Source organism: Cucumis melo, chromosome 9 (assembly GCF_025177605.1).
Source record: "Cucumis melo cultivar AY chromosome 9, USDA_Cmelo_AY_1.0, whole genome shotgun sequence".
Taxonomy (NCBI): Eukaryota; Viridiplantae; Streptophyta; class Magnoliopsida; order Cucurbitales; family Cucurbitaceae; genus Cucumis; species Cucumis melo.
Window position 1 is genome coordinate 4,119,431 of NC_066865.1, and position 72,089 is coordinate 4,191,519.

The window sequence follows — 72,089 nt, forward strand, 5'->3', positions numbered from 1 at the left end:
TGAACAGGATATTCCATCAGTATTTAGATTAGTTTGTGATTGTGTTCATTGATGATACACTAGTTTACTCGGTTGACAGGGAAGCTCATGAGGAACATCTGAGGATTGTTCTATAGACTCAACGTGATAAACAGTTGTACGCTAAGTTTAGCAAATGTGAGTTCTGGTTGGAACAAGTAGTATTCTAGAGGATTGTAGTTTTAGCAAAAGGAGTTAGTGTTGATCCACAAAAAGTGGAAGCGCTTGTAAATTGGGAAAGACTAACCAATGCGATAGAAGTACGTAGTTTCCTGAGTTTGGCAGGATACTATAGGTGTTTTATTGAGGATTTCTCATGATTTGCATTGCCTTTGACAACTTTAACATGGAAGAATGTTAAGTTTGAGTGGTCAGATAAATGCAAACAAAGTTTTCAGAAATTGAAGAAAAGATTAGTCACAACACCTATTCTGGAACTCCCTGTAACAGGGAAGGACTTTGTGATTTATTGTGACGATTCGAGGCAAGGATTAGGTTGTGTGCTTATGCAAGATGGAACGTAATAGCTTATGCTTCAAGGTAGTTGAAAAGACGCATGAGTGTAATTACCCTACCCATGATCTTGAGCTAGCTGCAGTTGTTTTAGCATTGAAGATCTGGAGACACTATTTGTTTGGAGAAAAGTGCCATATTCTCACCGATCATAAGAGTACGATGTAGATTTTTTATCAGAAAGAGCTAAATCTAAGACAAAGGCGATGACTAGAATTTATTAAAGATTTTGATTATACTATAGAGTATCATCCAGGTAAGGCTAATGTAGTAGCAGATGTATTAAGTAGGAAGTCAAGACTTCCGAAGAGTGCTTTGTGTGGTATTCGAGCATCTTTGTTGAGTGAGTTAAGAGGTTCCAAGGTAGTAGTGACTGTAAAGAATTCAGGAAGTTTGTTAGCTCAATTTTAGGTCTGGTCTTCTCTAGTAGCTGAGATTGTGAAAAGACAGTCAGAAGACAGTAATTTACAAAAGAAGCTTGGAAAATCCAAGCATGGCTTAGAGGAGAAGTTTAAGCTGTGAACAGATGGAACCATTGTTAAACAGGGAAGATTATGTGTTCAGAACATCAGTGAGCTTAAGGATGCTATTTTAGAAGAAGCTCATAGTTTAGCTTACGTTATGCATCCAGGTAGCACCAAGATGTAAAAAACTTTAAAGAAGACTTATTGGTGGCCTGGAATGAAGTAAGAGATAGCTAAATATGTTGATAGATGTTTGATTTATCAAAAGGTTAAACCAGTGAGACAGAGGCCAGGAGGACTTCTTAATCCTTTGCCAATGTCAGAGTGGAAATGGGAGCATATTACTATGGATTTTCTGTTTGGATTACCTCGTACATCCAGTGGACATGATGATATATGTGTAATAGTAGACAGACTCACCAAGGCGATACAATTTATAGCGATTAAAGCGACAACTACGTTAGACTAGCTAGCTAGATTATATATCAATAAGATTATGAGTTAGTATGGAGTGCCAGTGTCCATAGTTTCAGATAGGTATATAGTTTTAAAGTGTTGTCACTCACTAGGCTTTATAGCTTACCCTTCCAAAATCTTCTACCCATTTTCCAGGTAGAGATCTAGTTCCCGGTGCCTGATAGACTGTCTTAATCTGTCGAAGCTTCGATATCGATTGTCAGTACGTGGTTAATGTTGTGCATAGAGTCTGTTATGTTATGATGTATATATCTTTGTATAATATAGAAACCCTAGAGTTTGGGTAAGTTTAGAAGCTGCGGTTGTGTAAACATTTGTGGGTTATGTTTTGGTTAAGGTGTCTTTAGGTTTTCTTGCGCAATCAGTTATTTTTGGGCTACACTTCATGTATGTTTATGACTAGTCTACGTTTCACTGTGTTGTGTTGCATGTATAATATTTTTTATACTAGATTAGCAAGTTTATCATGTTAATGAATTCAGCAGAGTCGACGGATATCGATAGAGAAAAGTGTTGTCGGTCGGCTTCACGCCGTCTTTCGGTCTAAGCTAGCAGGTAGTCCTAGAGGGGGTGTGACATTAGGTCAAGCTTCTTCTCCCACAAAGTGGGCCTTAGCCTTTGTCAGTGAGTTGACGACGACCTTCATCCATGCTCATGGACTTTTCCATCATAGACAGATTTTCTTGACCTTTATGACTGTAATCTACGAATGAATATCAGACTCCCTCGAGATAAAACTAAAGTGAGTTCGAGCTTTCAAGTATGTCTCGAGCCTTGATCCTCTCCTAGGAAAGTCAAGCTTGCCTCCCTATCTCTTTTTACGACAGTTTTGGCTGCTTCCACTTTTTCTCCAAAAGTCGGCTTTGAGCCTGGAATTGGAATCTTATCCTTCATTCTTATCTTTTGGGTTCGAAATCTCTCTCCTTCACACCGCGGAGTTTGACTCTCTTCTATGGAATTTGATTCCTTTCACTGATTTTGCACTCCCAAAAATAGATCACACTACGCGAAAGGAAAGCATAAAAAAAGTTCAGACGGGACTGCTCTGTTAGGATAAAAAAGGTTTGGAGGACCTTGATCATTCATCTAAATCTAATGATTCCTTTTTGCACTTTTCTCCTTTCAGTCGAGCCCTTTTAGTGTGGAATTTCTCAAATTTTTTGAGCCTTTTCATTGATTCAAATGAATATGGATTTCTGACTCGTTTGGGGGTTAAGATGGAATTTCTTAAATTCTTTGATAAGGATTCACTTATATTACATACAGCCTTTTCTTGAAGATGAATAGGATTTTTGACTCGTCCGAAGGTAGAGGTTCATATGGAATTTTTGAGTTGCACTCCTAATAAGGGATAATGACTTTCGCTCTCAAATTCTTTGACCTTCTCCTTACAGTCGAATTATTTCATAACCTCCGAATAGGTTCATATGGATTGCTGACTCCTTCGCAAATTATTTGCTCCTTCTAATTGCCATAACCTTACCGTAGGTTCCTCACGTAGCGGGTTTCCCATGGGGCGATCGATTCAGATCTCATAATTAATAAGGAATAATCTCTTGATTTTGCTGATCTTTTTAATTTCAAAGGAACGAAGAAAGCCTAGCTTCCCTTCCCCCCTCTCCCTCGGTCTCCTCAAGTAGTTTTGATTTGAAGGATGAAAAGGATCAATTAGGATATGCTTCAGATGGGGAATGAGATGTAGCATAGGTCTTGTTCGGACCCCTTTGTAAACTAGGTCGAGCAGCTAGGCTTTCTCAATATTCTTTGAACCCTCTGTTAGGAGTCATGAAATTCCATATTCACCTATACTTCCCTTTATTCTTCTCATACTGAAGAAAGAGAGTAGAGAATCCAGGATGCATTCTCATAACGAATCGACCAACCTCCCTTCCCCCTTGGTCTTCCCTCTTAGGTCCTTCCCTGGGTTTCTTTTTCCACATTAATGAGCTAAAACCACAGTAGGTGACCCAGTTCTAAAACAAAACTGGCCGAGACCCCATATATTTTCCCCCTTCTTTAGGTTCCCCTCATAATTGGAAAGGGGACAAAACTCAAGATCAAAGAAGAAGAGCTGTGTCATGAAAGTAGAAGGAACTTCTGTACACCTTCTGCTCCAATTCCACGAGGAGAAGAGAGCTAACTCAGTAGAAGGAAGATCCACAGGGCGTGCTCTACTCCTTCCGTTAGTTAACAACTAAGCTCCAAAGAAAGAAAAGAAAGGACCATTGAAAGGCCTGCCGAAAAAGGCACGAGAACCACCTTTGTATTTGGAGAGCTTAGGTCACCTTTTCAATCAGTGCAGGCTGGACAATGCATGAATAAGGTAAGAAATTTTCTAAGCCACTTCTAAAACAAGAACTGCAACGACGAACTCTCCCACTCAGTCGAGCAATTTCAACTTATTCTACTATTGATAAAATCGAGTATCGGAATTAAGTTCTATTGAATATGGAAATAGATTCCAATGACTACTTCCCCTATATTTTGAGTTCAGTTACCTCTCTTTCTCTTCCCTTTACAGTAGTACTGATTTAGATTCACTTGATGGAGATCCCTTACAAGAAAGCATATTCAATCCAATCATGGGCTATGCCCTATTCCTCTCATTCATTCTTTATTCTGAAAACAACATCGATTAGTCGCTTTACTTCTTTCTCTTGTACTTTGCTCTACATTAGATAAAGGATAGGAGAGAGAAAGTAGTTGACGGTTGTTCTATTCGCTACACTACGACTTAGCTCCTATATAGGATAGGACAGAAAGAAAGGAGAAAGTCACACAAATTCTTTGTTCCTTCGATCATTCTTTAAGCTTCTTTTCTATTTAAATGGACAGGAAAGAAAGGAGACGATAAAGGAGTCAAAAGCCTTGCTTTTACCTGAATTCACATCGGTTTTGAGTTCCAATGGAAATTATAATGCCTCCAGACGGGTGCACGACTCAGTTCTTTCTTCCATTCCAATGGAAATTATAATGTCGAAGGACTCTGATCTTAAGGCTACGACTCATCCTATGACAAAGTCCTTCCTGTGTAGAAGGAATCTAATCTTCCTTAGGCTTTCTTTATCAGGCTTGATTCAATTGAGTTGAGATTGATGAAGTTTCTTTTGTTTCAAGAGGCTCAAAGAAGATTTCAAATGTGGAATAAGTGGTTTATGAAGAGGATGATGCCTCATTGGGTAAGCTCTTCCTTATTCATTTCAAGGTTCAAAGAAGATTGAAAAGAATTTTCTTCTAATAAAAGAACAAATCCTAGTACATGTACCACCATTATGATGATTTTTGACTCTTGGATTCAACTAGTAACTTAATAGAGTAATGAGTGCTGCCCTAGCAATAAGAAAGAAGAGCTTCAAGCTAGGGGCCCACGAAGCGGAAGGAATCACATTTTGATGCCTCTGACCTACTGTCCTAGTCTAAAATCTACCATATTCACGTTTGTAATAGATTTCATAGTCTCATCACCCCATTAATAAAGTAGCTTTTTTGACCCTCTCCTCTTATAATTGAGTCAGACTCAACCTCCACTCGGGAAGCAACCTCTAAAACTCTTCCATAGCAAGGACGAATGAAACTAGGACTGACTCCTCAGGGGACCACAAACTCTGAATCAACTTCCCGCTACCTGGGCAGATTCTGGACCCGTTGGCTTTCCACTAAGAAGAACCTATTAAGGGAATCAAGGACTAGTTTATCTTTGACCGGACTAAGTCAACTTCTAATTCAATGTGTGGACCAGAAAGAAGAAGAAAAGAAGGCGCTAACCTCTTTATAATGGATTTCTAGTCCTTCAGACGAGTCAACTCTCGCTTGTGGTGGAGAGCTGGGCATCCGCTTTCTTTGATCAAAGAAGCGTGGGAAAAGGACTTCGCCACTACTACCTAGGAAAAGAGATTTGATTTTAGATATTCATTCTTTCAATGTGGAAATTTTTGAAATGGAAGAAGTGTCCAATCGCGAGATCAAAGAGTGGCCCGCCTCGTAGACTTCATGTGAAAAAGGGGGTTCACTCAATTCCATTTTAACTCCTTTCTGAATCCCTCATCATGAAATATGAGGTTTGAATGAGAATTTCCCTAGGTTAATATGGTAGATTTCAGACTAGTCCTTCTACAGGAGCGACATTATTTGAATGTGGAAAAAAACTGGTGAGTTAAAAATGTTTATGGGTTTCTAGTCCTTCGGATGAATCTAGGCTAAATGAAATTGAGGCGATAGAGTTTAAAAGAAGAAAGGAAGAAAGGCACGAAGCCCACAAATGAAATCTTCTTTGATCCTTTGGGTCGAGACATTTCATCCTCTCTTTATCTAAGTCATAATTAAGTAAGGACTTCGACTTTCTTCTTTATCTTGCTTTTTAATCTAAAATAGGACTCCAAAGTCTTAATTTAGAGAGCTGGAGGTTGGTTTCATCATTCTCATCTGTCTTTGATATCTCCCTCTTTGTATTTGCTTCACTAATGAAATTCAAACACATTAATTAAAGGAGAAGATGCGATGTCCTATTCCAGACCCATTTCAAAGTACGCTGAAGCAGGTCGGCTTCCTTCCCTACTGAGCATGTTTTTTCCCATTGTCATTGACTTTTATTAATAGATAATTTAGGGCCGTCCTCGAACTGGGCAAGCTTAGAATGCAAATTACCCTTTCTCATGAGGAGCTAGAACTCAAGCAATGTTCCTTCAAAACCACAAGAGATAGTAGCCGACCACCCAAACCTCTTATCTCTTCCAAGTCAGCCTACACAATATCCCCATTTTCATCCCTTCGCCTCTTGTCTATTCCCTGAATCTAACCCCTAGCCTCCTCTCCTTTTAGAATAGCGAATAGTCCTCCAAATTGGTCTAGGGTAGATATTCTTTTCAGGGTAGTGTCCCAACACTTAAGGAAAGAGAGCGTACTGGGTTGGGCATGGCATTAACTAGGTCGAACCCCTAATAAGGTCTTTTGTAAAGTATGAGAAGAATCAGATGCTCCACTTTGAAAGAAGAAGATTGACTGTGTAAAAGTTTAAAAGTTAGCTTGCTGAGACTACTCGAGGGCTCCTAAGATAGCTCGTATTTGACCTACGGATTCAACTAATCGAATCCATCTTTCATTTCTCATTCTTCATCTCATACTTGCCATTGGGCTCATAGACTTTTTGGGAATTAGTCCATTTCCCATGCATCATTTCTTATGGAAAGAAGGGAAGGATGAGAATTCAATTTTGAAGTGATGTAGAAAGCCTTCATCAACTGAGGCCCACTACGCGGTTTTGGAGCTCAACTAAGTAAGACAAGACTTGCGAATGAAATAAAAAAATAATATGAGAGTGCCCTTGTTTTGAAATATTCTTTGAACCCGTTCGAAGGTTATGAAATAACTTGACTGTCAGGAGAGGGGCGTATCGAAAGTCATTATCCCTTATTTAATGACCTTTATTTTTTGAATAACTTGACTCTAAATAATAAGGAGAGGTTCAAAGAATTTGAAAGAGAAACCCCTTCCTTATTCCTTATTAAATTAGAAGCATAACGAAGGAATTTCCACACTAAAAGGGTTCGGACTAACTTCATTAGAACTCATACGGGGCCTTCCTCTTTTAGAAGATAAAGTATGGACGTAGTAATTCAAGCTCTTCTATATAATAAAGAAGTTGAAAGCATTAAAGAGAACTTGCAAATATTGATTATGAATTAAAGTAGTATTCCTCTGCGAATGAAAGAAATAAAAATCGATAAGAGATGAAGATGAGGTAACTTTTTTGTATAAAATCAAAGATTCTCGCTGATAGTGGGGTGAAAGTACTATATAAGTCTTTTATTTGAATAAGTAGTGGTTTATCAAGATTCCCGATGAATGAAAAGATATAAGTCTAGAAAATTAGGGATTGGCTTTTCTCTCCTTTCACCGAGACCTTGTTCATTGACTTGTTCATTGATCTTTCTCATTTGTAAACTCACTCTCACTCATTCTATCCTTAAATATTCATATTCCTGGTTTTCTTATTCATTGAGGACCTTTTCACAAATTCTTTGCTCCTAGCATCCCTCTGGAGGAGTTACAAATCCTCCTTATTCATTGAGGACCTTTGTTTCTACGAGGTCAAGACGAGCGAAAGCGGCTCGACTGTCAGGAGAGGTATAAAGCATTTGCAAGTTAGGACCAAAGAATTGGCAAAGGACTTGTTTATATCCATATGAACTTCCTTTTAGTCTTTTCTTTACCAATTTTCTATGTCGATTCCAAGACGCCTTCTAACCCCTTGACTAAGGCCTTCTTGCTATCCTAGTTCCCAGTGAGTGAGTAAGACTAGTCTTATTCGGTGGGCAAGGATATATAGATTATATGCTGTATAAGTGATTGGAATAGGTCTTTCATTCTTTCCTCTAACTAGCCCAAAATTCTTCTTAGATTTCAGCCTTTGCTAGGTTTTTTCCTACTCTAGTCGAGTAGGATGAATCCTCGATGGTTCTCTCGATCCTTTCATTCTATTTCAAATAAGGCTTTGCCGAAAATAAGGAGCCAAATAAGGCTTTGCCCATCCCAAGGAAAAAGGACCAGCCATCGATCCCTCTAACCAAGCCTTATAGCTTAGTATTCTGGGTCTATAATATAAGAGACACAAGCAAATCATAACACTTCTACAGGCACCCAAAGCGAAGGTCATCCCATCGCCTGAACATTGGTTTAACTGGTCCATCTTCTTTCTAGATAATGCCCTAGCACAATACCAATGAACTAGACAAAGCTCTCATCCAAGGAAGAAGAGACCACTCCAATGGTTCATGCATACTCACCAAAGAATGATAAAGGAATCAAGCTCTTTACGCAAGAACGTAACTAGGAATCCCCCCACTACACGATTTGGATTGAGGGGTCTGCCTCGACCACTATGTGGGCATCAGGCGGTAAAGTTGTCTGCATCAACATTGGTTGGAATAAGAAGTAGTGGAAAAATGAAAAGGTCCAATTCGATGGACTATCCATATTCATGAGGTGAGATTGAGTCAATGAACAAAGAGAAGCTCATTTTTAAGTGAAGAGAAAATGAAGTGGAAAATCTCTTGAGACCATGGTCGATTGTGAGGATTTGGATGATAGTCATTTTGTAGACAAGGGAGAGAGATAGGGGATCAATCAATTCTCCCCACCAAAAACCAAAGAGCATAGACTCGCACCCAATAAGATCAGTTTATAGTCAGAATGAAATTTCCTTGGCCTGGATAGAAAAGTACAGTAACCTCCGTTATAGGCCAATTGAAGTTCATCAAGTCGAAGAAAAGCAAGAGCTTTGACAACAGAAGGGAAACTTTCCCTTCTAATTTCATAGTAATAGCTAAGGCAGAAAAGTCAAAGCAAGAAGACAGTTAATTTTCTAGCGAGAACTATATCAATTATATATGAGATTTGTCTACCTCAATCTGAGTCATGGGACACGAGCATAGACAAGTCTTAATGCACAGTAGACCAGGGACTGACTTGCCTTAATGATTGGTTCGTATTCCTTCAATGCCTTCTTCATCCGATAAAGAGTAGTACATTAATGTCTTAGGAAGGCTGGAGGTGCTAGAGAAAGAGTCCAATAGCAGTAGCCAAGATCAATGGAATTAGAGAAATAGAGTAGCCTCTGCAATTCTATCAAGCCTATCAAGATTATTTAGACATGGTTAGCGAGTCAATTTACTTTTTCTCCGTATACATAGGCAAGCTATTTCCTAACCTGGAAAGGAGAAAGGGAAGGGTGAAGTGGGATCGAACCCAGGCAAAAGTACTGAGAAAACCTTGCAAAGAATGAAATTGAGCTAGCAGACTTACCTGTCTACTCTTAGTGGTATTCTCAGTCCTACTAGATAGTTTAAACCACATAGTAATTTCATACTCTTTTTAAAAGATCAGTGGGCTGACCAAAATGAAATAAGTGAGACTGCAGGAAGTATAAAAAAAGGATAGGCCTTGGAATTTTCTTCATTCAACCTCAAGAGGGAGTCCAAGATTCAATCAAAGTAGCTAGACCGATTTGAAAGACTCCCAAAAAGCAAGATAAGAAAATTCTGATACATCATTCATCATGAAAGAAGATAAGTGCTCTTGCTCTTTTTTTCCCTTTCTGCAGTGTGCGAAGAAAGGAGGAGACCCTACATCAAGAGAGAGAGAACTTCAAGATTGATCATAAGTGCTTTTAAAGTTGACTCTTTCAAAGTTGAGGTTTCGAAACAATGTCTCGAGCCCTTTTTTATCTTTTAGAAAGAGGGAGAAAGAAATTCAGAAGCGGGAGAGTGCTGAAATAGACCCCGATATCACTCATTCGAGTCTATGCTTAAACTAAGAAGGAAGTCTGAAATCAGTGCAAAGCGTCCGTCTTCAGGACTCTTTTTAGTGAGAAATCTGCTTCACAAATTCTTTGCTCCTAACATCAATAAGAACCCAAAAGACTCAAACGGACAGGTCCTCAATGAACCTAAAATATTTTGAGCCTCTTATGCGTCCGAAGCCCTTTTATTGAGGGATTTGACCCTCTACTGATAGTCTACTCAGTGGAATGAACAAGTTCGCAGGACGGGTCATTTATAGGTATTTCTACAGCTTGTTCAACGTTGATAGTCTTTATTTAAGTAGTGGATTTCCCACGATCTGCCCATAAGCGGTCGCACATGCAACCGTACATGGTTATCACGATTCTCTTATGTTACAAGTCTTCTAAGTTGGAATAGAAGTTGAAGGGCATTACGAGTTTTGACTAGAGCGTGTCCTCATTGGTGAAGCTTTCTAGAATTCGATTTTCCATCAATAGGGTACATTAGCCTTTTTTAGAAAAGTTCTCTCATACTTTTCATCTAGCCTGTACTTCTGTCTGGTAGGGTGAGTCTCACATGAATATAGCCTATAGACTGCTCTATAGGGTTTTCAGTGTACTTGTCGGATCATAGACAAGGATCTAACTCAAGACAGTGAATGACAAAACAGATTTCAAACATATTTCTAAACTGTTATTTATGACTATATTTCTAGGAATAGTACATGATTTCTATGAACGATTTATAAACTATTATCCATGATTACATTTCTATACATAGTACATTATTTCTATGTACGGTTTCGAGCATAAGGTCAAGCGAAAAGTTTTATGATGAAATTTATATATGAGCACATTATTATGGAATTTTTGAAAAGTAGCTGAAACTAAATCATTTTAAGCAAATATTGTTTTTAGATTTTCAATTTTTCACGAACAATCTAAGTAAGCTTAAGCTTTACGAAAGGTAAAGATAGCAGGTATGTTTTAATGTTTCCGTATGATTTTTTGATGTTTCCATTAACTACATGACTGAGATGTTGAGCACGAGGCTTTATGGTATCGTGTGCACACATGCGAGATCCTGTTGTTGATGTTGAGTGTACTCCGTAACAATGATGCTGTCGTGAGTGCTGGACGGGCCTCACTACGACAAAGACGATGGCAGTACTGGGCGGGCCCCAGTATATCGTAGAGCTTGTAAACGTTGGTGCTGGGCGTGCCCTACACAACGTAGATTTGTCATGTTCGTTAAAATGTTTTGATATATTTGATATCCCTCGCTAGATTTCAATGACGTACATGTTGAGTATTTGAGAAAGCTGTTCTTTCTATTATATGTTTATATTTATGACTTGTATAAACAGATTTATATGTGTAAGCTTTCACGTGCTCTTATCTTTAAATTTATAGTTTTAAACGGAATCACTCATTGAGCTTTATAGCTTACCTTTCCAAAATGTTTTACCTACTTTTCAAGTAGAAATCGAGTTCCCGATGCCTGATGGCCTTAGTCTGTTGAAGCTCCAATATCGATTGCTAGTACATGGTTAGAGCTGTAAATAGAGTATGTTATGTATTTCCTTGTACGATATAGATACTCTATAGTTTGTGTAAGCTCTAGGAGTTGGGGTTGTGTAAACCTTTGTTGGTTATGTTTTGGTTAAGGTGTCTCAATTAGGTTTACTTGCGAAATCAGTTATTTTCAGACTACAATTCATGTATGTATATGATTAGTCTAGGTTTCGTTGTGTTGTATTATGTTGCATGAAAAATAGTTTATATATTAGATTAGCAAGTTTATCATGTTCAAGAGTTTAGCAGAGTCTACAGATATCGTTAGAGGAGACCGATGTCGGATGACTTCATGCCATCTTTCAGGCTAAGCCAGTAGGTAGTTCGAGAGGGGGTGTGACACTGATGGTTCACTTCTCCGCCCGTTCTCTATCCCCATTATTCTAAGAACATAGGTTTCATGGTTGGCTCCCTATTTCGTGCTCAGAATTAGGCTCTGTAGGATTTTCACTAAAGACATGAAGACTACCGATAAGAGTGCTTAAAGTAAATAGAAATAGAAAGGAAAGATAAGAACCTTTGGCGAACCCGATTGAACGTAGTTAGAGTCGTTCTAACCTAGAAAGCATATTCGCTGATGGGGTGACGTCTCTATAGTAGTTCAAAAAAAGTGGCTAGGGCACGTCCAACCCTAACCTGAACACTCATTTTGATTCCACTTCTGAAACATCCTGACTGCCATTCAAAGTACTATGTTCAATCTTTCTTTTTTCCCTCTAAGGTACAGTCAAAGAATCAATAAAGAACCCTTTCTTCTTTTTTTGTATTCATTGATACATTCCAATTCCTTCGCCTATTTTTTGGTCCAAAGGTGAATATTCAAAATGTTCTTATCAATGAGACCACTTAAAATTCCATTCATTCTTCTTGTCTTTTATTGAGGCTAGGGCAACTATTTCTCAAAAATAGAAAAGATTGAAAAGCTCGAGGAGTCACACGAAGGATTAATCTCTGCACAATAAGGCTAAAAGAATTTGAGTCAATGAACATCCATAAAAGAAATTTGGGGCTGCACTTATCCAGTTGTCAATACAGCTTTGGGCTTGAAAGCATTGAAGCAGGCATAAGCCGACCCATCAACCTAACCCCTCTTATGATAATAAGGCACATAAGGAGGAAGAGGTTCAAAGAATATTGAAAATGAAAACATTCGTCAAAAAGAGGTTTTCCAACTAATCATTTATGAAATTTCCCCCCACTGAAAAAATGTACCATACCTTGGGTAGATTGTGGGCAGGACAATGAAAACTGACTAACCCCTTGTACCCTCACCTCATTATTCTGAGTAATTGTTTTAACTGCTAGTGAGAGATGGATTAACCAGTAGAAAATGGTAATGGAATGATCGCTATGTGGGCATATGGAAGTCCTTCCGTAGCAACTCATCTTGATCAGGTATAAGAAGGCTGATTACTCTACTCTACTGTCATAGCTAGAGGTCGATCGGCCCAAAATGATACTCTATCGAAGAAGTGGATTCCTCATAGTATATATACTTTAGATATGCAAATCCTTCCTTTCCTTGCTAGAATTGAAACTTACTAAAAATAAAAGAATGGAATTTTTCTGTTCACTTTCTTTTTTATTGAGGGCTATTCATCTAAGGGCTCCTTCATAGTCGTTGCGCTTTGAGTCTCCTTTTGAGCAAAGAATTTGAAAAAAAAATGTGAAGTTGGCTTTTTTTTTTTTTTGGATTTGAGTATCATAATTGGATATTTGAATAGAACTCCTTAAACCTACGGCTACCCAAACTTTAAGGACTCAAATTCCTCTCAAATTCGTCTAGTGGAATAAATGAGTTTGGAGCCTAAAAAAGAAAAGGAGGCATGAAGCAAAACGATTGTGAAGGAGTGGATTATGAAATAACTTGATTCAAAATGATAAGGATCAAAGAATTCTCGAAGAATTTAAAAGCGAATTCTTTCCTTATCCAATTAGAAGGAGCCCTTAAATGGACCTTTGCCCCTCTCATTTCAATCGAGCCCTCCGTTAGAAACAAAGAATTTGAAAAAAATGACTTAAAAAAGTTTGTAGACGGGACATAAGACCAAACCCCTCAAACCCGCTTCGTAGTGGGCATTGACTGCCAATGCGTATGATCAGTAGGCTTTCCTTGATCCTTTTGGTGGGGAGTCCCTATCCTCTGTCCTTGTCCTATAGCTATATTGATTGACGAATCCCTTATTTCATCATACTCCTCATTCATTCTACAAGAGTAAAGAAATAGCAAAGCGGATGAAGTATGAAACCACTGAATCAAGAGCGAGCCCTTGAAACCCCAACTTCTACAATTGGCCTAAACCAGAGGAAGAACTACCTTGTGAGGGTAGAGTAGAGGATTGAATTTCAATATTGGGTAAAAGAGCGAAGCTCCGAAAGAAAGTCAGAGAGCTCTCCTCAATTATTTTATGAGATGGGCTCTTTTGAAATCAAATAAAGAAACAAAAAACGGTAAGTAGGTTTTAGTAGGTTCATCTTTTATGGCTTCTTGCTATTACTAGAAAGCGATGGTGAACAAGTTGAAAGAGGAACTTTCCATTCACTTATGAACTTGAGAAAAGTCTTTATTCATCGACTTTCTTTATTCACTTCAATGAACAAGGTGTTGAATGAAAGGAGAGAAACCCATTATTTGAATATGGGATTATTTCTTTTGCGGGAATCTTTCTTCAATTCTTTGTTCTCATCGTATCATTTTGACCGGCGTAGAAGGAGACCTCTCATGTATGATTATTCTTAGAAGTTGAATTCCTTTCTTATTGCAGACATTTGAGTCCTCCGTCTGACCTTTCTTCTACAGGTTGAATCACCTTCACTAAAAAAGAGATATATGGAATCATGTGCAAGGTAGATAAAGAGAAGTTAGCATTTGAAGATATCTTACAAACTGTAGAGTATCTAGATCTTACAAAGACATATACAACATAACAAAATAGACTCCATGTACAACTCCAATCACGTAATGACAATTGATAAGAGAGCTTTAGCAAACTAAGGCAGTCTATCAGGCACTGACAACTTGATCTCTACCTGAGGAAAGTGGGTGAAACATTTTGGAAGGGTAAGCTATAAAGCTTAGTGAGCGACTCAATTTAAAACTATAAAGCTAAAGATAAGAGCATGTGAAAAATTTACACATATATATCTCTTTAATGAAGTTGAAAATATAAACGTATACTAATAAGAATAGCTTTCTTAAATACTCAACATGCACATCATTAAAATCTAGCAAGACATATCAAGTATATCAAAACATTTTAACTAACATGATAAATCTACGTTGTGTAGGGCTCTTCCAGTACAACTAACGTTTACAAGCTCTACGATGTAGTGGGGTCTGCCTAGCACTCCCATTGTCTTTGTCATAGTGGGGCCCACCCAGCGCTCACGACAACATCGTTACTATGGAGTGCCCTCAACGTCAGCGATGGAATCTAACTTGTGTGCACACGGTACCATATATCATTGGGCTCAACATCTCAGTCATGTAATTAATAGAAACATCATAAAATCATTAAAATATGTCTACTATATTTATCTTTCGTAAAGCTCGAGCTTACTCAGATTGTTCGTGGAAAACTGAAAATCTAAAAAAAAAAACTTGCTTAAAATGATATGGTTTCAGTTACTATTTAGAATGTCGATAATAATGTGCTCATATATAAATTTCATCATAGAACTTAACCTTTAACTTGTGCTTGAAACTGTTCATAGAAATCATGTACTATTCAAATAAATATAATCATAGATAACAATTTAGAAATCTATTTTGAAATCTGTTTTGTCATTCAAATCCTTAGGCTAGTTTCCTGGTGTAGACTCGGCTGAGTTCCTCTTTGCCTATCAAACAAACTAAAACTGAGCGTCAAAATCTTATATAATTTGGTATCTTTATACTAACTTTTGATGATGCACAAACGATGACATTCAACTATTATAAACTTAGGCAAAAAAGAGTATTTCTTCTATTTTCTCAGAATTTTCTAGATTTAACAGCTTAACTTAAAACATTCATAACTTTCTCAATACTTCATCGAAATTAATGTACTTTAAATCAAAATATTTATTTTTAAATCATCTTCAACTTACTTGAAGGATGAAAAATGAGATTCCAATATATTGCTACAGAAATAGCCCGAAATAAAGAGAGTAAAAAATGGAGTATGCTATAATCCCCTGACTTGCTCCTTAAATTAAGCTTATTTCCAGTTATTTGTAGCTTATACTTTCTTCATAAAGGTTGTAGGAAATTATATAAGCTTTGACACCATTCCTAATAGAGGTTCTAACTCTCTTTGTTCGATCTAGAAAACTTGAAAAACTAGAGCATTCACGAATTCGCACCCAAATTTAAGACTTGAATGCCTATTAGAAACACACAAATGTAAAATCCAAATTTGCTCTTGCTTCCTTCACATAATTGGTTAGAAATTGAATGAAATTTCTAAAAAAAAAAATTCATCTTTTAATTCTTTGGTATAAGTTCAAACAAGATTCAAAACCAGAAGATGTCTGTGAACACCAAGCTTCTGCCATGGCTGTCTATCCTTTCATGATTTTCTTCATCTCTTTTACCTTAATTCATAACTCTTTCCTTTTCTTCTTCTTCCTCATATTCTACCTCAACATCTTTCTGAAGTTTAAGAACCCAAAGGAGATGAGAAAATGGGGAAGAAGCGTTTGGCGGTAGAGAAGAATGAGAAAGAAAACCAAATGAACTTCCCTTCACTCCCACTTTTCCTCATTCTTTTCTTTATTCCATTTTTTAAAAACAAATATATATATATATATATATATATAATTTCACGTTTGTTTTCTTTTTCCTTTGCTTTCTTTTTTTTTTTTAATTCAAAATTGATTAACACAACTTGAACAAAAAACTTTACCCTTTTCTTATTCAATAACTCAAGTTCAACTTCTTATATTCTATGACAATAGAGAAGAATCCAAAAGAGAATCTCGGGTTTACAACTTACCTCCTCTTTGGGCAATTTTGTTCTCGAAATCTAGAAGTCCTTATGTGAAGAGTGTTGGGTAACTCCTTTTCATCTTTTCTTCTTACTCTCTGGTTGCCTCCTCTATTCCGTTATGTCTCCAAAGAACTTTCATGAGTGTGCTCGTCTTGTTTTTCAAAACTTGCTCTTTTCTGTCGAGGACTGAACTTTTTCCTCCTCATAACTCAAGTCCCCTTAAAGCTCCACCGTTTGCACTTGCAACACATTTGACAAATCTGGAATATATTTCCTGAACATTGATACATGAAACACATCATGTATTCGAGAACATTCTACTAACGACCCAAGTCTGTAGGCTGCTAGCCTAACTTCTTCTGTTATTTTGTATGCACCAATATATCTAGGACTCAACTTTCATTTCCTTCCAAAATGAAGAACACCTTTCCACGGAGATAACTTCAAGAAAACTTAATCTCCAACCTGGAATTCCAAGTCTCTCTGTTGCTATCTACATAGCTCTTCTATCGATCTTCAGCTATTTTCAAGTTTTCTCTAATCACTTTAATACTGTCTATCATGATCTGTACTAACTCAGGACCAACTAGCTTTCGCTCTCCCACTTCGTTCCAACATATAGGAGTTATGCATGGTCTGCCATACAAAGCCTCAAATGGTGCCATGTCGATACTAGACTGATATCTGTTATTGTAAGCGAACTCCATAAATGATAAGTTGGTATCCAAACTTCCTTTAAATTAAAGGACACATGCTCTCAACATGTCTTCTAAGATCTGTATGGTCCGTTCTGACTGACCATTTGTATAAGGATGAAAGGTTGTACTGAACTTCATCTTTGTTCCCAATGCTTTCTACAAACTAGGCTAAAACTTAGAAGTAAACTTGGGATCCCTGTCTGAAACTATGGACACTTGTACTCCATATTGACTCATAATCCTGTCAACGTATAGCTTAGCTAGCTGATCTATTGTAGACGTCACTTTAATCATTGTAAACCGTGCTATCTTGGTGAGTTTATCTATTATTATCCATATACCATCATGTCCACTAGAAATACGAGGTAACCCAAATAGAAAATCCATAGTAATGTGCTCCCACTTCTAGTCTAGCACTAGAAAAGGGTTAAGGAATCCTCTTAGCCTCTATCTCACTAGTATAACTTGTTGAAAAATCAAACATTTAACAACATATTCAGCTATCTCTCGCTTCAAACAAGGCAATCAATAAGTGTTGATTAGAGTCTTGTACATCTTGGTGCTTTCTAGATGTATAACGTAAATGGAACTGTGAGCTTCTTCTAGTACAACATCCTTAAGCTCATTAATACTCGAAACACATAGTCTTCCCATCTTAACTATGGCTACGTCTAATCTCAACTCAAATTCAGCATTTTGGCCTTGCTTTCACTTTTCAAGCATCTTCTGCAAATTACTATCCTCTTGCTGTCGTCTTACAATCTCTGCTACTAGGGAAGATCAAACTTCAAATTTAGCTAAAAGACTCTTGAACTCTTTGCAAGCACAACCGATTGAAGCCTCTTAACTCACTTCGCAAGCTTGCTCATATACCACATAAGGCACTCTTCAGAAGTCTCGACTTCCTACTTAATGCATATACTACTACATTAGCCTTATCTGGATGGTACTATATGGTACAATCATAGTCTTTAATCAGTTCTAGCTGTCATCTCTGTCTTAGATTAAGCTCTTTCTGATAAAAGGTATACTTTAAACTCTTAGATATGTAAAAATGGGGCACTTTGCACCAAATAAATAATGTGTCCAGATTTTCAATGCTAAAACTACTACTAATTCAAGATCATGGGTAGGGTAATTATACTCGTGCTTCATTAACTGCCTTGAACCATAAGCTATTACTTTACCTTTCTGTATAAGCACACAATCTAATCCTTGCCTTGAGGCATTAGAATAAATAGGTACTCTTTCCCTATTACATGAAGTGTTAGAATAGGTGCTGTGACAAATCTCTTATTTCGTGAACAATAACTAGTGGATCTCCTTTGATTTTGGAAAAGTTGGTGGCCGCGTGTAAATTATTTCAAGGCAAGGGGCCTAAACAACATTCTTGCTTACTCTCATCCGATCGAGGTGGTTTTCCTTTACTACCGTTGTAAACTCGATATATTCTTTGGACTTTCTTTTAAAAGGAATAAAAGAAAATGGAAATTTGGTATATATGTATATATTTATATATATATAAATAAAAGACTTGAGATCCATCACATGTGTTGCAAGAGCAACCGGTTGAATTAAAAGAAGATTTGAGTTATGTTGAAGAACCAGTTTAGATTCTCGATAGAAAGGAAAAAGTTTTGAGAAACAAGACGATTCCACTAATAAAGGTTTTATGGAGACATCATGTCACACCCCCTCCCGGACCACCTACTGTCTTAGCTCGAAAGACGGCGTGAAGCCAACAGACATCGTCTCCTTTAACGATCCCTGCTGACCCTACTGAATGTTAAGCCCTATAAACATACCAATCTTAGATATAGAATATTCAACATGGAACACCACATAGAGGAAACCACAAAAACCTTCCCAACATACATAAGATGCAGCCCTGACATCACTTGGTTTGTAAAATAACCTGATATAAACATCACGACCAAAACCTATACAACTAGAGTTTTATGATCACGACCTCCAAGACGATATTATTTAAACCTTACAAAACATTTCAACATGAACAGACTCAAAATACAACTCCAACCACGTACTGGAGTTTGATTCTGAACTTTCAGCAGACGTTGGCAGTGTATCAGGCACCAGGAGCTCAATCTCTACCTGAAAAGTGGGAAACATTTTGAAAAGAATGAGCTACGAGGCCTAGTGAGTGACTAAATTTAAAACTCTAAATACGGACGTTGAAACATGTGATAAACCTTTAGATGTATAAATATGTTCAAACAAAGCATTTAACATAAACGTGTAATAAATAAGGCTTTCTAAAATATTTTCCAAGTTCATCATAAAAAAAAATCTAACAAAGCATAACAAGTACATCAAATATTTTAACTAACATGACCGATCGACGTGGTGTAGGATACGCCCAATACAACCAATGTTTACTCGTCCTACGATGTAGTGGAGCCCGCTTGGCACTCCCATCGTCTTTGTCGTAGTGGGGCCCACCCAGCACTAACGAAAGCATCGTTGTCACGGAGTACACTCAACGTCGACAACGGAAATATAACCTGTGTGCACACGGTACCATATAGCCTCAAGCTCAATATCTCAGTCATGTAATGAATGGAAAGCTCCGTGAAGTCACATGAAAACATTTAAACATGCCTGTTTATCATTATCTTTTGTAAAACTCAAGTTTATTCAATTTGCTCGTGAAAAATTTTAAATCATTATACAATATTTGCTAACACATGCTTTACTTTAAAAGATATCGTTTCAACTACTTTTCATTAAGCCATTAGCCACGTGCTCGAATATAACCCTCATTAGAAAATCTAAGCTCAAAACTCATGTTTGAAACCGGTCACAAAAACATGTATCATTCATAGAAAAACATGTAAAACATGTAATTATGAACAACTGTTTAATAACATTTTAGAAATTGTTTTGTCACTTACAATCTTATCTAGTTCCCTGGTTTGTAGACTCGGCCTATTTCCTCTTGGTCTGTCAACAACCAAAACCGAGCATTAGAATCATAGATAGGTTTTGTCCTTCCATGCTCATGAATTTCTAAACAATTAGATTAAGAATCACATTACAACCCACATTTTCAGATTTTCCAGATTTGATATTCTAACTTCCAACACCCATAACTTCCTCAAAACTTAACCCAAATTAATGAAATACACATAAAAATCTTCCTTTTCGAACACTCTACAACTTATCTGAAGAAATAAAAACGAGATTCTCAACCAATTCGTCCAGAATTGCCCCGAACACAGATAATACAGAATTCGAGGTTCTCTACCACTCCTTATCTATCTCCTGCTATTAACCCCACTTAAAGTCATTTTTGGCTCACACAATCTTCATGAACGTTGTAGGATATTGAATAAGCTTTCTAACCATACCCAATAGAGCTTCTGATTCGACTTGTGTACTTCCAGAATACTCAAAGGATCAGAGAACACCAGAAATCCACCTGGTTTGCTCGAAAATCCTGTGTTCTGTTTTCAATTTCAAAACCCATTAAATTCTCATACTATTCAGCTCAAGATTCCTTCATGAAAGTTTTTGAAAAATGAACTAAATTACAAGAAAATCAAACCTTACCTCTTAGTTCCTTCTAGATAGCTCAAACCAAACAAAACAACCAGAGGTTGACAGTTGCACCCAGATTCTGCAATGGCTGGTTTTGCATGAACTTTTTCCTATCATCTTCAACCTCAAACCACGAAATTCTTCTTCTTCTTCTTCCTTCACTCTCTCCTCAAAGTGATCTTGAAAGTTTAGATAGAAAATAATGGAGGAAAGAAATGAAATTGGGCTGAAAAAACAAATGGGCTTGTGGTGGTGGGCTTGTTGTCCAATTCCACTTCCTTTCTTTTCTCTTTTTTTTTTCTTCTTTTAGCTTAGTAATCCCAACTATGATGACAAGAGAAAATGATCCTAGGGAAATCTCGGGTTTACACTTCACAGAGTTGAGGAGGCAACTTGGGAACCAGAAGATCAGATGAAGAAGAGATACCCGATACTTTTCAGTTAAGGACATCTAAATTTCGAGGACGAAATTTTCTAAGGGGAAGGTAAGTTGTAAACCCGATATATTCTTTGGATTTTTTTTAAAAGGAATAAAAGAAAGGGAAATTGTATTGGGTGGCACAATAAAAATCCAATTTAGCAATATTAGCACTAACATTTTTAATTTTGCAAATATAGCAACTTTTTAATTTTGGTTGATATTTCTTATTTTATTCTTTTTATTATTCCAAAATTGTCCTTTTTTGGTGTTTTCTCTTCCTCTTTCATTTTTCTTTATTGTTCTCCTTCATTTTTTGTTTTCTTCTTCTCTTCTCTATCGTTCTTCTTCACCATTTCTCCTATTCACCTACTTCTCTTCTCCTCGTCTTCTTCTGCCTCTTCTCCACTGTTCTTCTCCACCATCCTTCTCTTTTTTTAATCATCTTCTCCTCGTCTTCTTCTCCTATTCTCCTCATTTTTTCTTCAGGGAAAACAAGAATTATGTATGTATTTCTTTTCCTTTTTTGAAGCTCTAATATTATTTCTGTAAATTGCTCATATATTATTTATTAAAATTAGGGCTACGATTAATTCTTCCTCATCTCTTTTATTTGTTCATAATATCTTTTATTGAAAGGAACTTTGTAGATCAGTTTGGTTTTATTTAGTTACGTTTGGTTCTGTTTTTTTTTTAATTTGTATCAGTTTTTTATATCAACGGTATGATATACTTATATTATATGTATTAGTTGACTGATATACTTACTACGTGTTTTTTATTTTTCTAAAATTGTTGCAGTTCATTGTAGTTATGGTTAAATTGGCAGTAATTGTTTTTCAGAGTGGTCAATGGGATGAGTAACATTACTATGTGGATTACAAAACAAATTGTGTTTTGGTTGATGGAGCGATATCATCATTTGATTCTTTTGTGAACTTGATTCATACTGAAACTCAGGTTGAGTCATGTATTAAACTTTCAGTTTTAATTTTTTAACTATAGGCGATAATGATGTTCAACATGTTATTAAGATTGTAAACATACCATAACAACTGTATCGACAATACATAAAGTGTATCATGCTTAGTGCATCAGGTGTATTTAATTAATTGAGTGTATCAACTGTAAACCCGATATTTTCTTGGTTTAATTTCTTTAAATGTGGAAAAAAAAAGAAAAAAAATGGAAATTAAGTGTAAATATAAATATATATATATATTTATATATTAAATAGTTTTATTAAATTAATTAAAGAAAAGGAAGAAAAGAAAGGACAAAAAGAAGAAAAGGAGAAGAAAATTTCATTTTCTCTTTTCTTCTTCTTCTTCTCTTCCCTTCCCTTCACCGCCAAGTTTGAAGACATCCAAGTTCCCTTTATTTTTTTTGTTCTTTTTCCTTCTTCAATTTGCAGAGAACTTCTAAGAGAGAGTTTGGAAGAAGAAGAGAAATTTTACTAGAATTTTTAGGTTGAAGAAGAGGAGGAGAACTCAAGCAAAGTGTATCAATGGCTGAATTTTAGTTCATTCTGCACATCACTGGTTTTTAATTCGGTTTGAACTCTTCAAAAGGAATTAAGAGGTGAGATTTACATTTACTGAAAGTTAACTCATTTTTAAACAAACTTTATGAAGAACGTTGGAGCAAATTCGGATTTTCATTTGGTGCTTTTTGATGAAGAAAACAGGGCAGTTGGTTTTCACTCGAAATCAGGAGGTCTCTGGTTTTTCTTGTATTTCAGAGTGTATGGGTGGAGTTAGAATTTCTATTTGGTATGGTTGGAAAGCTTATTCGATTTACTACAACTTTTATGAAGAAATTGTAAACCAAAAACGACTAAAAATTGGTTAAATTGTAGGAACAAGTTAAAGAGGTCGTGTGCGCGCGATTCTGGAAGTGGTTCTGTTTTGAGGGTTATATGTGTTTATGAACGGGGAATCAGATTTATATGTCTTCAGGTAAGTTTTAGAGGATCTCAAAATGAAGAGTTTGATATAAAGAACACTCATTTTGGTTAAGTATTGAGAAAGTTATAGTTCTTTGAAGTTTATGTTAGAAATCTGGAAATTTTAGAGAATTGTTGAAATAGGATTTTATTTCTTAAGCTTTGTTTTCGAGCGTCATCTTTGGTGCGACATGTTATGTATATCTTTAGGAAATCAGAATGTTTAAGGTTTTAATACTCGGTTGGGTTGTTGGCAGGCCGAGAAGAATTAAACCGAGCTTATAGACCAAGGATCTAGCCCAAGACTGTGAGTGACAAAACCAACTTTGAAATATTTTCCATAACTGTTATTATGATTGAATGCGATAAATGTTTATTTACGAAGCCATGAAAGGTATTTGAATTTCATGACTATTTTCAAGTATACATTTGAAGACTAGATTTCTTAAAGAAATTTATGCTAGCACGTAGATATTAAATGTTTGGAAAGTATTTAAACCACAATATTTTAAGCAAAGCATGAATTAGTATGAAGTTTTGTTTTAAGAACTACAATTTTCCACGAAAGAGCTGAGTAAAGTTCGAGCTTTGTGTAAAATTTATAAGCAGGCATGTTTTAATATTTTATGATGATTTATGAAATTTTCATTAACTACATGACTGAGATCTTGAGCCTGAGGCTAGAGATTACCGTGTGCACACTGGTTAGATTTCGTTGTTGACGTTGAGTGTACTCCGTAACAACGATGCTGTCGTGAGTGCTGGGCGGGCCCCACTACGACAAAGACGATGGGAGTGCTGGGCGGGCCCCACTACATCGTAGTGCTTGTAAACGTTGTTGTACTAGGTGTACCCTACACAACGTAGATTCGTCATGATAGTTAAAATGCTTCGATATACTTGATATGCCTTGCTAGATTTCAATGATGAACATGCTGAGTATTTAAGGAAGCTATTCTTACTATTACACATTTACATTTACGACTTGTATAAACAGATTTATATGTGTAAAGTTTTCACGTGCTCTTATCTTTAAATTCATAGTTTTAAACTGAGTCACTCACTGAGCTCCATAGCTCACCCTTTCCAAAATGTTTTACCCATTTTCCAGGTAGAGATCGACTTCCCGGTGCCTGATAGACTGCCTTAGTCTGCGGAAGCTTCATTATTGATTGCCAGTACGTGTTTTGAGTTGGGCATTAAGTCTGTTGTGTTGTGATGTATTCACACCCTTGTATGTTATAGATACTCCACAGTTTGTATAAGCTTTAGGAGCTGTAGTTGTGTAAATTTTGTTGGTTATATTTTGATTAAGGTGTCTTTAGGTTTACTCGTGAAATTGGTAAATTTTGAGGTACACTTCATGTATGTGTTTGACTAGCTGTGTTTGACTAGCCTAGGATCCGATGTGTTTTGTGGCATGTACAATAGTTTATATACTAGATTGGCAAGTTCATCACATGAAAGTTTTAAGCAGAGTCGACAGATACAGGTACAGAATAACGTTGTACGTCGGCTTCACGCCATCTTTCGGTCTAAGGTAGCAGGTAGTCCGGGAGGGGGTGTGACAACTTGGTATCAGAGCAGTTTGCTCCATGGGAATTAAGGTAGAGCGGTTAGCTCTAAGAAGAAACTGGAAAGTAAATAGTTGAACGTCAAGTTAGCTTAAAGGGAACTAGTGGAGTATGGTCTAGGTAAGGGTAGAAGTGAGTCCAATTATTATTAATACGTGAGTAGACATTTAGTATCATGCATTTGAGTTAAGTATTTATAGTATGTCTAATGTGTTGACATATTATAGGAGTCATGCCACCACGTACTGGTAGACGACGCCGGCAGAATCAGGACGGGATGCAAGGTCCTACCCAAGGTCCATCTGTAGGGGAATCTAGTACCCTAGGAGTTCGAGGTGGTGCAGGAAACGAGCAGTTTGCGAGAACAACACAGGAAATAGGAAGGACAGATAGAGCAGAGCCTAGTGATCCAGAAAAGGCATACGGAATTGAACGGCTGAAGAAGTTAGGGGCTACAGTGTTTGAAGGTTCCACAGATCCAGCTGATGCAGAGAACTGGTTGAATATGCTTGAAAAGTGTTTTGATGTGATGAATTGTCCTGAGGAGCGAAAGGTTAGATTGGCCACATTTTTGTTGCAAAAAGAGGCTGAAGGATGGTGGAAATCTATATTAGCAAGACGCAGTGATGCACGTGGTTTAGACTGGCAGACTTTTAGAGGCATATTCGAAGATAAGTATTATCCCAGCACATACTGTGAAGCCAAGAGGGATGAATTTCTGGGGTTGAAACAAGGATCACTTTCAGTGGCTGAGTATGAGAGGAAGTATACCGAGCTTTCACGGTATGCTGACGTTATTATAGCTTCTGAGAGTGACAGGTGCCGAAGGTTTGAAAGAGGGTTGCGTTTTGAAATACGTACCCCAGTTACAGCCATTGCTAAGTGGACGAATTTCTCTCAGTTAGTGGAGACTGCCCTTCGTGTGGAGCAGAGTATAACAGAAGAGAAATCGGCAGTGGAGCTTAGTCGTGGGACTTCAACAGCTAGTGGATTTAGAGGCCGTGAGCAGCGGAGGTTCACGCCTGGGATAAATATTTCAAGCCGTCAAGATTTTAAGAATCGCTCTGGAGGCCAAGCATCGAGGAACGTGAGTTATGGTAGTGTTTTTCAGAGACAGAGCCAGAGAATACCTAGTCAACCCATTAGATCAACAGTAAGATCGCAACCAGGTCAGGAGTCCATTGCTAGTACCGTCAGGCGAATACCATGCACGAGTTATGGCAGGAACCATCGGGGTCAGTGTTTGGTAGGTGCTGGTGTATGTTACCAGTGCGGACAGCCAGGACATTTCAAGAAAGATTGTCCGCAGTTGAACATGACAGTTCAGAGAGATCAGGGAGTTGGGTCCCAGACAATTGAGCAATCGAGAGTTTCAGTGGTTCCAACAGAGGGCACCAGTGGTGCAAGGCAAAAGGGAGTTGTTGGAAGACCGAGGCAACAGGGAAAAGTCTATGCTATGACTCAACAAGAAGTAGAGGATGCACCAGACGTTATTACTGGTACGATTCTTATTTGTAATGTACCTGCAGATGTTTTATTTGATCCAGGTGCTACGCATTCCTTTGTTTCTAGTATATTTCTGACTAAGTTGAATAGGATGCTAGAGCCTTTATCTGAGGGGTTAGCTATATACACTCCAGTTGGTGACGTTTTACTTGTTAATGAGGTGTTACGTAATTGTGAAGTTTTAGTAGAAGGTATCAGTTTGCTAGTGGACTTGCTACCACTAGAGTTGCAGAGGTTAGATGTAATTTTGGGAATGGATTTCTTATTTGCTCATTATGCATCTATGGATTGCCATAGGAAGGAAGTGGTTTTCAGAAAACCAGGCTTTGCTGAAGTGGTTTTTAGAGGTATGAGGAAGGCCGTTTCTAGAAGTCTAATCTCAGTTTTGAAAGCTGAGAAATTACTGAGGAAGGGTTGCACAGCGTTTCTTGCACACATCGTAGTAGTGCAGAGAGAAAAACTAAAGCCAGAAGATGTTCCTGTGGTGAAAGAGTTTCTTGATGTATTTCCAGATGATCTGTCAGGTTTGCCACCTGATAGAGAGATTGAGTTCACCATTGAATTATTACCAGGAACAGCACCTATTTCACAGGCCCCGTATAGAATGGCTCCAAGCGAGCTAAAAGAATTGAAGATGCAGTTACAGGAACTAGTTGACAAGGGATACATCAGGCCTAGTGTTTCGCCGTGGGGAGCACCAGTGCTTTTTGTGAAAAAGAAAGATGGTACCCTCAGATTATGTATTGACTATAGACAGCTAAACAAGGTTACAATACGTAACAAGTATCCTTTACCACGCATCGATGACTTATTTGATCAACTAAGGGGAGCAACGTTGTTCTCTAAGATTGACTTAAGGTCAGGATACCACCAGTTGAAGGTTAGAGAATCAGATATTGCTAAGACAGCATTTAGAACGAGGTATGGGCATTATGAGTTTCGAGTTATGCCATTCGGTTTAACGAATGCGCCAGCGGTTTTCATGGATCTCATGAACAGGATCTTCCATCGGTATTTAGATCAGTTTGTGATTGTGTTCATTGATGATATATTAGTTTACTCAGTTGACAGAGAATCTCATGAGGAACATCTGAGGATTGTTCTACAGACTCTACGTGAAAAAAAGTTATACGCTAAGTTCAGCAAATGTGAGTTCTGGTTGGAACAGGTAGTATTTTTGGGGCATGTAGTTTCAGCAAAAGGAGTTAGTGTCGATCCACAAAAAGTAGAAGCGGTTGTCAATTGGGAAAGACCAATTAGTGCGACAGAAGTACGTAGTTTCCTGGGTTTGGCAGGATACTATAGGCGTTTTATTGAGGATTTCTCTCGATTGGCATTGCCTTTGACCGCTTTGACAAGGAAGAATGTTAAGTTTGAGTGGTCAGATAAATGCGAGCAAAGTTTTCAGGAATTGAAGAAAAGACTAGTTACAGCACCTATTTTGGCACTTCCTGTAACAGGGAAGGACTATGTGATTTATTGTGATGCTTCAAGGCTAGGATTAGGTTGTGTGCTTATGCAAGATGGGAATGTAATAGCTTATGCTTCAAGGCAGTTGAAGGAGCATGAGTGTAATTACCCTACCCATGATCTTGAGCTAGCAGCAGTTGTTTTAGCACTAAAAATCTGGAGACACTATTTGTTCGGGGAAAAGTGCCATATTTTCACAGATCATAAAAGTCTGAAGTATATTTTTGATCAAAAAGAGCTAAATCTGAGACAAAGGTACACTTCATGTATGTGTTTGACTAGCTGTGTTTGACTAGCCTAGGATCCGATGTGTTTTGTGGCATGTACAATAGTTTATATACTAGATTGGAAAGTTCATCACATGAAAGTTTTAAGCAGAGTCGACAGATACAGGTACAGAATAACGTTGTACGTCGGCTTCACGCCATCTTTCGGTCTAAGGTAGCAGGTAGTCCGGGAGGGGGTGTGACATCAACAGTGTGTATCAACAACATATCAAGTGTTTACTAATAATATGTATCAATGAAGTTTTGCAAGTGATTAAGTGCATTACATCTATCAAATGTATTAGCAAACAAACAAGTGTATCAACGATATATAAAGTGTATCATTCTTAGCACGTCAAGTGTATTTAATCGATTAAGTGTATCAATAGTTGAGTAAAGTGTATCAACAACATATCTTCAAACTAATAATATGTATCAACGAAGTTTAATAAGTGATTAAGTGTATTAAATCTATCAAGTGTATCAGCAAACAATAACAAGTGTATGAACGATACATAACATGTATCAATGATATATAAAGTGTATCATTCTTAGTGCATCAAAGTGTATTTAATTGATTGAGTATATCAACAGTTGAGCAACTGTATCAACAACATATCAAGTGTATCAAACTAATAATATGTATCAATAAAGTTTAGCAAGTGATTAAGTGTATTAAATCTATCGAGTGTATCAAGAAACAATAACAAGTGTATCAATGATATATAAAGTGTATCATTCTTAGTGCTTCAAGTGTATTTAATTGATTGAGTGTATCAACAACATATCAAGTGTTTTAAACTAATAATATGTATCAGTGAAGTATTAGAGAGTAAAAAAAAGTGTACAAGCAGTACATCAAATCAGGTGTATCGACGGTATATATTGGTGTATCAACGGTATATATTGGTTAATCAGTCGTATATATTGGTGTATCAACCGTATATATTGGTGTATCAGTAATGACTGAAGGGTAACTTCGTAATTTCGTAATTTTAAAATGCGGGTTGAGCTTCAATTTTGCTATTTTATCTAATGTAAAAATGATGTGCTATGGGCCTAATTTATGATACTATAATTGTCATATTTGCAAGAGCAGGAAAATTTTGTATATATGTATATGTATATATATATAATTGGACTTTTATAAAAAGAAAAAGAGAAAAGAAGAGATAAAAGGGGATGGTGGAATTAAATAAAGAAGAAGAGAGAGTTAAGGAAATTTTTTTAAAAAAAAATGGTGCATTTTGTTTTGTTAGCTACCGCCAAGTTTTTTCTTCAAAAGTTCTCATCCATCTTCCATTTTTCCTTCTTCAAATTACAGAGAAAATTTAAGAGAGAGTTTGGAAGGAAGAAAAAGAGGAATGTTACTAGAGTTTTGAGGTTGAAGAAGAGAAGGAGAACTCAAGCAAAGTGTATCCATGGCTGAATCTTGGTTCATTCTATACATCATTGGTTTTTAATTCGGTTTGAACTCTTTAAAAGAAATTAAGAGGTGAAGTTTACATTTACTGAAAGTTAACTCATTTTCAAACAAATTTTATGAAGAAAGTTGGAGCAAATTCTGATGTTCATAGGGTGCTTTTTGACAAAGAAAACAGGAGGTCTCTGGTTTTTCTTGTATTGCAGAGTGTACCAGTGGAGTTAGGATCTCTATTTAGTATGGTTGGAAAGCTTATTCAATTCACTATAACTTTCATGAAGAAATTATGAACCCAAAACGACTAAAAATAAGTTAAATTGTAGGGACAAGTTAAAGAGGTCGTGTGCGTGCGATTCTTGAAGTTGTTATGTTTCGAGGATTATCTGAATTTATTCACAGGGAATCAGATTTATATGTCTTGTGGTAAGTTTTAGAGGACCTCAAAATGAAGAATTTGATATAAAAACATATCATTTTTGTTAAGTATTGGAAGAGTTATGATCATTTGAATATCGTGTAGCGGATGTGGAAATTCTGAGAAGTGTGTAGAGTTTGTTTTTTGTTTTTTTTTTAAAGATACACTTCCTTAGCATTTTCCTTAATGAGCCATGTTAAGTATAAAATTTGAAGATCATAATATTTAGTTTTCTAATACTCGGTTCTGGTTGTTTGACATGCCAAGAGGAAATAGGTCGAATTTACATATCGGGAAACTAGTTTAAGACTGTGAGTGACCAAAATCAGTTTTTAAAAATATTTTCTCTCTCCTAAATATTAATTATGATTGACTGATCTACACGTTTATTTACAAAGCATTGAAAATCATTTGAATTCCATGATTATTTTCAAGTATGAGTTTCGAGACTAGATTCCTTAATGAAAATTTATGTTAGCACGTGATTATCGAATGTTTGGAAATCATTTGAACCACTGTGTTTCAAACAAAGCATGAGCTACCAAGTTTTGTTTTAAGAACTACAGCTTTTCACGAATAATCTAAGTAAGATTGAACTTTACGAAAGATAAGATAGCAGTCATGTTTTAAATGTTTTCGTATGATTGTTTTGATATTTCCATTAACTACATAACTGAGGTGTTGAGCCCAGGCTATATGGTACCGTGTGCACACTGGTTAGATTCCGTTGTTGACATTGAGTGTACTCCATAACAATGATGATGTCGTGAGTGCTGGGCAGGCCCCACTACGACAAAGGCGATGGGAGTGATAGGTGAGCCCCACTACATCGTAGAGCTTGTAAACCTTTGTGTACTGGGTTTTCCCTACATAACGTAGATTTGTCATGATAGTTAAAATATTTTGGTATATTTAATATGCCTTGCTAGATTTCAATAAAGTATATACTAAGTAATTTAGAAGCTATTCTTACTATTATACGTCTATGTTTACGACTTGTATCAACAAAATTATAAGTGTAAGCTTTCACGTGCTCTTACTTTTTAAATTTCTAGTTTTAAACTGAGTCACTCACTGAGCTTTATAGCTTATCCTTCTAAAATATTTTACATACTTTTTCAGTAGAGATTGAGTTCTCAGTGCCTGATAAACTGCCTTAATATGCTGAAGCTTCGGTATCGATTGTCAGTACGTGATTAGAGTTTTACATAGAGTCTGTTGTGTTATGATGCATATTCATCTTTGTATGATATAGATACTCTACAGTTTATGTAAGTTTTAGGAGTTGCGGTTGTGTAAAGCTTTGTTGGTTATTTTGGTTAAGGTGTCTTTAGGTTTACTCGTGAAATCAGTTATTTCTGAAATACACTTCATGTATGTGTATGACTAGTCTAGGATCCGCTGTGTTTTGTTGCATGTATAATAGTTTATATACTAGATTGGAAAGTTTATCACATAAAAGATTTAGGCTAGTCAATAGATACAGGTAAAGAAAAGTGTGACCGTCAGCTTCACGCCGTCTTTTGGTCTAAGCTAGAAGGTAGTTCGAGAGAGGGTGTGACAACCACGTAGGTGGTCTCAGTTCCTATGATCGAGTCTTTCTGGCCCCTGTGATTTTTTTTCATGTATTTAAGAGGGCCTCTCTAACTTATGAAAAGTGGTAGGTGTCCACTAACAACAATTCCTGGCTTCGCTTCGGTAATGTAATTCCGGGAGGAGTCGGTAGTTGGGCATTGGATCCCTTCAGACCTGAAGAACATAGGATATTGGGTCGGAGTTTGGTGAACCAGTTGCTCTTCTCCTTGACAGTTGAGTTTCTTTGCTCCTGTAAAGAGAGAATGAAAGATCGAATTTAGAGATCATGAAAGTTCAAGTCTTTTTTTTCTCTTTTTCTTTCTTTCTCTACAACTCTCATCTCAAAAGGAAGTTTCTTCCCTCAATCTTCACTTTATGCCACGTCGACTCCCCTTTCGTCATAAGGCATGGAATTAGACCAAGGGGAATCTCCATAAGAACTAGTCCCTCTAATTTTGCACGTAGGAGATCAAGATACCAAGGCTATAGACTAAGATGTAGATTGATCGCCCTATCTTGACAACTATTGTCATACCCCCTCTCGAACTACCTGGTAGCTTAGACCAAAAGATGGCGTGAAGCCGACCGACAAAACTTTTCTCTACCGATATCCGTCGACTCTGCTGAATTCATTAATGTGATAAACTTGCTAATCTAGTATACAAACTATTATACATGCAACACAACAGAGTGGAACCTAGACTAATCATAAACATACATGAAATGTAGCCCGAAAATAACTGATTGTGGAAGTAAACATGGAGACACTTTAACCAAAACATAACCCACAAAGGTTTACACAACCGCATCTCCTAAACTTACCCAAATTGTAGAGTATCTATATCATACAAGGATATATATACATCATAGCACAACAGACTTTATGCACAACTCTAACCATGTACTGGAAATCAATACCGAAGCTCCAGCAGACTAAGGCAGTGTATCAGGCACCAGGAACTCGATTTCTACCTGGAAAGTAGGTAAAACATTTTGGAAGGATAAGCTATATAGCCTAGTGAGTGACAATACTTTAAAACTATAATTCAGAACTCATGATAATGATTGAAAACTTATAAATCTAACAAACAAAGCGTTAACCGTAAATATTTTCAGAAAACAACTCCTTTAAACATTTAATATGTTTATCTATAAAATCTAGGAAGACATTTCCTATTTATAAACTATTTAACTTACATGACTTCATTACGTTGTGTAGGGCACGCCCAGTACAACCGACATTTACTTGTTTTACGATGTAGTGGGGTCCATCCAGCACTCCTATCATCTTTGTGGTAGTGGGCCTCGCCCAGAACTCACGATAGCATCGTTGTCACGGAGTACACTCAACGTCAACAACGGAATGTAATCTGTGTGCCCACAGTATCCTCTAGCCTCAGGCTCAAGATTTGAGTCATATAGTCAATGGAAATATCATAAAGCATATGAAAACATTAAAACATGTATGCTTATCTTAATCTTGCATAAACTCAAAGTTACTCAGCTTGTTTGTGGAAAACCTGAAAATCTTAAAATAATTCTTGCTTAAACTATGCTTTACTTAAACAAATGTCATTTCAACTGCTTTTCAAAACTCATTAATTACGTGCTAACATGTGGATTCCATTACGAAATCTAAGCTTGAAACTCATACTCGAAAGGTAAACATAGAAATCAAATATCATTTATAAACTTGTAGTCAAGCACGTTACATTTAGTTATAAGAAACAATGTTTTTTTTTTAAATAATAATTTTCAAAACTTTTTGTTACTCACAGTCTTAAACTAGTTTCCCAATGTGTAGGCCCGACCTATTTTCTCTTGGTCGGTTAAACAACAAAAAATTGAGTATTAGAAACCTAAATATTATGATCTTCATATGTTATGCTTGATATGGCTCACTAAAGATGATGCTTAAGAAGTCTAACTTTAAGAAATAAAATCATATTCCACACATTTCTCAAAATTTTCCAGATTCGCAAGCATGACATTCAAATGATCATAACTCTTGAAATACTTATCTAAAATACTATTTCTTTATGTCAAAATCTTTATTGTGAGGTCCTCTAAAACATAAATGAAGACATGAAATTCTGATTCCCTGTGTATAATATGAGATATCCATCAAAACAAAACCACTCCGACAATAGCGTTCACTACAACCCCTTTAAATTTTCCCTATAATTTAACTTATTTTTAGTCGTTTTTGGTTCACGATTTCTTCATAAGCATTGTAGTAAATTGAATAAGATTTTTAACCATACTAAATAGAGATCCTAACTCCACCGGTACACTATGAAATGCTAAATAAAACCAGAGATATGTTGATTTCGCGTGAAAACAATATGCCCTGTCTTCTCTGCCAAAATTCAACTAATCAACATCAAACTTTGCTCAAGATTTCTTCATAAAATTTGTTTGAAAATGAATTATCTTTCAGTAAATTTAAATCTCACCTCTTAATTCTTTTTGTGTAGCTCAAACCGATCAGAACACCAGAGATGTGTTTAATGAACTATAGAGAAGTTTGTCTAACAAACCCCTTGTCTTCTTCAACATACATCTTTGAACTTCTTCTTCTTTCTTTCTCAGCCTTCTACCCTTTGAAATCTCCTCTGAAATTTGGTGCAGAAATATTGACGAAAATGGTGAAGAAATGGATGAGGAAAACTTGACGGTGGAGGGAAAGAGAAGAAGAAAAGAAAAATGGAATTTTTCTTCCTTTATCTCCTTTATTTTTTTTCCTTTTTCTTTTTATAAAAAATCATTAACTATATACTTAATTTCCAATTTCTTTTATTTTTTTATATTTAAAAAATCAAAAGAAAGATATCGGGTTTACAACTGCATAGAATGTCTGATGTTGTATATATATACTTGAATTTCCCTACTTTCATCCTATATATTACCTGACCTTTCATTTGAAATCCATGACTGAGTCTAACCTCCCCGTGGAAATATGGCCGGATTCAAGGACGGACCCATTTGATCCACTAAGGAAAGGATGGAACTCAAACTTCTGCCTCAATGTATTTGGATAGGTTTCTTTGCTTTCCTTTTGGATGGAGGCATCTCAAATTCTTTGAGCCTTGATTGAACCTTTTTTTCTTGCTCTGGAAGTCCTACAGATAGGCTTTGAATTGATTCCATTTTACTAAATCATTGATTTCTCATAAAGGAGATTTTGAGATATTGGTAGTTGTCCGATCGTACCCAAATAGTAAGATACCAGAAAAAACTTCACCTAAGATCAAATATTTCAAGCCGACTTCCATGGAAAATTCTGACCTTCTTTTCTATGTTTTCATCACATAAAAACATAAACTTTAAGCCTCAATAGCTAAATACATGGAAATTGAATCATGAGTCGAGATCATAAAGAGCATACTGCGAGTAGGAAATGGAATTAATACCATGAATTCAAAAGCATCAAACCTCTTTTTAAAGAATGAATTGAAACACATTGAAATGGTACCCGCGTACTTAATAATAGAAGTATTTGACAGAAATATGTCAAATGGTCCCTCCTCAAAAAAATGATTCCAAAATAAATGGGCAACAGTTAGGAGAGGTGCGCCAGAGGCGAGCAGAAGCAAGGTTATTATATACTGCCTAAATGAACAAGGCTCCGTAAGGAGTTGAGGTGGCTCGTCTGTAATAACCTCTTCGGATTTGTGTGAACTAGCAGACTAATTTGGGGATGCTCCCTTCAACATGAGCGAACCTTTTCGAAACTGGTTAGGAACGGGGGCCACGAGACCAGCTCAAATCGAGCTAGGTTCTATTTCTCATGTCCCCTTCCTAATAATTCTACCTTGTTTTAGGGCCTCTTTGGCTTGTAGAGAGAAAGCCCGCCTCCACTCTGAAAAAAGTCTTGTTTCTTCCCTTTGTTCAAAATGGAGGTGCGTCCATAGAAGAAGAAATATCAATGCATCTTACTCAGCAAGCGTACCTTGGAGTTGGAGTGTAGCATGGCCCACGGAGCTAGGCTTTAACTTTTTGGGAGTCTGAATGGAAGGCAAACCGACCTATTAAGCGCAATTAAGCTAATACCTGTAGAGCAGAGAAAGTCAGGTGTCGAAGGTCAGCTCTATTTGGCCCGAAGCATCGATTCCCCACAACAAAGAGGCTAGCTCGAGATCTCAACCACCTATCTTGTGCTCGAGAAGGTCCTCCAGTTCCTCGGCAGCACCTCGAGGTTCATTTTGAGTCTTAGATGAGACTCGGAATATTCCTCACAACATCAGAAGGCACCTTTCGCTCATCCATTCTGTCCGTCCAGCCGCTGAGTCCTTTTTTCATTATCATCTACCACCTTTTCATTCCTCCCGACTATTCACGCATGAAAATCGTCGTATGTATGCTTGACTTTAGTTATCGATGCTAAAGGTAGGAGTACATTATGCCAAGATTAGTCACTCGAGCAAACTAACCCTTCTCCGATAAGAATTGGGCTATGCCTCCGATTCCTATAAAGAAAAAGTGTTGCCTTGTGATCCCGAGGTTGCAGCACATCTGATGCAAAAAGAGCAGAATTGTGTTGCCATCGTTTCTAAGACCAACCGGTGCCTCACCTACACAGGTACCTACATAGTGTAGAGTCGGTCACACATTCAACATAGTGTTCGAACTCATGTGCTTTCTAAAACCAAAGGTCTTCGAGCCTGCTGTGTACGATTAGCCAACCTTGTGGCAGTAAAAGTGTTGGAATTTATGTCCTAAAACTCGTAGTTTGTAGTTAAAACTATATTCTATCTAATAAAGTATTTATTGAGGATATATTAGTGAAAATAGAATACTATAATCTTGAATCCAATAAACTAAGGTCTAGAGGCTATCTAATGTAGACTTGAACTTTATGTAGAGACATAAACTTGGATCAAGTTCGAGTATATAGCCCAAACGGTCTATAGTGAATGAATAAGGTTGGACGCCTTATTCTGAAAACACTATGGATGTGGCCCACTCTGTAGTTTAGTCTAAACGATGTGATCCTGAATCGTTCATGTAGAGACATGGGAGTGGATGCATCCTATCTAAAGAGTTTGCATAAGACTGGAACCATGGAATAATCACTTTCAAGTTATAACACCGTTGACTATATAAACTGATTATTTCGATTATGATGACCTTGGTAACTAATCTTAATCCTGAGCTAACTATGAACTTCTGTTCAAATGGTATTATCCTTAAATCTGCATAGGTAAGGGCAGCTCAACGGCGTTGACCCAATAAGCCTCTCATTTCAGGGGTAAGACCAGATGGATGGCTATAGACATAGGGTGCAATACGTAATTCACTCATACCTGCTTTAGGGATAGTAGATAGGTTGTTCTCTTAAGGATTGAATCCAAATCTTGAACAAGGGATACCACCCTCTCATTGGTCCGAGAGGGACTTGGTTTATAGGTTGGACCTTAAACCAAATGTCCAATAGTGGATTAGTAGAACTTAAGGAACAAGATGTAGTCTTGGGGGTAAAACAGTATTTTGACCTAGCTGAGGTTACAAACAACCTGTGGAGAATTAACTTACTGATCATGGTTATATCAAATGGACACAAATATATCTATAGTGAGCAGTGTGCAACTACGGGACTTTAGTGGAATAACCAGTTAGTTAACGAATGTTGATTAGCTTGGTCTAAAAGGGTTTAGTCAGTTAATCTTGGATCGTTGGAGCCCACGATCTAAAAGGGTTCATTAACTTAGAACAATATGTTGGAATAATTCGAATAGTTCGGATTAGGTAGAGAGAGAAATCGACGAATATATGTGATATAGTCGTCGGTTATAGGGCTTTGTGTTTAAATGTGATTTACATGAATATGGATTCATATTCAGAACCTCGAAATTGATGGAAATTGTCAAAGTTGTGAAAAGTCAAAATGTTGACTTTTGACTTTGAAAAGTCAAACTTTGACCTTGAAAAGTCAAACTTTGACCGGCTTTATATTCAAATGTGATTTGAATTTTAGAAAAATTAATGCAGATTTATGCTCGGGAGGACGAAATTAGTCAAGATAGATAAAATGGTAAAAGTCAAAATATTGACTTTTGACTTCAAAAGTCAAAGTTTGACTTTGACTAAAATGGTCAAATGACCATTTTGCCCCTTGACTCAAGTTAGTGGGAAAATCCAACATTTTGTTGGATAATCCCACTAACTCTTAGTGGGCTATGTGGAAGCTTATGGTGATGACACCAAGCCAACTAAGAGATAATAGAATGGTGATTAATTTCAATAAATGTTAGTAGAATGCTAGGTGTTGAGACTTAATAAACTAATTACATGTAATTTTGCATGTAATTAGTCTATTTAAGGGGCATTTTTCAACTTGGAAAAAGATTTTTGCAAATTTTTTAATTTTGAATTACAAACAAACCTATTCTCCCAAATCTCACACCAAAAGCTACCTCCAAATTTAATCTCTTTCTCAAATTTTCTATTTTGAACGGGTGCCATAACCCAGTTCCAAGTCCGGAGAATAGCGGGTCAATTCTAGTGGTGGTTCGGTTTGAGTTTGAGAGAAGATTTGGAGCTTCGGGCTGCTACAAAGGTGAGTATTTCTTTTAACCCTAATTTAATGTAATTAGGGATGTGTTTAGTATGCATGTAATCACTAAATTAAGTTTAGTTGCAATTAGGGTAAAAATCTGATCTTTTTTCCACTGCGTTAGTATGCTATCCTTAAAAAAGGATTAGGCGTCCTCCCATGCTATGGTTCCCTACAACCCAAACCCATTCCCACATTAGGTTAGGGAGTTGGGCAACTATAGCTCTTCTGCATCCCAAATCACTGCCCTCCTAGGTGCACAACACTAAGAAATCCAAGCTAACCCACATTACTAACTAACGGTGGATAAGAATCTTTCTTAGAGGTACGAAATACAACTCCATGAATGAGCAAAATGAAAGTAGCATGAATTAGAAAGATCTTTGAGGAAACCACAAAAAAAAAAGATTGAACATGTGGGATGTGGGAGGATTCGAACAAATTCTACTTTGATTTCCCCTGTGTAGAGCATTGAGTTACTTACGTTACGGTCTTCAATAGGCCAAATGCACCGACGACCAATCAACAAAACTAGAACAAAAAAGAATATAATAAACTAACGAGTCTGATTTTTTTATTGTAGTTTTAATTGTTGTTTGAGTGGATTGGGGTGGAGAGGGTAGCTAAGAGAGGAGGGATCGCTAAACTAGTAGCCAAACCAAGAATGAATGTGTAATGGTTGTGATTCCATGTAAGAAAAAGAAAGAATTGAATGTCAAAAGGGGATCCTAAATGAGAAAGGAGTCCATGACCCTGCGTATAAGGAGAGGTCAAATTCCAAATAAAGCTTTCCCCTGAACCTCTACAACTCGGTAAAGTTGCTTCTAACCTTGAAACTAATAAGGAAATCCCTATACATTCATTTCAAGCGGATGAAAGGATAGGCTTGATTTTGTAGGTTTAGAAGTTGAAGTTCTCAAACATCAGAGAGAAATTTGGAAAGTTTCAGTTCCATAAAGGGAAAGTCTATCCAACAACTCAATTCCATAAATCAGTCCAAGGAAGGAGAAGTCCTAGTGAAGTTTGAGTTCCATCTTTTAAAGGTTCGAAGTGGAATATGGATTTTTATTCTTTAGCCTTTGTTCATTGATTCAAAATAAACAAAGGTCCGTCCGAAGGTGCAAAGCGAAACGACTATGAAGTAGTGCATTATGAAGTAACTCGACTCAAAACAAAAGGATCAAAGAATTTGAAAAGAATTTGAGAGCGAAAGTCATTATTCTTTATTTATCGCCCTTTATTTTAAGTAATAACTCAACTTAAAACGTAAAAGATCAAAGAATTATCTCAAAATTTGGGAGCAAAAGTCATTATCCCTTATTAGGATTAGAAGGAGCCCTTCAAATTAGAAATAACTGGACTTAAAACATAAAGGATCAAAGAATTATCAAAGAATTTGAAAGAGAAACTCCTTCCTTATTCTTCAAATTCAAAGGAGTGCAACGAAAGAAATTCATATTAACCTAGGCAAGGAGCAAAGAATTTTCAATTGATAAGGAGATCAAATGGAAAGCAACAACTTAATTAAGACTTCGATCATTCTTTGAGCCTTTGAAGAATAAAGATAAGGACTCAACTCCAATTTGTTTCATTGAACTCATCGCCTTTCTCAAATTCTTTGATCCTTTCGTTTTAATTCTCTTTATTCAATGAGTTTTGATCATTCCCATTAAAACAATAAGAAATTTCGATTTCAAATTCTTCTCAATTGATCTTCTCCTTCTTAGTTGAGCTGCTTCACACCTTTTATTTTGAGTTGAGTTATTTCATTAATGTGCCCCTTCTAAGAATAAGGGATAAGGACTTCGCTTTCATTCAAATTCTTTGAACTTCTCCTTATCATTTTGAGTCAAGTTATTTCTAATCTTAAGGGCTCCTTCTAAGTGGTAGAATAAGGAATTCAATTTCAAATTTTTTGAACCTCTCCTTATGTTTTGAGTCGAGTTATTTCTAAAAATAAAGGGCCCTTTCATAGTAGTTTCGCTTCGCGCCTACGTCATTCTCTCCTTTTAGTCGAGCCCTTTATTCGTAAATTCTTTGCTCCTCCCCCTTTTTTAGCCTTCCATGGTTTTCTTTTTCCCGTGGGAGTCGAGCTACTTTCACTCCTCTAAAACTTGTGGATCAAATCAGTGGAATGAATAATTCATGCAACAAGAGATCAAAATGAAGGAACGAACATTTGCACTCACGTAGTTAGAAGTCTTGACTCGTTTTCTCATATTTTCTTCTAAACTCTCATATTATATTGAGCCCATCCTTAGCTGAGTTGCTTCACACCTTTCAATCTAGCCTTCATATGGTTGAATAAACAAGTCAAAAGGCTAAATTCAGATAGAGGGTCAAATCCCTTAATAATATAGATTTCAGACCCCTTCGGAGTAGTTCGAAAGTTATGAAATAACTCGACTGAAACAATGAACAAGGCTCCATAAGACAGGGATATTGTTTGACTAAAGTCATTAGACGATCATTCAATAAAGATTCTTGACATAATCAATAGATAAGGGGACCCCTTGTAATTTGAAACGATTTTCCACTAAAAAAAAAGTCTTGAGGACGGACTCATAAATTCCACTAATAGGATGAAGGCACAAAATGAAACGACAGTGAATGAGTGAATTATAAAATATCTCGACTCAAAACAATAGGGGAGAGGTTCAAGGCTCATTTAACTCGACTAAGGTTATGTAGGAGAGAGTAAAAGAATTTTAAAGAGAAGTCCTTATCCCTTATTAAGAGCCCTTAGATTAGAAATAACTAGATTAAAAAAGATAGGGTGTGAAGCAGCTCGACCAAGGAGAGGTAGAGTAGGGGCAAAGAATTTTTGAAGGATCAAATCTCATTGAATAAAGAGAAAGCGAAAGTCTTTATCCTTAAAAGGCTCAAAGAATTTAAGAATTTTAGTAGACGATCATTTAATATAGAGACCTTTTGTTTTTTGTTCTACGTAGCTTAATTAGTCTGTAGTTGCAAAATCGAATGTTTCTTCTATCTCTTTTGCAAATTATTTTCACCTTCTCAGTTGAGTTGCTTCACACCTTTCCAATCTCTTCGCTCCATGCCTTGAAGGTGAATATAGATTTTTGACTCTTTCTATGCCTTTGGACCACAAAAACCTAGGATTTTGTGCATTTTGATGCTTGATGGGAGACAAGATAAGGATGCCTTGGTGAAGGTTCTTTCTACTATGCTTTTTCTTAGCATTCAACGCTAAAATAACTACGAATTGAATTTTGATATTCTTCTTATGGGACTTCTCCTAAACAGTCTAATTCCAAATAGTAGGTTTTGCCTTCATCTTTTCTCTCTTTTCTTCTTCTTATAAAAGGATATATATAAGTATTCAAGTCAACTCCTCTCAACTCCTATGAGCCTTGTTCATTGATCTTCTCATGAAACTAGAAGTCTAATTCTAGCTTTGTGGGCTTTTTGTAAAGACGGTAAAGAAGCTTTGTATGATAACCTCTCCGCCAAGAGTCTTCTCTCTCCTTTATTTTTATTATCAGAAGATATATATTCTAACCTTCTTTATGTGTCTTGGTCAGCAAAATGCAGATAAAAGGCCAATAGCTTGATCTTCTATGGCATAAGCTTTCAAGAAGAGAGTTGTCGATCATAAGATATTTGGCTTTGAAGTTCAGATCTCTCTTCCGAACGCAAAATCATGAAATAAATGATGAACCCCATTATATAGATGATAGGACAGGGATAAGGTAGTAATCTCGATGGATATTAGGATGAGCTTTGCTGAATAATAGAATAATCCGTAGAAATGTTCATAGGTGAAGTAAATCAAACCCATTTTCAGACAAAGAAGATAAAAAAACAAAACGAGAGTAGCTAGGAAATCCCTAAAGATTCTATGGGAAATTGGAAATGTCGAAGTCAGTTGTGCCTTATAAATAAGAAGATGAGGAGATAACAGGCGAAGGATATTCACAATTAGCAAATCTTATTAAGCAGTATCAGTTCGTTCCCTACCCCGCGGTTGAATGAGAAGGAGATAAAGGAACGTATCTCTTTCGGAAAGAGAAGTAGTAAGGTCATGATCAATAAGCTCTAAGTTATAAGCTATGAGAAAGAAATCTTTGCATAAAGGAACTTGGATTATTGTCAAGTGTTTACAGGATTTCAAGGGAAGACTTTAGAAGGAGGCTGTTTACTCAACCCTACCAAGCTGCTTCCTTGTTCCTCGTTCCTAGTTCCTTCTTTCTATCTAGCCAGGTTCCACAGCTCATTCCACTTTTTTTGATGAAACAAGAGAATGAACCTCAACAAAAGGCTGAAGCCACTGCTTCAACTTTTTCCTCTGAATCATGGAGTGGAGACAAGAAATGAGGTTAAGACGAACTACGACTACCGCCTGTGACATAGAAAAAGGAGAAGACCCACGTAGTATGACACAAGCAAGAAATAACCCCTAAGGAATCTGATATGAACACCACCTTAAAATATGTCCCGGAATAAGACCACATTAACTCAGTAAACCCAAAAATGGAGAGATTGATCGGTGACCGTCCTCTAGACTTTCTTCCCCTTTTTGCTCCTCTTCCTTATTGCCAGAAAGTGGATTTCTCCTTTCAATAATAAGGAGTGAAAGAATATGCTTATAGAATTGTATTCAAGGCAGAAATCCCTTATGAGCTCCTCTAGTATCGTGTAGGCGCAAAAATACAACCTCATTGGTTGTGAGCCTCTCCTCTTGCAGCTCCTCTATGTTAGAGTCTGACTTGAAAGACTCTCTTGGCCCAGGGCCTTCATCCACGATTTAGGTATAAGATATATGCTTTCCTATGAAAATAATGGAAACCTTGGCCTTCTTATATCAGGTCCTTTCGTATTGAGCATCTAGCCTACACTTCTGCCCATGAGCGTGCATCCTGTTCATCTAATTTTGACCTTATTCTGATTCATTTTTGGACTACACCTTGTCTTGCATTCACTCATCGACCACTCAGACGTCAAAGTCAGCATGTGCCCCTTTTTAGTCATTTTTCCTTTATCCCTAGGCTTGATCTTCTTCTTCTCTTGAGCCCTTTTCTAACATACTAAGAACAAGGGTTTTTGGTGTACTTGGCTGCCCATAGGGAAAGAGTTTCCTTGTCTTTATGGATGGGCCTCTAGAAGACAAGGTTGGTGGCGATCCAGTCTAACAATAAAGATTGATTCTATAATTCTTCTTAGAAGAGGTCGGCCCTGCTTCTCGAGATAAGCTACTCGTAGCTCCATAGTGAATCTTTTTTCTATGATCATTTCACATTCATATGGATTTCTAACTCGTTTGGAGGTAGAGGTGAATATGGAATTTCTGAGTTGTATTCTTTTGAAGGATAAGGACTTTCACTTTCATTCAAATTCTTTGAACCTCTCCTTTCCTTTTAAGTCGAGTTATTTCAAAAAATAAAGGGCTCTTAATAAGGGATAATGACTTTCGCTCTCAAATTCTGAGATAATTCTTTGATCCATACAGATTCATATGGATTTCTAACTCGTGTGGAGGTGAATATGGAATTTCATGAGTCCTCTAGACAGGTAAAAAGCATGAAAAATGGACATTCTTCTGCCCCATGGGTCATTGAAAAAGAAGAAGATTCCAACAGGTCGTCGAGTTAAGGTGGAGTCCACACTGGAGGTTGTCGTTGAAGACGGTTAGGGAAGTTTTAGTTGTTAGTAGATCGCTAGTAAGACCTTATTTATTTATGTACTTCCCTAAAGTCTAACTCTTATTTGACTATTTGACCTTTATATGATTGTGAAAAGACCTTCAAATTTATTAGTTCCGTCTTTGACTTAGCCCTTAACCATGAGACTAGTCCGAAGTGGAATATTCATATGTCCTTATCAATGAGATCACTAATATTAGATGAAGGACTTGTTTTTTCTACCATATTCATCTTGTTGTAGGAAATGTTTATTCTACCATATTCATCTTGTTGCAGGACTTGCTTATATCCATACGAACTTCGTTTTAGTAGGTTTTAGAATGCACATTTTGAAAAGTTCTGTTAGGTTATTAGTAGTAGTCTCAGACTTTTTCTTGTTTTACTTCAAATAGCTTTTTGTCTCCTTGATAGTTGGAAGTTCTCCAGAGGTATGAAAAGTCGGAGGACTTTGTACCATCCATTCCAGTGTGGTTGAATTTTGTTCAAGAGCCCAAGGACTTGGAGCATGTCTTTTCTGATTTCGACTTATTTGAGTGATTGTAACGACCACGAAGAAACGATGAATCCTAACTATGGATATATAAGAGCCAAAACTGCTAAGGGCATTCCATCAGCGTAAGCATCTAGATAATCAGGAATGCGACGTGGCATACCCAAAAGACCTAAGAAGTGCATGGGAAAGAGGGTCGGATTAACCCTGAAAAAAGTGATCCAAAAATGGATTTGACCTAAAGTTTCAGGGTATATCGGACAAAAGATTTACCCACCCAATAGTGAAATCCTGCAATTAAAGCAAAAAACGACTCCTATAGAAAGTACATAATGGAAATGTGCAACCACAAAATAGGTATCATGTAGAGCAATGCTTAGCCCTGAATTTGTCGGGACTATTCTAATGAGTTCTCCTATTGTGAACAAAAATATGGACCCTACAACAAATAACATGGGTGTTTTGTATTGGATCGAACCCCCTCACATGGTAACGATCCAAATAAAGATTTTAATTCCAATAAGAACTGTTATAATCATGGTAGCAGCGATGAAGTAGGCACAAGTATCAACATCTAAGCCCATAGTAAACATATGATGAACCCAAACAAGAAATCCAAGAACACCTTGTTCATTGAGGCGGCAAAAGGAGAGAAGAAAAAACCGAGTGAGTTCTAGAACAAGAGAGAAAGGGACCTTCAAGGTTATTCAATCAATAAAACTAGGCAAAGGAATGCTCCAAAGTCAAATAAGAAAGTCGAAGGCAAGGCTTCATAGGAGTTTAGAAGCGAAGCTAAAGGGAAGGAAGAAAGGGTCAAAGAATTTAAGGAGTGCAAGTTCTAAATATCTTCTTCTTTTTTTAAAGGCATTCACCTTCATGATCAGGTAAAATAGGATCGAAAGAGTGAGTATAAGGATTCAGTTGAGTCTAAGCTTTTTTTATTGCCTCCAGTGAATGTTGCCTCTGACTCTTATAAAAGAGTTGTGGACGCAAGGTCCAAAAGCTGACTCCAAGGTCCAAAAGGGTTCGTTAGGAGTTGAAAGTGAAAGTCCTTATCAATATTATTAAAAGGCTCAAAGAACTTGAGAAATTCATATTAATTAATCAAGCATTTGCAAATAAACGCTAGGAAAATTGAAACCAAAAGGAGCTAAAATGAACCTACTACGTGGAATAAAAGGAAAGCCTAGCGAAGCTAAAAGTATAGACAAATCAATGATCAAAGAAGAATTTCATGATTATGCCGCTTCTTTCATCTTATATATTCCTACTTAGCGGTCGAACCTCTTTGATCCACTAAAGAAAAGATGGAACTCAAACTGATGCGGGGCCTTAACCTAAAATAAGTACGAAAGCCTATCTCATTTCTTGTTCATTGACCTTTGTTGAGCCTGTTTCCTCATCCCTATCTTTAGAGCCGAGACCTTCTCACGATTGGTCTGACTCTCTGTCTTTCGACCCTTTCCTCTAAAGTCTTTTGTAACTCATATGCAGTATCCAGCTCCTATTCCTCTATAACTCGATCAAGAAACTTATATCCTACTATCCCTAAGAAGTATCCAGCTACTACTATCAATCGTTGGAACCTTTCTTCCTCTTTCTTCGAGATCTTGAGTAGGAGTTCTAGTTCCTCTTTCTTCTTCAAGAGAGATCAAACTAGCTACAGCAAAGGTTCCTGGGGGACCCCACTCAATTTAGGCGAGCTTCCTATTCATTCCTCTTATTCATGAGATTCAGCCTAGGCTTTCTCTTCAAAACTCTCCTTAGAAGCAAGCAACCCTTTCTTTCTTTTCGATCCCAATATTATAATATAGGCAAAATGGAAGAAATCTCGTTTTCCTGCTAAAGTGAGTCAAGGCTTGATTCAATTAAAGGGACTTTGTCAACAAAGGAATGGAATCAAAACCTTCTCTGATATTGTAGATATGGAGTCCGCAATAATCAGCTAGATCTTAGAAAAGAATAAGCTCCTTTTTTCTAAAGAAAAAGAAGAATCTCCTTCTACCTTTTGAGATTCAAAATAGTAGGTTTCTGACTTTATCATCTTCTTCCAAATAAATCTACTAAAAAGTTTCAATCCTATCCAAAAACATTCAACTTCCATAAATGGAAAGCCTATCCTTGTCGTAGGTTCTTTAGAAGGCTTTCTTATGCTTCTGATATAATAAGATCTCAATCATTTCTAAAGCTCTCCTCCTTTCTCGCTACGTGGGTCGAGCCTTCTCAAATTCTTTGAATCGCTATGTGGGCTTCTAATCTCAACTTCTACAACTCTCTTTCCTTCCATCTTGCCTCTTGTTATCGACATATTGGAAAAAAGCTTTGCTTGAAATTCCCTTTCAAATGGTTTAGCCTTTAGAGCTCTGCACATCTAGAGTTGTTATTAAAGTCGTCATTGTTGAAGAAGAGGTAGCCTAAATAGCCTACCCCTTATACCCACAACTTTCATACTTATTTTGGGTTTCTTGAAAGTCGAGAAGACTAATGTAACTGAACGAGAAAGACTTCCCGATAAGGGGTGCAGGGGAAGAGTTGAAAAGCAGCCAGCAGAGTTGGACAAAGCAAGAGAACTAATCCTGAGTCGAGTAAGAGGAAGGCATCTGACTCTGTAGCATTCTTAGGAGCAGAATCCGTCGAAGGAGTTGCTCCACCTTAATAGGATCTCATATGCTTTCCAATCTAGATTCAAAGAAAAAGCAAGAAAGGGGGAAGATCTCGTATGAGGGAGAGGTCTTATAAGGATGAAGGTCTTTCAGAACTATTTGGTTTGTACTATTCTCATTTTTTGTTTGATGGCTACCTTCAAGTCCAGCGATAACTTAAAAGAAAGAGATAAAGGGAAGAAAGTTATAGGTCTTATATGCTCTTTAGTAAAGCAGCTATCTGCTTCAAAGTAAGGTCTTTCTTTCCTTATTCATTTAAGGCGGAGTCATTCAATCCTTTCCCTAAGAGTTTTTCTTGCATTCTTCTCATATTTCATAACTTTTCTCTTTCACTTGAGTAGGATGAAGTACTATGAATTTATATTTGATCTTTCCGAATATCGGTAGCTTGCTTACTCGTTAAAAAGTGGTCCAAGAAAGAAAGTGGAATCAAGAGGTCCCTAAGCCCTTGTTCATTAAGGTGATGGAATTCAAAGGTCCCATAATAAGAGGTCAAAGAAAGTCGTTAGTCCGGAGGAGGGGAAGGAATTGAATTTTGATGCCTTTCCTTTTACTGTAGGCTTGAATATGACGAGTAGGTTTGAAAGGTTTGCCTATCCAACAAGAGTTCAACTCATCTGGAGCTTTATTTTAGGAGACGTTTTGACCCATCAAAAGTTTTTGATCAAGAGATAGAGGCATAGAATTCAACTCAAGAACTGCCTTAGAGAATGAACGAGGATCCCTTCGATTGGCAGGGAAGTGAAAGAAAGAAGTAAAAGATCAGTTGCATGGCATCCCCGTTCTTCGTGTTGACGCCCTTGTCACATCGGTTTTAGAAATGCTTAATTCTAGGTGCTTCTTTCGATTAAGAAATAGGTTTTTCTTTCGTGAATCAGGTGGGATGGCCCACAGAGTGATTAGTATCCTGCTACAAGAAGGCAGAACGGCTAGGTCCTTTCATCGACCCACTAAGTGGTCAGTTGATTAAGTTTTCGTCCCCATCATTGCTGTTGACATTGTCCTTGAAGAGTCAGAGTCTATGTTTTCTCTTATACTAAAAAGGAAGGAGCGGTTAATGGGTCCTTGTTCATTGAAGCGGTATGGTATTTCATTGTGCCTAACTTCGTAAAGGAAACGAAAGACTAATCCCATCCGTGAGTTCTTAATCAAATAGAGATTAAGAATCTCCAAGATAGTGATAAAGAATTCCAGCTTAGGAGCCTAGACCCACCTATTGGAATTTATGTCCTAAAACTCGTAGTTTGTAATCATATTCTATTCAATAAAGTCGTTATTGAAAAATTGAATACTATAATCTTAAATCCAATAAATAAGATCCCAAGGCTATTTTGAGTAGACTTGAACTTTATGTAGAGACATAAATATGAATTGAGTTCGAGTAAATAGCCTAAATAGTCTATAGTATATAAATAAAGGTTGGGTGCCTTATTCAGAGATACTATGGATGTGGCCCGCTTTGTAGTTAATATAAACGATGTAATCCTGAATCGTTCATGTAGAGACATGAAAGTAGGGACATCCTAGGTTTACATAAAACAGAACCATGAAATAGTCACCTTTTATGTTATAATGTCGTTTACTGTTTAAAATTGACTATCTCGATTATTGATTACCTAGGTAACTTAATCTTAATCCTGAGCTAACTGTGAACTAATGTTCACACGAGATTATCCTTAGATCTGAATAGGTGAGGGTAACTCATTAGCGTTGGCTCAATAAACCTCCCATTTCAGGGGTAAGATCGGTTGGATAGTTAGAAACATAGGGTGCAAGATGGAATTCACTCATACCCGCTTTAGGGTTAGTAGATAGGTTGTTCCCTAAAGGATTGAATCCAAGTCTTGAACAATAGGGCCCCACCCTCTCATTGTTCCGAGAGGGATTCGGTTTATAGGTTGTACCTTAAAACCAATTGTTCAATAATGGATCAATGGGACTTACGGAGAAAGATGTAGTCTTAGGGGTAAAACGATACTTTTTGACCCAGCCAAGCTTACGAACAACTTGTGAAGGGTTAACTTACTGATCATGGTTATATCAAATGGACACAAATATATATATAGTGAAGGGAATGCAACTATGGGGTTTTAGTGGAATGACCCGTTAGTTAACGAATGTTGATTAGCTCGGTATAAAAGAGTTTAGCCTTTTAATCTTAGATCGTGGGAGCCCATGATCTATAGGTCCATTAGGTTCCCCTGCTAGCTCATATGGAATAAACTTAGAACAGTATGATGGAATGAGTCAAATTGTTTGAAATAGAAGAGGAGAGAGAAACCAACAAGTATATGTGATATAGCCATCAGAGTTAAATTACTAATCGAGCTTTATGCTTAGATAGGATTTAAATATTAAAGATATGAATGTGGATTCATACTCAAAAGCTCGGAAAATATGGAAATTGTCAAAGTTGTAAAAAGTCAAAATGTTGACTTTTGACTTTTGAAAAGTCAAACTTTGACTAGCAATATATTCAAATGTGATTTGAGTCTTGAGAAAATAAATGTGGATTCATGCTCGAAAGGTCAAATTTAGTCACGACAGACAAAATTGTAAAACGTCAAAATGTTGACTTTTTAGTTTGAAAAGTCAAAATTTGACTTTGACCAAATGACAATTTTACCCTTTGACCAAAGTTAGTGGAAAAATCAACATTTTGTTGGATAAACCCACTAACTATAGTGGGCTAGGTGTTAGCAAACTATAAAGACATTAAGCCCACTAATGGTTAGTGGGTTATGTGTTGTTGGCACATGTATTTGCATGCACATGCAATCTTGCATGTAAAGTCTCTATAAATTGGGCTCTTACGGCCTCAAGTAAAAAGGTTGGTTATTTTTCAAAAGAAAAAAAAAATTGAGCTGCTGATTTTAAACTAAAAACCCAATTTGTTTTCCACATTTTATTTTCCATCTTTTCCTCTCTCTCCCGGTTTCCTTCATCCAACGGGTCCCACAACCTGGTTCTGAGTCCAGAGGATAGTATGTCAACTCTAGTAGTGGTTCAAGCATCAACCGGAGCTTCGAACATAAGTTTTTCTTAAAAACCCTAATTTTATCTTATTTCAGTTTAGGGTTGTTTTTGTTAATTAGTTGCAATTAGAGCAATTTTTCAATCCTTCTTCCACCCTGCTCGTTTATCTCACCACCACGAGATGGGGACATACAAAATCACTCATAGGACTAGCGTACTAGGGGATGAATCATAAGGAGATCAATAGGTGGGAGATAGAAGGCACTTAAGTAGGAGCGCTAGGTTAGAGAACCCACTCCGTTTGTCAACTCCTTACGGAGCCTTGCCATAGGTCTCCACTTCGTGGGTTCTTTATGATAAAGAGAAAGAGAAAAAATATTATTTTCATTGACTGATTAGCTTTCTACTTATTTATTCTTTCCAGATCGAGAAAAGAGAAGATGAAATTCTTGTCGACTACTTAGGGGTTATGAAATCTTATTTTGACTAAATTAGGTCTTTCTTATATCAACTTCAATAATGTACTATCGCACGTGCGACCGTCACCTCAATGAACAAAGGTCAAAGAATTTGAGAAGGAGTTGACAAAGATTATTATCAATATCAAGAGTAGGAGAGAAAGAGATGGAGACTGAGATCTAAAGTATAAAAGAGATCTTCATTCTCCCACATAGTGATATTCTCATCTATTATCTTCTTTGTGAAAGGAAGGCCTCATGAGACAAACCTTGGTTTCTGGATCTGCTGTCTCAGCTGAAATGGTAATCTGGATAGGTGGTCCAAGGGTTAGGCCCAGAAGAGGAAGCGAGAAGAAAAAGAGGGAGCCTCCGCTCTTCCCACAATATCCTTAAGGACCTCTCTGTGGGGCCCTATCTATCAATATAGGATTGGAATCAAATTGATCTATGTTGGTGCCAGAATGATCAATAAGGACATAATATCTTTTAAGGGGAGAAGGTTAAAGACTAGTATGCACTCTCTTCTCGCATGAAAAAAAGAAATAAATGAACAAGGTATCGTAGGAGTTGACAAGGAAAAGCCCACGACCATCGATAGTCGGACTGATTTATTCCACTAATTGTTATCGTGTAGAAGGCGTATTAGGTTTAGTAAAAGAAAGCCTATCTAACTTGAACTTCAAACCGCTCTACAGCAATTAGAAAGCCTAGGATACCGATAGACTGCAACAAGTTTCAGTCAGTTGTATTGGAAGAAAAAGTCAACGGAAGTCCTCCTTCTACGTTCTGATTGGGGCAGTCCTTTCAGTTAGTCTTTCGGAAGAGAAAGAAGGCTAGGGAAGATCTCTTTAGTTGGATCATCTGTATGCCCGTCTTTGCTTCTTGACTATTATAAAGAAGAAAGAGGAAGAGTAGAGCTATGAATCATCCTAGACTTCTAAGAAAGTGTACTACGGCTTAATGCCCCAATGGCAGTCTTCTCTTTTTCTTGAAAGTGGAAGTGGGGTCCCAAGGAGCAAATCAAAGTCTTTGATTGGAATTTGGGAATATAGAGTAGAAGGAAGCTCACTAACCCTGTAGGCGAAGGAGGAATCAAGGGTAGCATGAATATGGATCTGGTAGGGGTATTCATATCTCAATAGAGTATGGGCAATAAAAGTGAAGAATGAAGAATAAGGAGCCCGTAGGAAAACCGTATGCTTGTGCCTTCCAAGGAAGGAAGCAAGGGACCTAGTCAACAAAGTAAGCTCGCCTCGTTGCATGAATCGGATTGAGTATTCTCTTTAGCATGAAAAGGGGATGACGCTTCGGTACTATTAGATAGAGGAATAAGAAAATAAAGAGGCGCACTCACTAATTCCTCGTTTATCCATTGAATCAGAAGTAGGCACGAATACAACCAGGTTCTCAGACACTCGAAAGAGTTGTAAGGTTGTCAGATGCGAGATGAGAGGTATCTAAGGAAGTCATTAAGGGAGAATAGCTAGCTATTATTTTGAATCTTGTTCATTCAATAATCTCATAAATGATCAAAGATTCCTAGTGAGGACACTTCTCTCATCTTTATGAGCCTAAAAGTTTAAGAGAAAGGGTAGAAAGGAATCGCCAAAATCGAACCCCCTCTTGAAGGTGTCGTTCCCGTTGTCGTTGGAGTTACTTGAAAAGCTAATATTCTAACTATTTATTATGCTTCATAAGTTAAATAGCTTCGACGATAAGGATGAAATAGCACGTACAAACTCCCCATCAGCATTGGATGACGAAGGAGATGGACGAGGCACCGATCAAAGGAGAGGGAAGCCACTTTTCTGTTTCTTTCTACGTTGCAGAGGAAGGAATGTGATAGTGGGAAGTAGAAAGAGATGGAGTTTGAGACACCATAGCGAGATCAAATAGAGGAAAAGGAAGCCCCAGTCACAAAGGAGGAAGTAAGATCTAGAACCGAGACCGAGCATATACGGAATAGGCATCATTTGCTCCTTTAGAAGTTGCAGTATCAATCATTGAATAAGTATGTTACAATCAGTAGTTCTTTCAGCCTAAACTACCTTAAAAAAGGCATGAGGGACAAGTTCCAGGTGTGGAAGGATAAGTGAACGAGAAGAAAGGAAGGGAGACTTGAAAGGCATAGTTGCTCGACCTTCTTTAGATCTTTCAGCGGTCGCTATTGACTACTTCTGTTTAAGCACGACAAGTAGTAATTATTGAACTAGTTTCTTTTTTTCTATTGTTGTGGTCAAAGGTCATTGTATCCGGCTAGACTGACCATATTGAGTCCTTTAAGTAACCTACCGAATACTTTAAACCCCACATAAAGTCTCTGTTTTCTCATAGTCATCAAGGGAATAAAGACCATTAATGTCATCCCTCATTCTAGCCCTTGTTCATGTTCATTGAGGCAGTTTCCATTTTTCTTTAGGGAGAGACTGTTAAGTGCTTGCCCCTAGCTTAATCCCTTCCACTCTGCTCTTAGAAGGAAAGTTATTAGCTTATATTATGTATGAATGAACAAAAATGAATCATATATTCAGATCCCATACGAACTCAATTGAGATGAGGATCAATAAAATATGACATCTCAAGCCCTAACTCTCAACTCAATGAACTGGCTGAAAGATGCCCCAAAAAACTCCTTTGCTTCTCTCTTCATCGGTTCATTTACCGACGAGCTATGGGTCAGAATAGGGGGAATGCTATTATCTTTCATTCGATCTTTCATTCTTTCTATTATCATTTTAAACAGGGGGAAGTCACTCTTTCAAAGAAGCCGAGAGAGGTTATGTGTAGGTTTCTGAGGTTATGTATGGAATAACGAGATCAAGAAGTGGGACAGCGACTGTAAAAGGTTGATTCCATATTTCATAGAATATATAATGAGTGATTTAAGGTGATTTCATTCCTAATAATCCGTATTTGCACATTCATCCTAGGTAAGGAAAGGAGTTTTGAGAATTCATGCATTTACGAGTTGGAGACAAAGCAAAAAAGTAAACTAAATCTGCTCGAGTCGTAGTCGCAGCATAAGCAAAGGACTAATCCTTCACCTTTAGTCAAATAAGGATGCGAGAATCTAGTGAGATTGAACATCAGTGTAAGAGTACCCATATGATTGGGATGTCGCCCTTGCTTTCTCTTAATTTGGTATGATCTGAGAGGAATCCTCAAAACTCCTTTTCCTACCTAGGATGATTTGGTACTGTTTTTTTAGAAAAATGTGGGCTCATCATATTCATTCCCTGTTTATCCATTGATAAAGAGCATAAAACCAGGTTATACTCTCGAGCCTTGATGAGTGAGAGGTCTTTCTATCTTTCAGGAAGATAGTCGTTTTAGTCATTCCAGGTTCAAGGTTTACTAGGAAAGAGAATAAAGGTCCGCCCCTCGGGTAGCACCCATTTCATCCTTAGAAGATCTCTCAAGACCAAAGCAGCTCTCGATGTGAGATCACAGTAGGAAAAGAATTCGTACACGAAGACTCTAAAGTAGGAAAGGAGTGAATATGGTAGATTTCAGACATAGAAGCAAAAACAAAGGTCCAGGCTGAATGAATATGAGTTCCTTCGTTCGTTCATTCTACTATTTGAATATTGAGTGAGAAAATCTCGAGACAAAATATAAGCTCAACAGTTCTTCTTATTTGAAAAGAGGTGGGAATCATCTTGTAGGTCTTATGAATGTCCTCTTATAAGTGGAGAAGGGCTTGAAAACTGCTCGGCCAGCCCTGACCTTGGAAGTCACCTTGAATATTATGTCGGACTCCAAACTCAATCTTTTTGGTTGATAGGCTTTCTATCCACCCTGAATAGGGGGATGGTTGCGGGCATTAAATAAATGGGTTGTCATTGAGAGGCAGTGCCAGTCGCAATTCTCCTTCATTCGTCTTTCACTGCGTAGTGGGTTGTGGAGGCAAAGGGCATTAGGCCCATAATGAATTTGAGTGGAAGGAAAAGAAGAAGGCGCGACTCGATCGGTGAGATGGAAGGAGAGGGAGATTTCTAGCAGTTCAATCTCAAGTAAAGGCTGAGGCTCAAAGAATTTGAGAAAAAAAGTCATCAAAATCTCAAAAATTGGGAGAAGTAGGTTGATATTGAGATATAAATTGAATAGGTGACCAAGAGATTCAATTGATAAGGCCCTATCACTTTCTCCTTTAAGTAGGTTTCAGTTTACAAAGAATCATCACTCAATTACTGAGTTCCCGCTAACTCATGGTCTCTCTACAACTCACTCTTTAGTGCCCGCCATATCAAATTCTATTCCACCTTCCCAGGTCAGAAACTTCCTCTTTCATTGAGAATAAGGAAGCCCCTTGTTCTCATAAATCAGAGGTTAAGAGTCTGATTCCAAATAGTAGGTTCTTCCTTGTTGATAGGCTTTCTTCCAAATAAGTAGGTTTTATTCTAGTTGCACCAGATATAGAGATCTGTCACCAGTTCCGATAAAAGGTTCGAAGTCAGATTTAGGCTTTACCCAATAGTTGTTGAACTCAAGGTTGGTAATAAACTGAAGCTGCTCAGTCTTCTAGCATAGCGAAGTGATATATATCTCATAATGAACTTAGACTTCAACCATAAATGGTTCAACCATAAATGGGGTCCTTTCGACAGCTCATTGCCCCTTTGCTTCCACTAACTGACATCGTTCACATTTTTTATTTATGGATGTTCATCTATCAATCTCATTGATAAGGACATATTAACCTGTGGATAAACAAAGGGAAAGCAAAAGCTTTTATGGAATTTCATGAGTCGTTCGGACTACTCGTCCTCTATAATTGAATCTAGAAATTCAATATTTTGAATTTGTTGCAGGACTCTGAAATCTACTATATTCACTTCTTGTCTTTAAGTCTCTAACAAAACTGATCATTGTTTATGCTTACCTCTCCTTTTCATGACTTTGTCTTCTTATTCAATGCTGGGGAGACACTCGTAGCGTCCTTATCTTGGGAGCTTGATCTTCCCTTTTCATGTTTGATTAAAGAAAAGACCTATCCAACTAGGTCAAGCTTCATTATGTTCAATCATGATTTATTGGCGTAGTTATATGATAGCTTTACTCAACCTTGAAAGGAGAAAGGAAAGATCCTTTTCCAACTCCAAGAACTCCTGAACTTTGGAAAGACATACTGAACCGATTCAACGAAAACAAAGACAGATGCTTCTAATTATTTGGGATAGCTACTTTGTCCAGGGTGCGGGCTCCCTTTTCTTGGGTTTCTTTGCTCTTTCTGTCAAGCTGCTTCGCTCTTGTCCTTCATAGCTTAATTGTTAGGAATGGAGACTCAGCCAATCTACCTATTCGACCCATGAGGTCCCACCCTCTTGTACCGCTACGTGGGTTACTCTAGTATGTAAATAATACCCTTTGAAACTGATATCGAGCCTTAAATTCTTTGTCCCTACTAAACAGACTGAAAGAACTGCACTGTCCCTTCTTTTCATATGGAATTACCAAATTTCATGCTTACTGACCAATTATAGAATCAGACAATAAGGCAAAAAATAAGCTCCACTCTTCCACCATTCAAAGTTCACCTTTTCCTATCCGTAGGACTTCCCCTTGTTCATTGATCCCTTCCCTTTCAAAGAAGAAAGCCTAGCCTCCTTCTCCACATTTTATTCCATGAACTTTGTTCCAATAATTGCATTCTGGAAGTCAAATGGGTAAATAGCCACTTTTCTTACCTGGGATTTTTGAGTGAAAAACCAGTAAGAAAAAGCCTAGGATTTGACCTTCTTTCTTGCAAAGGGAATAAATAGGCTCCAAATAACCTACGGTATAATATAAAGATAGGAGGCTCAAAGTATTTGAGTCGTCTTCACCCTGATTTTCCATATTCATATTCAAGTCCTTTCCGCTCCAGCTCTGTATGAGTAGTATGATCTTCTTCTTCCAACTCCCTTTGAAGTTGCAAAGAATATTTTGTTTTCTGTTAGCTTTCTTTGAACAATGTAGATGTAGAAAAGATGGAACTCAAAGAAGGACTAGGGATACGAACTGCCTCTCTCCAACTCTGCCAATAGAACCTACTATTTGGAAGAAAGCCTAGGGTGGTGGATCGAATTCATACTCAACTGCGTCATCATAGCTACAATGGTTGCCCCACCTTTTTATCTCTTCCTTCTCACTTCTCAATAAAGGAAGGGATGGACAAGGAGTGAATAGGAGAAACTTCAGTGAAAGGAATAGAACCTACTACCCCGTGGGAAACTCGCTACGTGGGGAACCTAAAAACAACTAATAGGGGAGGAAAGTCTATCCTTCTACACCATAACATTTAGTTCTATTAGAATCAGTCCTTCATCCAAATAGAAAGTAGAATGAGAAGGATCAATGAAATATGATTGATGCCAATAGGAAGAAAGTATCTCCACGTTTGCCTACCAGTTCAATCAGCCTAGTGGAAGATCAACTTAAAGGCTCTGTAAGGAGTTGACCCTCCATGGGCTGTGCTTTGGTGAGAATTCCACTTTCACTTTCTTCCTTTTCATACTACAAAGTCTTGGTCACAGTGCTTGAAAGAACAGTTGTTGCAGTCGCAGTTTCAGCCTCATCTCTTGACCTAGACCCTTGGATTTTTTTCATTCTACCTGGGGATGCATTCTTTCATGTAAAATACCTTTTCGAAGGAATGCGAGACAACTTCAAATAAGATTTTGATGTTCATTAAGGCGGTATGAAATCGAGACCTTTTAGAAGCTCAAGTATGAGTTCTTCTTCACTTGCACTAAGGAGCCAAACCCTTAAGCACTAGCTCCTTTATTTATCTCTTATTTGCTTTTTAAGTATATGAAGAAATGTTGCCTATATAAAGTAGGAAGAAAAGATCAATGTTCACACACATGGATATGGATTCAAACCCCATTTATCTACCAGGAGTTGACACCTCACTCAAAGCAAATAGATTGGTCGTCAGAAGCGAACCCCACCTATGACCCTAGTGGCTTCAACTTGGGTCAAGACTGAGATCAAGATCTCTCTCATTTCTAGTGCCCTTTCGGTCTGTCCCCCTTTTCGCCTGAGATGTTAACTATTGTAGATGGGAGCTTGTCCCTAAACCTGATAAATCAAAAGGTAATTCTCACTAACAATAGAAAATAGAAAATGGCTGATTTTTCTTGTTGATTTCTATAAGAACTAACAAAGATCAATTGAGGCAACTTCGTCTGCAATAATCAGCCAGAAGACAAGAAAGAACCTACTTCAAGAAAAAGATATAAGGAGAGGAAGAATCGATTCGCCTATCAACTAGAAAGGAAGAAAGAGAAAGTTTGGTCATAAAAGATAAAGGAAGAAGTTTGAGTTATTAATCTAAGGTGTCCTTCTAATTTCAAGAATAAGGAATTCGCTTTCAAATTCTTCTCGCAAATTTTTTCCGCCTCTCCTTCTTAGTCAAGCTACTTCACACCCAATCCTTTTGAGTCGAGTTATTTCTAATTTGAAGGGCTCTTTTTAAGAAGATAAGGAGTTTCGCTCTCAACTCCTAACTCCGCCTCTCCTTTTGTTTTGAGTCGAGTTATTTCAAAAAAATAAAGGGCGATAAATAAAGGATAATGACTTTCGCTCTCAAATTCTTTGACCCTCTCCTTATAGTCAAGTTATTTCATAACCTCCGAACCTATCTAACCTTTTATTCATTGAGGTAGTGGAATAAAGTGAGGAATCAGTTTGCCCTTGGTCTATCAGTCAGTATTATCATAATTTCCAGTAGCGAAGTATGAGATGGTAGGCACAATCTCCAAAGATCCGCGGTTAATGATCCTCCTTCTACTCTGATAACCAGGATGGAATCAGCAAAGAAAGTGATAAGAGGTATTAAATCTAAGGAGTCAATCCTCTATTTGGCAAGGGTTCGAGCCCAGCTCGTGAGAAGGCCTTCGATCGAGCTGTAGCCTTCAAAGACTGATGATATGTAGAATACCCCAGTTTAATTAATCTCCCTGGATTGAAGGTTGCCTAAAGGACATGGAACTCTGTCACAAGGTTGAGTGGACTGACTTGAAGATCAAGGGTAAACTTGCCCAGCTCTAAAGATAGTATGCTTCTATTGATCGAGACGATAGAGTATGAAGAGATTAAGCGAGAGTTTGGATAGTTTTAAAGGGCACCCTCTTTATAAGAGTTTGGATCACCAAGGAGGTTTTTCCAACTATTCATTTCAAGGGGGGAGCATAACTTATAACTCGAGGGTCAACTTCTAATGGCAACTAAGAGAATAGTCCAAAGGACGAAAAAAATCTTCTTTTTTCCTTGGGAGCCACCCAAACAAAGGGTCGCGAAGAGTCTGCCTCCTTGAGTGCACTTTTGCTTAGTATTTAGGGATAGTTGCAAATGTAGCGATTATATTCAAAATAATTAAGTATATAGCAACATTTTAAAAAAAATTGCAAATATAGCAAAATCTGTCAAAATCTATCGATGATAAGAGTCTATCACTGATAGACCATGTAGTAAATGTTGGTCTATCACTGATAAATCATAAGAGTCTATCAATGATAGAAGTCTATCAGCGATAGACTTTGCTATATTTACAATTTTTTAAAAATATTGCTACATACTTAATAATTATTCTAAAAGTTGTTACCCATTATAATTACCCTAGTATTTATATGCTTGTTCATTTAGTTGAATGGATCTGATCAGGGGAAAACTAGCGACCTTCCTCTTTTTTAGAAGGATGAGTAGGACTTATAGTCTTGGGAAAGTCATCCTTTCCTTGACCTCGTCTTTTTCTCTCTTATGGCATTCTCATATGCTTTCTAATTCCTATATCTTGATATAAAAAAAATATAAGGAAGACCATCAGCCCAGGGGTACTCTGCAGACCACTCGTCCTTCTCTTGGCTCTTGGAAAGTACTTCATGCTTAAAACATATGAGAGAATGGGCGTAGGAGAGCTTTTTGCCCTTCGTTCTTGGTCTATATTTCGATTGCTTTCTTCGTATGAAATTCGTATCTCTCCAATTGCGTTAGTGATCTTAGCTAAGATTGGGAGACTTTTTCTTCCTTAAGTAAGGAGTGAGAATGGTTTACAGCCCTCGAGCTAATTCAAGTTCCTTATTCTATGGACAGTGCAAGTCTTTTCTCTTAGAGTCAAAGCTGTCGAGAAAATATCCGAAGTTCAATTCTCAGAAGTCTTTTTCCATTCAAATTAGGTCCTCCACCTATTTTCACACTCAGTCGGTGGTCTGGTACGTCCTTAAAGCACTTTGACTCTTTTAGAACAGGAGTGAAAGTGGACGAGGCCTATGAATGGAATACTAGATGGGGTAGAAGGTTTTCTTCCTATTTAAACAGATCTGGTATTAGTTGGAAAATATGCTACTAGAGATTCTGACTACAGAGGCAGCATCACCTTCTACAGCGGTGGATACTTTAGGGTTCGCATCCATAATGAGATCTGGTTGGAATAAACCACTACGTGGGTCACTCTTATCCCATGGATTGCTAGCAAGATGGCTTAAGGGCGAGGATAAAAGGTAGAGATATAAAGGGGGTCGGAATAAAGATCAACCCTTTCCTAAAAGCTATTTTATATCTATCTCCAGCGAATAGTACTGAAGGTTTCGCTTCGATTGTAGTATAAGTCTCGATTGATAGGACTGTTGGAACTTATGGAGCTAATAATGATGTCTCTTGTAAGAATCCCATGGAGCGGTAGGATAGAAGGAAGACATGCTGATAAGGACATCGGTTAAACATCGAGAGGGCGAATAAGACATTTCCTTCTCTAGATTCAAAGAAAGAAAAAGGGTCAGAAACTAAGACAGCCGCAGCCTCATACCTAGAGGTAGATCCTGATATATCGTCTGGTTCAGCAGATGAGATGAATAGGTTCGATTCTAGGCATTCGAAAATCCCAGATAGAAGGCAATTCTTAGATCTAAGATTGGCAAGAAATGCGCTTAAGAAAGTTCTTGGTCCCTCTCCATCTATATAGAAATCTTCAATGAAAGGGAAAGAGTAAGATGATCCTTCTCCCTCTACTATAAAAGCTCCATATTAAGCTCAAGCAAATGCTACTGAGATAAATAGTTGATCTCCTAGGATAGCCATATATCCATTCTCATCGACAGAAAGAGATCCAGCCAGAGACATCCCCATTTCCAAATACAGTAGACGACTTTCCGCTTTTTCATTATACAAGCACCAAAGGGCTACGTGGGAAGGATTTTTCTTTTAAGCCTAAGGCTATAAGCCTTGGCAAAGAGATCTAGATATTCAACTCCTTCCCCTATAATCGAAAGTGCTACAGCAACCACTACATGGGGGTCGAAAGTTCAGTTTCCTTAGATTTCTTATCTAGCTAATGTAATAGCTCTACTTCCAAGCAAACTTAGTTGCTACCAATGAGTTTCAGATAAGCTCTGAAAGCAACCCACGGAGTGGAGCTCGATTTTTTTGGAGGGAGGACGAGAAGAAGAATCGAGATAATAAAGAAAATTCTCCTTCAAGCGAGGAAAAAAGGGCTAACTTCAAGACTTAGCTCGACTAGATCGATTTCTTTCAGCAGTGACAATGGAGGCCCACAAACCAGAAGGAAAACCTAGCCTCCCCATTCCATTATTCTTTATTAGTCATTTTTTTACTTATCCCACGAGTTAAATAAACCCAAGATTCTCACAATCAAATGTGACGTTTGAAGGGCAGGAAATATAGGTTCTCAGATGCTCGACTTACTAGAGAGGTTCTTCTACGACCAATTTAGGAATCGAATCTTGAACGAGTAAGGAGTCTGAAAAGACAGATCCAGAGGTCCCAGTTTCATAAGTGGCTTACAGGGAGTTACTGTTGGATCTTGGAGTTCGTATGAGATCTTGAGATCAGGAATGTCCTAGAAAGGCTAATTGATCTATTTATTTTCATTGCCAACACCTGTAGAAGAAAAAGCAAAAGCATAATAAGAAGGCATAAAGAGCATAATAAGCGAGAAGGATAGGAGCCCACGAATAATATGGAAGAGGTTCATATGGATTTCAGACCGAGAAGGACCAAAGAATTATCGAAGAATTTAAGAAGAAAGAAGAAGAAATGAAGTCTAATTTCATAGCAATTTCAGGGTCTTTTCTTTTCTTTTTTCGCAAGAAAATTCTTTGCTCAAAAGGAGGCACCCAGCGAAGCAACTATGAAGGAGCCCTTAGATTAATAGCCCTCAATCAAAAAGAGAGACAAAGATTACTATCCACTACTCTTCATTGATATATATATATATATATATAAGAAAGTCTTCCTTTATCAAGCTCAAATATGAAATCAATAAGTGGAAGAAGAAAAAGAATAAGTAGAAATTTATAAAGAAGAGAAACGCTTCGTGGGATTCTTTGAGCCTTTAGACCGTAAAATTAATGAGTAGCAATTCAACCTTTTCTTCTTCTGAGTTTGGAATACTAAAAAAATCAAAACCAGGAAAGAAAATAATAAGGCAGAAGAATGGACTCCCACTCCCTTCTCATTCATCAACCTGATACTCGACTCAATTCATTTAGCGAATCTAAATAGGATTTCCTCATCATAAATACAAAAAACAGGGTAGTGAATATGAAAGAAGAACGACAGAATTTCTCTTTCTCTTAAATTTCATATTAATCTAATAGGATTTAAAGCCAAAAGAGGTATTTTGATCTTTTAGAAAGAGAAGTCTTTATCAATGATCTTTGAGCCTTTGTTCATTACTACAAATGTGTGGGGCATCAAATAACTGTAAATAAGATATTTTCTATATCTTATATCAAGCCATGATTTCCTGAATCCCGAGATAAGACCTAGGGGATCGATTCTCTTTCACTCTTTTTTTTTCTCTTTCATTCTTTTCGTGAGTCTGAGATGAGGCATTCTTTCTCTGGTTAAGTGAGAATGATTGAGGAAAAGGAAGAATTTTGATAGTATGAAAGGTACCGCTATGTAGGCATTCCCAACTAAAGAAGAGAAAGAAAGAGAGAAGAGGTCGGGCAAGGAGAAGAATTCCAATGATTATTATACCAGAATATCCTATTATCCATGAAATTATTGTAATCTTCATCTTCCCTTTATTATTTGATCTGACCCTCTCCTCCTACAACTTATAAACTCGAATCACTGAGTACATTTTTTGTTCATAAAAATCCTACGAGACTGGTAATAAATAGTTAGAAGGGAATGCGCATCCTCGTAGCCGGTTAACTTCTCTGGATCTTTTATAAGTCAACTCTTTCTTATCATATAGAATCGTACTCAAATTCTTCTCAACTCCTACGGAGCCTACGTAGAGTAATTTTATAGGATTTGTCAATCATAAAAAAGGTTGGGTTTTAGTCAATTATGATTCTGGCATTCCAGATTAAATGATCAAAATCTCCACGCTTTGCCTTTGCTTAATACACCCAAAGACTTGTATTTCAGCGTTCGGCGGACTTGGTAGCTTAAAATGGACATCTTAATCAGATTTCATCTTGATCTCCATCTACAAGTGTGGGTACTGAATAAGACCTAATACAGACTACTACCGAGATTGAGGAAGAGGAGAATATTCTGTTAGTTATCAAATGAATTCCAGGCACATCCAGAAGTGCATCGAGCATCAGTATAAAGAGTAAGGTCAAAAGTCCTTGAGGTTTTGTTATCATATGAATTCAACCTATCCAAGGCAAGTGGTCATTGTCTAATCACACCCGTGGAAAGGTTATTGCCCTCTGTGAATTGATGCTCAATCGATCCGAAGCATAATAGGTTTCTGGTCGTAGACTAGCTCTTTGTATCAACACCTTTTGATCTAATCTTTGATTATTATGAGCCCTCTCCGCTTCGTGGGGTCTTACGAAGAGCTAAGAAAATTCTTCTAAACTCACCCTACTATTTCCCGATAGCCAAAGAATGAAAAGAATAGAATTCATAATTCTCTCTCTCGCACTATATAATGAAAGAGAGTTTTTAAAGTCCACGGGGGCTTGCATATTTCAGAAAAATCGTGATCAGCCAAGGAAACCAAAGAGAGAGAAGTCAGCCTTTGCTTGACACATCCTTCATGGTTTATGACCATTAGCTCCTTTCGCACATAGAGATATGACTTGGGAGGTCTCCTCTTCTCAATCTACGAATTACCACGTAGCAGGTTTAGAGGTCTATAGCAAGAATTGAAAGAGCAAGCGGCACACGAACGCGGGTCTCTCTTCCCAACGGGGAATTTCTGACTCGAGCTAATCTGATTCTGATTTTAGTTATCCTGATTATCATTCCGCTTTCTTTCAAGTTCCCAAATGCAAAGATTTTGATGATTTCAAGATGACCTACGGCAAGGCTCTGTAGGAGTTGAGAAGGAGTTGATGGACGGAGTGGGTTCAGTCACCTAGGTCCCTATTAAGTAGTCGTGTAGTCACCAATCTTGGTCTTATCTTTTTTCCTGATCCTTCTCTATCCTTTTCACGTATAAGATTTGATTCCTAGATTCGTCCAGTTCAACTGGGTTATATGCCCCCACACCCAATTGAAAGACCTCCAGCCGAGACCAAAGATCAAACTACAAAACTTATCGAGACAGGTCTTGAACCCTTTTCATCGAGGCTTAACCCTAATTACAATTTGGCTTAGGATAAGAATTGATTTACTTACTTGAGTTTGAATGAGAATTTCACAACCCCGAGGTCAAATAAATAATTTTCTACTACCTTAGGTATGGTGAGATGGAAGAAATCACTTCAAACTCTCGAATCATCTTTGCACTCTGTGCCCCTCTTTAATCTATAATCATGAAAAGGGGAAACTGGGTTCAAGGAGGTTCAGGCAAATAGCCTTCTCGCATACCCTCCCCGCCTCGATCGTGGAATTCCTCTCCTTCATCTCGCATACTACTCCCCACTCCCTTGGGTCTACGAGCTTACTCTTTTTTCCTCTCCTCTAAGTCTCCTCGCTTCGTACCTCTCGATGATTGCATACTAAATCCCTTTCTTATTCCAAAACTAAGCCATTAACCCGCTTTCGATATGGCATCTCCAAAAATTATGCTCGACTCCATGAATTATTGACTTTTCCACTTCTCCTCTCTTTGGGTCGTTATACCCGAGTGAGAATGCACCCAAGCACTAGGCGAGTCATTTGCTTAGGCAGTTGAAGAAAGAGAAGTATCAAAATCTCTTTATATAGCAGATCGGTAAACCCTTGCTTTGACTCTTCCTTCCGGCCAGTTTTCCACCTTCTTCCTTCTCTTCTTCTTGATTTTGCTATATTATTGATGAGATTCCTCTCTTCCTGAACCTAGGTTTGATCTTTCTTCCTTTCATAATATAGAAAAGAAAGAACAAGTTCAGTCAGACCCGCTATAGATTAATAGGGTAGAATTCACAAGTCCTTCTTCTAATATTACTTCCATCTTTTCTACATCTACATTGTTCAAAGAAAGCTAATTGGAATGGATAAGTCCTCCTATTAATCTAAGGGCTCCTTCTAAGAATAACGGATAAGGACTTCTTTTTCAACTCCTAACTCCGTCTGTCCTTTCAAACTCGTCTCAAATTCTTTGAGCTCCAATGCATTCTAATGGATCCAAATCAATCCTTCGGATGGTCCGAAGTTTCTAGATCTCCTTGTGACTCTTCTTTTAATCAAGCCTTTATTTTTTATTCTACGTAGCTTAATTAGTCCAATTCAAAGGATTTTCCATATTAACCTATGGATTAAATGGAAGGCTAATATGGAAGAAGACTACTCAAGAGGAGCCTTTCCCTTAAGCCTTTCTTCTTCTTTTATATGGTATTCTAGAGAAGGGTATTTTCCATAACAACTGCTCCTAATCTTCGAGGGTTTTTTTGCATGAGCTTTTCTTGCCCAACTAGATTATTAGAAAGTAGGGGTCGAGTAAATCAAAGGAAAGGCACTAGGCACGTCCCTCCTCCTAAGCTATCACGCACCTCCAAGTCTGCTCCTGTGAGATCTGAGTATGAGTCATCCCTTTCCGTTTCAGTAGTAGCCCTTGTTTCATTCGATTAGAGGCTTTTCTTTGATCTCGGTATCTTATCCTAACCGCTAATTCCATTTCATCAACAATAGGCCATGGCCAGTTAATGGTCTGGTGCATGGAGTGGATTTCTTGTGCGCTCAGATCTCGCTCTCACTTGACTTGGTCAGTCTGTAGGCCCACATTCTTCCATATCACCCCTGCTCTCTCCTTTTGATAGGTCGATCTATAGGCAAGGCTAATACTAGTCCCCTCTCGATCTCGTACCCTCTTTAGAGCAAGCCTAGAAGCGGTGCCATCCTACCTTAAAGGATAGCCTCCCTTTTTTGGTAAGGGAAGACTGGGTAGGGGCACATCCAGACTCCACTATCGATCTTTCATAGGCAATTTCATAGTCCCCCTATCGTTTATGGAAATTAGAGAAAGGATCGATGGAGAAGGAGTGCAAGAGAGTGAAGGAGGAAAGGCCAGATCTTCGCCCAAATTTTATTCTTTCTTTATTCCCTTGATTTATGTCTCAGAGACCAAATATGCCTTGAATGAGGTGAAAGGGGAAGGAAAGGTCGCACTACTTCTCTTTCTAAAAAAACCCCCTCTGCTAGCTAAGAAGATATCAGTCTAAGGTGATGATTGGGAGGCCAATAAGTTGTCGGCGTCAAATTTGCTTGGGCAGCGGTGGGCTTCCCTTATCTAGCGCGTGTCTGACAACTCTAAACCTAGGGATTATAATCGGCTATGCCTCTCATATGCTTTGTTCTCGTTTCAATTATAAGGGGTCCAAATTCCTTGTTTTAGTGGTCTTTTGCATATTCTTTGCTCCTAGCAAAGGTTCTGAAGGAGTGTGGATAAACAAGGGTTCGAATGACCGTCTTATTGATAAGGAAGGAATGAATGTGTTAAGCAACTCACAAGGGATCCTTTTTGTGTTGAAAACATCTCAAATTATTTGATCCTCGGCCTTTTTCTTGCATTTTCTTATTTTAGAAACTGATCTTATCTAATGATAAAAGATCTTTTTTGACTGATTTTTTGTCTTTTTTTTTTCCATCTTCCCTATGTCAAAACCTAGCAAATTGTGCATTTTTTTACTAATATGGAAACTCATCCTCCATAGCTTAATTATTAAAGACTCAAAGAATTTGGGGCAACACTGAATCAATGAATAAAAATGCCTAGACTTAATAGGTGCGAACCAGCTCGACTAAGAAGGAGAGGAGTGCAAAAAAGAAAGATTAGATTGAAATAGGCTTTCCTTTCCATTTGATCCACTAAAGAAAAGATGGAACTATTCATTCAGCCAATCAATAAAGAACTAGAAAGAAATCAATGAACAAATGCTCGACTTTAAGGATTCAATGAACAAGGGAAAGTTCATACTCGTTCTACGTGTCTGGGTTCTTTGACTGATTTTTTGTCTATCTCACCTAGGCCCAAAAGTCATGAAATTGTTGATTTCCCCTAAGAAACCGAAGATTCCAACTTTCATTCAGCATAAGCCAAAACCTAGTTCATTCTTCATTTTGAACATCTTTTCCCACATTCAAAGGAGAAAAAGTTGGGTTTAAAGTTGATATGACCATAACAGAACGGCTTGGGATAGTATGAAATATGTTTAGCTAGATGCATCTACCACTCACAAAGAAGGAGCATAGTCATAAGACCCCAATGGCGAGGAAGAGGAGCTGTTGTAGCATTCTCAGTTGATAGTCTAAGGAAGAGTTAGCCAAGGGTTTGGAACTCCTACCACCCCTAGGTATTCTCTCTTTCATTATCTCTTGAGTAAGAGGTGCAAAGCTGCGAAAGCTAAAGGCGAGAGGTTTGATGCAACTCTATCTCCTTGAAAAAGTAGTTGCTCGACAATGATTGGGCCTGATTCTTCTTTGAATACTCAGGCTCGAAAGTCTATTCTGTATCGACCATTGATAGTCGGACTAATTTATGGAACTTATAATGTTTCTGGTTCATCTTTGATCAGTAATGGAATTTAGAACTCCTAACTCCTCAATGAACAAGAGCAGTCGCTTCGATCATTCTTTGAACGTCCTCTCATAGAAGGAGTCATGAAATGGAATATGAACCTAGGGTGTGACGGGCGGTATGATTGAAACGATTCGCAATTATTGAAACTATGTCCTCTCAATTGGCAAGAAGATATTCACCGCGGCATGCTGATTCGCAATTACTAACGATTCCAACTTTATGTTCTCTAGCTGTAAAGAACAATCTGAACTGAGGCAAACTTTATGGATTTGCTCCACCTTACAGCCTTGCTTCCTATTGTCATTGCCATTGTAGCATGTGTTTGGCCCAGCCTATAAGGGCCATACAGACTTGACATCATCCCCGCCTTCCTCCAGTATCTCACTGGTAGTCCCTCGTAAGTGCGACATGCACCTTTCATTATAGTGAGAACTTGCTTTGGCAGGGCGTACTAAACCCACTTCATACCACAATGTCGGATGGCTCGCCTGAATGTCAATTTAGTAAAGCGCGCTAGTAGCAATCAAACTAAAGTGCACACTCGCAAGTGCTTTCTTCAAAAGGATAAGGCTCCCTTCTGACTGACAGCATTGCAACATGTTGGCACTCAATTAGTCCGCTGGCACCTCACTCGGCTCCTTGCCAAACTTTGGTTGCAAAGACTTGATCCTTAGGCGCATGTCTCAGCAACACAAAACAAGGATTTCACTCGTTATAGAACTTGACCAAACATCTCACAACACGTAAACTACTTTATTGATTGGAGTGGAAGGAGAGCATAGCGGAAAGAATTGTGAACTTTTTATCATGTCTTTCTTCAGACTCCTTCGATTCTTATGAGATTGAAAAACTATCTCAAAGTTTGAGTTCCATGAACGAGTCAAAAAGCTAAGAGACATATTAAGTTGTGTAGGAGGATGGGTCTAAATGACTCTACCCTAATTAAATAGGAACTAAAAAGTGGAGGTGCAAACAATATTGCGGGAACTAAAAGCCTTGGTCGTTGACTTTCTTACAAAACATCTCAAATTCTTTGATTCTCTGATTTCAGAACTTCGAATTCCCTTTCAATATTCAAATAGTGGACCCTATCAGTCCGATGGACTTATCCATATTAACATGACTCTAAATAGTGGTTGTGAGGACTATCCATTAGAATTCAAACGAAGTCACGAAGCGAAACGACTATGAAGGAGCCCTTTATTTTTTGAAATAACTCGACTTAAAATGATAAGGAGAGGTCCAAAGAATTTGAATGAAAGCGAATTCCTAATCCTTAAATCCAAAGGAGCACAAGTGAAGAAGGATTCGAGAAAGGTTCAAAGAGAGAACGCTTAAAAGACAATTTCTTTTCTTAGTGACTCCTTATTTTCCCGAAGGACTAAGATAGTTCTGAACTACTGCTGGAAGCTATCAACTCTCTTCTCTCTATTAAGGACCTCTCTTTGTTGGGTTCTCGTATAGTCCTTCTCTTCTAATATAGGAGGCTTAAGCTAGTAGAAGCCAGAAGTAGAACTCGCCTTTCATAAAGTAAGGAAATACGCGCATAATGGATTTATCGCCTTTTACCTTGGAGGAGGGAAATTCGTCTCCTTGAAATTGAAAGAGCCCACTTCGAACTCGCTCAAGGGAGAAGGACGAATAAAGATCAAACTAAGCCTCGGTTTAGATTAGGTAGAGTCCTCTAAGATCACATTGATTGGTCTACTAGGCCTTATGTGAAAGAAAAAAAAAGAAAAGTAGAATGAGTGGGTGAGATATGATATTATACGATGATAGGACCAATGATAGAATAAGGGGCCTCGAGCTAATCCTAATCATTATACGACGGAGAGCGAAGAGATATTTCGATCATTACTCGACGAGGAGGGAAGGTGAGCCCTAGGTCAACTCATCTGGAGCTTTATTTTTCAAAAAAAGAATACTAAAGGAGATAAAGAAGATAAGGGCATCGGATATATAGGTTGCAGCTCCCGCTCTTAGTCCTATAACCAAGGAGCATATCTAATCTCTTTTATATCTATATTTCTATCTTTCTTATTATTGTAGGAGTGGTGTAAATAAAGGACAGAGTAATCCGAGTTTGAAAATATAAAGAAGGAAGAAGTTCAACCTCTGATAAGTGCTACGTCTTCCTCACTTCAAGCTTAATGAAGTCCATCATAACCTATGTATGCCCAATGTTCTTTGAGAAAAAATCCATATTGGATGCCCTAATTGGGAACCAAATTTCAAAAAAGAAGCAAGGCTTAGCAAAGCGAAGCGCATTTCTCTAAGAAAATCAGAGAAAACGAGTCAAGAGTCCTAACTTTTATATCCGTAGGAGTTGAGAGAAGAAAGATCAAATTTTTTTTTCTGGATCCAGTTGGTTCGTTTGATTTGTTCTCAAGCCGGATGATGAAAAATTATCATGTCCGGTTCCTTCGAGGGATGAATCCATAACAATTCGCCTATCCTAATAACAAAAAAACAAGATTTGAATGATCATGTATTAAGAGCTAAATTGGCTAAAGGTATGAGTCATAATTATTACGAAGAATCTACATGGCCCAATGATCTTTTATGTATTTTTTTCAATAGTCATTCTAGGTAATATTGCACGTAAAGTGTGCTTAGCGATTCTAGAACATCTATGATTGGTGAACCTGCAGATCCATTTGCAACTCCTTTGGAAATATTGTCGGAATGGTATTTCTTTCCCGTATTTCATATACTTCATCCAGTGCCAAAGAAGTTCTTGGGTTTTTTTTTTAATGGTTTCCATACCAGTGGGATTATTAACTATACCATTTTCAGAGAATGTCGATAAATTCTAAAATCCATTTCTTCATTCAGTAGCGACAACCGTCTTTTTTATTGGTACCACAATAGCCCTTTGGTTGGGTATTGGAGCAACATTACCGATTGATAAATCCCTAACTTTACATCTTTTTAAAATTGATTCAATTATTAAATAAATCAAGTATGACGATGTATGTATCTGGGGAATAGTTGCTTCAAAGTGAGTTACCCCAAATACACATATTTCATGAAGTTTTTTATTTCTTTTGAGAAAGATTCAAACTTCATAGTAGTCTTTTTTTTTATAAAGTATTTTACAAAAACAATCCAATGGATTTCAAATTTATGCAAAATTCTTTTCCATTTCAAGAATGTCTAATATATGTTTTACGTCTTCTATGCAAAAATGTTTGATTTTCATAAGTTCGTCTAGACTATTATTCAAAAGGTCAAATAATTTATGTATATTGCACCTTTTGAGGCAATTATAGATTCTAGAAGGCAATTGTGATTGGTCAATCAAAATATATTTAAATGCTATTTCTTTTTTCTTTTTTCTTAGTTTCGCGAATTTCTCATGAAAAGTCAAAAGGGTGAAATAACTTTTTGTTTATTATTTTTGAAATGGAAGTTTTCTTTTTTTTCTTTCCCATGTAAAAAAGGAATAAATAAATCAATCAAATTTCAAGAGGTTTCATGAAGTGCTTCTTTAGGAGTGAAACTTCCATTGGTCCATATTTCGAGAAAAAGTCTACCTTGTTTTTCATTCCCATTTATATAAGAATGAATACTATGATTAACATTTCGAACAGACATGAATATAGCATCCATAGGATAACTTGCGTCTTGAAAATTCTTTGACGTTTGTATATGATATCCATGATTCCTCTCAATCTTGAATTCAATACAAAAATTCATTGGTTCCATTAGGTTAGCTATATGTTGTGTATTATCAACGATTTCCACCAAAGGTGGTAAGATGATGTCTTGAGCAGCTACGTATCTAGGACCCTTGACACAAATAGACGCATCACGAGTTCCATACAGATTATTTCTCAATACAATTTCTTTCAAATTCATTCAAATTTCATGTATTGATTCTTGAATACCGACTATGGTAGAGTATTCATGTGGGATTTTTTCAAATTTTGCACATATGATACATGTTCCATCTATTTCTCCAAGCAAAGCTTTTCGCATTGCAATGCCTATAGTATCCCCTTTGTCCCTTCATAAGTGGAGACAGAATAAAGCGTCCATAATAAAGATACTTACTATCTGCTCTTGATTCAACACATTTCCACTTTAGTGTCCGAGTCGATACTTTGATTTTCTCTCAAACCATAGTAATATTTTTTTTATAAAATCATTGAATTATTTATTTCTCTTGAAATTTCTCTTCAACGTTGATTTTGACACACATCATTTTTTAAGGGGACTACAGCCATTATGTGGCATAAGGGTTACATCCCGTATGAAACTGAATAGTATACCGCTCGTCCAAATAGCTCTTAATGTTGCATCTCTTCCGAGACCGAGGCCCTTTATCATAACTTCAGCTCGTTGCATCCTTTGATCAACTACTACCTGAATAGCATTTCCTGTTGCAGTTTGAGCGGCAAATGGTGTCCCTCTTCTTGTACCTTTGAATCCACACGTACCGGCGGAGGACCAAGAAATTGATTGACCCATTACATCTGTAATAGTCACAATTGTATTGTTGAAACTTGCTTGAACATGAATAACGCCCTTTGGTATTTCTACATGAACCGATTCTTGGTATGGGTTTTGCCATATTTTCTCATCTCATAAATCTAAGTCAGAGATATATGGATATATCCATTTCTATGTCAAAATGGATCCTTTCATTTCTTTTTATGTGTATATTGTGGGTGGCCTTTAGGGGTTTTTTTTTTTTAAAGATTATCCTTGTCTTTATTCATGTCTCAGATTGGAACAACTTACCATAATTCGTCTCTGACTAAAGATCAGGTGACATTTTTCACAAATTCTCCTAATGGAAGCCCTTATTTTCATATTTTTGATTCTTTATCCGAATTCCAAATCTACTTATTGGAAGAAAATCAGTTTCTTGAAATGTTCTATTTCAAATTGTATCTCCCTACAAAAAAAAGAATATTGCACATGAAAAAACTACTTCACCTAATCATTCGAATCTTTGTTTTGTAGTCTATAAATTATATGTTTTCGAGTCTTTGTTGAATCGTAACAACTTGCTAAAATTTTAACTCTCTATTACTTATTATATGAATCAAACTATGTCGAATCCTTCCTAAAACGTAATCTAGAACTGGATCCTCATTATCTAAACAAACCCAAAACATATAATTGGTAAGTGGTTCAGTAATGCAACCTTCAGAAATCCTTTTCTGCTCTATCATTCCAAACGAAACACCTTTCAAAGTCTCAATTAATGAAAGGGGAGTGAT

At 37.4% G+C, this 72,089-nt stretch overlaps 1 protein-coding gene and 1 long non-coding RNA gene across 11 annotated transcripts; one reads left to right on the top strand and one right to left on the bottom strand.

Moving 5' to 3' along the window:
* Positions 1-18,694: 18,694 nt before the first annotated feature.
* Positions 18,695-20,708, bottom strand: LOC107991633 (uncharacterized). Its single transcript, XR_001763839.2, has 5 exons — positions 20,564-20,708; positions 20,362-20,457; positions 19,906-19,954; positions 19,342-19,515; positions 18,695-19,105 (listed from the first exon to the last, which is right to left on the bottom strand). It is a non-coding gene; the product is annotated as an uncharacterized LOC107991633 (long non-coding RNA).
* Positions 20,709-22,143: 1,435 nt separating this feature from the next.
* Positions 22,144-32,666, top strand: LOC127150904 (uncharacterized). Of its 10 annotated transcripts, XM_051089656.1 has the most exons (6): positions 22,305-22,550; positions 22,650-22,741; positions 22,828-22,927; positions 23,172-23,221; positions 24,026-24,092; positions 24,716-28,264. In XM_051089656.1, the coding sequence occupies exon 6, from the start codon at positions 24,721-24,723 to the stop codon at positions 27,754-27,756; it is 3,036 nt and encodes a 1,011-aa protein (XP_050945613.1). In that variant the 5' UTR covers positions 22,305-22,550; positions 22,650-22,741; positions 22,828-22,927; positions 23,172-23,221; positions 24,026-24,092; positions 24,716-24,720; the 3' UTR covers positions 27,757-28,264. The 10 variants fall into 10 exon arrangements, 9 of the variants coding, with proteins under 9 accessions (XP_050945613.1, XP_050945614.1, XP_050945615.1 ...); XR_007823474.1 differs by lacking the exons at positions 24,026-24,092; positions 24,716-28,264 and adding an exon at positions 32,363-32,666 and having other exon boundaries at positions 22,144-22,550; XM_051089657.1 differs by lacking the exon at positions 24,026-24,092.
* Positions 32,667-72,089: the final 39,423 nt, after the last annotated feature.